This window comes from Coregonus clupeaformis, chromosome 29, assembly GCF_020615455.1.
Source record: "Coregonus clupeaformis isolate EN_2021a chromosome 29, ASM2061545v1, whole genome shotgun sequence".
Taxonomy (NCBI): Eukaryota; Metazoa; Chordata; class Actinopteri; order Salmoniformes; family Salmonidae; genus Coregonus; species Coregonus clupeaformis.
In genome coordinates this window covers 61,187,852-61,259,940 of record NC_059220.1, presented here as the reverse complement: position 1 = coordinate 61,259,940, position 72,089 = coordinate 61,187,852, and the positions used below count along the sequence as shown (strand labels likewise).

Below are 72,089 nucleotides of genomic sequence, written 5' to 3'. Positions count from 1 at the left end.
CCCCAGACCCAGCCCTGCCCCAATATAACCCATCTGTACTCCCCAGGACCCTCCTAGCCCTGCCCCAATATAACCCATCTCTACTCCCCAGGACCCTCCTAACCCTGCCCCAATATAACCCATCTCCACTCCCCAGGACCCTCCTAACCCTGCCCCAATATAACCCATCTGTACTCCCCAGGACCCTCCTAGCCCTGCCCCAATATAACCCATCTGTACTCCCCAGGACCCCCCTAACCCTGCCCCAATATAACCAGTCTCTACTCTGCAGGACCCCCCTAACCCTTCCCCAATATAACCAGTCTCTACTCTGCAGGACCCCCCTAACCCTGCCCCAATATAACCCATCTGTACTCCCCAGGACCCTCCTAGCCCTGCCCCAATATAACCCATCTGTACTCCCCAGAACCCTCCTAACCCTGCCCCAATATAACCCATCTCTACTCCCCAGGACCCTCCTAACCCTGCCCCAATATAACCCATCTCTACTCCCCAGAACCCTCCTAATCCTGCCCCAATATAACCCATCTCTACTCCCCAGAACCCTCCTAATCCTGCCCCAATATAACCCATCTCTACTCCCCAGAACCCTCCTAATCCTGCCCCAATATAACCCATCTCTACTCCCCAGGAACCTCCTAGCCCTGCCCCAATATAACCCATCTCCACTCCCCAGGACCCTCCTAACCCTGTCCAATATAACCCATCTCTACTCCGCAGGACCCTCCTAGCCCTGCCCCAATATAACCTGTCTCTACTCCCCAGGACCCTCCTAACCCTGCCCCAATATAACCCATCTCTACTCCCCAGGACCCTCCTAACCCTGCCCCAATATAACCCATCTCTACTCCCCAGGACCCTCCTAGCCCTGCCCCAATATAACCCTTCTCTACTCCCCAGGACCCTCCAAGCCCTGCCCCAATATAACCCATCTGCACTCCCCAGGACCCTCCTAGCCCTGCCCCAATATAACCCATCTCTACTCCCCAGGACCCTCCTAACCCCTGCCCCAATATAACCCATCTCTACTCCCCAGGACCCTCCTAGCCCTGCCCCAATATAACCCATCTCTACTCCCCAGGACCCTCCTAACCCTGTCCAATATAACCCATCTCTACTCCGCAGGACCCTCCTAGCCCTGCCCCAATATAACCCATCTCCACTCCCCAGGACCCTCCTAGCCCTGCCCCAATATAACCCATCTCTACTCTGCAGGACCCCCCTAACCCTGCCCCAATATAACCCATCTCTACTCCCCAGGACCCTCCTAACCCTGCCCCAATGTAACCCATCTCTACTCTCCAGGACCCCCCTAACCCTGCCCCAATATAACCAGTCTCTACTCTGCAGGACTCTCCTAGCCCTGCCCCAATATAACCAGTCTCTACTCTGCAGGACCCTCCTAACCCTGCCCCAATATAACCCATCTGTACTCCCCAGGACCCTCCTAACCCTGCCCATAACCTAGCTCCACTCTCCAGGACCCTCCTAACCCTGCCCCATTATAACCCATCTCTATTCCCCAGGACCCTCCTAACCCTGCCCCAATACAATGCATCTCTATTCCCCAGGACCCTCCTAACCCTGCCCAATGTAACTGATCTCTACTAACCAGGACTCCCTTTATCCAGCCGAACCTCACGGCTCCTCCTTTGTTGTCCAGAGGAATGACAGACTCCACGTCGTCCGACGGCGTCCCGTCGCTCCCCTCGCCGTCCTCCATCGTGTTCGTCACCGAGATCCTTCCTTTCTAGAGAGAGAAAGAGTAGAGGAAAAGACTTGTCAGGGGTAAATATCACTCCAATCTACCTAGAGGAAGAGAGGTAGAGAAAGAATAAGGCTGGTAGAGGAAGAAGGAATGTGTTGAAATGGCCGTAGGTCATCTTATTCAACTTCAGAGGAAGTTTAGATTAGTTTTGTCTTTAGGGAATCAGAGAGAGTTGGCAGTGCAGTAACTTTATGTTAGAATTCTGGGCCTCCTGTTGGATAGGTAAGTCTATGAGGTCAGAACACTGTTGAAATGTTCTCTTTCTAAATCAATCAAACAAGAGACGCGTTGTTCTTGTTCATGAGTGTGAGAGAGAGAGAGGAGAGAGAGAGAGAGTCGTGCAGTTTGATTCTGATGAAGATGAATACATTATTATGCTGTGTGCTTGTCCTTGAAGACTGCACTCAGAGAGAGAGAGAGAGAGAGAGAGAGAGAGAGAGAGAGAGAGAGAGAGAGAGAGAGAACAGGACAGACCCAATTTAAACTTTTTGTAAGACAAATATTAAGTGTTTAAAGGACGTATGAGTACCAAACTCTGAAATGAGATGCTCCGATCTCTGTCTGGTGTAGGGCGTGGCGTGGCTGTCAGACAGGTATAACATACTGTCTGTCACCCAAAGGTGTAAAAAATCAATAAAACACTTTAGCCTGTCAGTATGTCAACCATTGTGTAGATCTATTCTTATCTCTGTCTTTGACGACTGTTCAGTCCCGGTGTTGGTAGGAGGTTTATAGGGTGTGAAATATGGTTGAACTGCGGTTAATGAAAGTGGCAGGAATGTTTCTAGTTAGATGAATGATTAAAGGACTATAAACTCAATTTATCTCTCTCTCCCCTCTCCTCTCTCTTTTCTCATTGTCTTATCTTCCTATCTGAGACTATAAAACATTTTCTTCTCTCCAGAGAGTTCATGTTGTTCTCTTTCGGTACACAGGAGGACTATAAATGGAATGAGTTGACCCATTCAAGGCCAACCCACTTGACACACCACGTCATTTCAACGTGGATAATTGGGTAATATTTGGTTGAGACGTTGATCAATGAGATTACAACCTATATTCACCCACTCAAAAAGAGAGCCAAAAGTTAGTTGAATTTCCAATGTGTTATCACTATGCTTTCAACCATCTAAATGTACAACCATATTCCAATGAAAAAACAATGTCTGATTTTTGGTTTAGTTGTCACCCAAATGTATATCACTGTGCTTTCAACCATTTAAAGGCACAGCAAAAGTTCAAATGGGAATACAATGTCAGATATTTTGTTTATTTATACAACAGATTAATGTGTTACTTATCACTGTCCTTCATCTAATAGCAGAACCAAATTACCTGGATTGCACTTGAGTTTTACATTAAAAGTACATGGTGCAATGATCAATGATTCTGGGCAGATTATTACCGCAATTCTGAAGATCTCCACAGACCTGCAATTACATTTTAGTCATTTAGCAGACGCTCTTATCCAGAGCGACTTACAGTTAGTGAATACATATATATTTTTTTTTATACTGGCCCCCCGTGGGAATCGAACCCACAACCCTGGCGTTGCAAACACCATGCTCTATCAACTGAGCTACATCCCTGCCAGCCATTCCCTCCCCTACCGCTGGGCCAATTGTGCGCCGCCCATGAGTCTCCCGGTCGCGGCCGGCTGCGACAGAGCCTGGATTCGAACCAGGATCTCTAGTGGCACAGTTGCTCATTTTAAGAGTGAATGTTCCATTAGTTTGGAAGAAAGCCTTAACTTTAGGCTATTTACTATATTACAAAAGTAATATTGAATTGTGTTTGGTTGACAAGGCAACCAAATATTAATATTTAAAGGAGATGTATTTACTGCTTGGATAGTTCCATCTGAGCAACTGACTTAATTCCATTCTTTAACTTTTATTTTTGGTTGAGTTGGAGACGTGGATCAAACATATCATTTGTAAACTTGTCGTCAAGTTAATAGGCTATTTATTGTATTTCAAAAGTGATTCTGAATTGTGTTTGGTTGTCAACGCAACCAAATATCAACATTTGAAGGAGATTTATCTTCTGCTTGGATTCATCCATCTGTGCCACTGATTTAAAGTCAAATGAAACTTTAAATCCACTTTAAATAAAGTTGAATTTGATTTAGTCCTATTGTTTAACGTAGATTTTTGATTGAGATGGAGACATTTATTTATCCAACAATTATTAATTTGAAAACAAACTGGAATTAAACCCATACTAAATCAGTGGCACAGATGGAACTATCCAAGCAGAAGATACATTTCCTTAAAGTGTTGATATTTGGTTGCGTTGACAACCAAACACAATTCAATATCACTAAATATAATTACATTTGAAATCATCCAGAGCTTGAAACCATATTGTCTATTTTTTGTTAAATCCTGGGTTGAATTGAAACAATAGCTATTGATGACTTTGCAAATGCTATATAGTCCTAAATAGCATCATTGATGACATATGATTATTTGCTCTGTTAAACCTACCCGTTGGAATGACTTCGATAGCAACAGTAAATCTATTTAGTTTTTAAGTGGAGATCGCTCAACAATCATTCTCACGTAATCACATTGGTAATAGTCAGTGACAAATATCATAGCTAAGCAGGGCTTGGTAAAACCCTGGATGTGAGACCAAAGGGTAGCTGTAGATGAATCAGTTCTCCAGTAGGAGGTGCTGCCCAGCCTATAGTTTTTTTCTTCTTCTACTGATAGTGGATATAATGTTGAAGATCTGACCTTGTTTTAAAGGTACAAATTCAACATATTTTATACAAGGTTTGTCTATGTGGAAATTTGGTTTCCATGATGACACATAATCCTGTGGTTGAAATGTTACCCTCAAAACAGCGGTTGATGACTTTTTTCAAATCCAATGTATTTTCCACATAGATTCCACATCACAATACGTTGAGAAATTAAGTTGAAACAACATTGATTCAACCAGTTTGTGCCCAGTGGGAACTGACTTTCCCTTCTTTAGATCAGACATGACTGTTTCCCAATCACTGTTGTGACATGATATTAATCTGTGTCACACAGTCAGAGAGAGAAAGAGAAAGAGAGAGTGAGATAAACAGATCAACAGAGAAAAACAAAGCCATGAAAACAACATTGTAAATACAACCAATATTGATCTGTTTACTTATCTTCCCCTACTATTCGTACTACAACTATTTGCACATTGTTAAAAACACTGTACATAGCTGATAATATACCATTTGAAACGTCTTTATCCTTTTCAAACCTTTATCTGTGCAATGTTTACTGGACATCTTTTATTGTTTTTTTGTTGATGTTGTTTTTTGTTTCTTCTTACTTCTGTTTATTATTTATTTAACTTGTTTTGGCAATGTAAAAATGTTTCCCTTTCCAATAAAGCCCCTTTGAATTGAATTGAATTGAGAGACAGACAGGCCAATGTTGATGTCAAAACATGTTCTACATAAAAAATGAATGGCAATGAATGCGTTTCCATTTATTTAATTAGAATTTCAATGATCTTTCTGAATTGTCTAGATTAAAGGAGAGTTGATTCCAATTAAAATGCTGCTGACTTGGTGGAGACAGTTGTGTGATGTGTGTGCAGGGAAGGAAAAGAGATGTACGAGATATACAGATGTACAGAGACAGGTCTAAATCGGATGCAGGTGTTGTAGAGGTGTGAGTACAGGTGTGGGTGCAGGTGAGGAGGACTCCGACACACACACTGACCTTCTGGAAGACATCGTGGAGCTCCTGCAGAGACGGTCGGACCGCACGGTGACCGCTCACGCTCCCAGCGTTACGGTAGAAGTCGATGTTGGGCACGCGGTCCAGCGTGTCATGACCAAACGCACTGACCACGGACGGACGGGCGGCCCGGTGCTCTCCGTTACCATAGCCGTTACCGTTAGAGGTGGTACCACCGGAGAAAGACGTCTCCTCATAGATGGGGGGTTCGTCCCCGATCCTGTCATAGGCATCGTTCTCCATCAGACTGGCTGTAAATACAGGGTCCTCACACCTACTGGCTTATACAGGTCAAACACTACAGAAAAGGAATACTGAGGTCCTTCAGTCCTCTGGTCAGGACCTAGAGACTGTCTAAGTATCAGAAGCAATCGGCAGCTATAGGTTTAGAGTGCTGGTATTACTGACTAGTGTTGGTTCATCTGATTCTGTTTAGTTAAATCCTTGTGTAGGTCCAGAGCTGACCTATAGACCTGTCATATAGGCTGAGGTTGGCTCTGCCACCCTGGCTTTATATCCTCCTGGCCCGAATACTGGGCGCTGCCTGGGACTCAGTCATTGGCTGAACCAGCGTTCTACCAACCACTCTCAGGAACCAGTATGTCTCAGATGTCCTTGCTGCATCCTCGGGCCACAAAGCCTCTTACTAACCATTAACCAAGTAATAAATGCCTTTGATGATAAAGACCTGGAGCTCACACTGTGAAATCTAAGCAAGACTAAATATCTTATATTGAGTGATAATTCACTTAGAATTAGTGTTTTTTTGTACATTTTTACATTTCAGTCATTTAGCAGACGCTCTTATCCAGAGCGACTTGTACCAAGCTGTATTATCCAACGAGATTGTGATTATCTTATTTCAATATATTTTTGTAGATATTTTACCTTAACACAACTATTAATGTACAATATCTTGAATAGATTACTTGTAGTAAAGATGCACTATGCAGAAATCACTATGCCATTTTCTGGTTGCTTTCAATGAGAATGACAGATCTAAAACACACATTTCTATGTGAATTTGGTCAGGTCGCCCTAAAAGTTACATATTGCAGCTTTAATTCCATTTCCATAGATTAAAATAAGCTAAATGATCTGCCAATGACGCACGAAAAAAGAAGAAAAAAAAGGTTACGAGAATTGTCACTCAATATAACAAATGTAGGCTTTAGGTCACAAGGTGACCAGGAAAAAGTTTAAAGGTTAAAGTTTCTAATGATATGCCACAACACAACGACTAGGTTAGAGAGCAATGGCAATGTGACTCTTATGGTAGTTGGAGGTTATAATTGAGACGTGTGGAGAAAGAACTTCTGCCTTATTCTCGAATGATGTAAATTGACATTGATACACTACATAACCAAAAGTATGTGGACACCTGCTCGTCAAACAACTCATTCCAAAATCATAGGCATTAATATGGAGTTGGTCCCCCCTTTGCTGCTATAACAGCCTCCACTCTTCTGGGAAGGCTTTCCACTAGATGTTGGAACATTGCTGCGGGGGCTTGCTTTCTAATCAGCAACAAGAGCATTAGTGAGGTGGGGCACTGATGTTGGGCGATTAGACCTGGCTCGCAGTCGGCATTCCAATTCATCCCAAAGGTGTTTGATGGGGTTGAGGTCAGGGCTCTGTGCAGGCCAGTCAAGTTCTTCCACACCAATCTCAACAAACCATTTCTGTATGGACCTCGCTTTGTACACGGGGGCATTGTCATGCTGAAACAGAAAAGGGCCTTCCCCAAACTGTTGCCACAAAGTTGGAAGCACAGAATCGTCTAGAATGTCATTGTTCCTTCACTTGAACAAAGGGGCCTAGCCACAGACCATTATTCCTCCTCCACCAGACGATTTTTATGCGCTTCAGCCCTCGGTGGTCCCGCTCTCTGAGCTTGTGTGGCCTACCACTTCGCGGCTGAGCCGTTGTTGCTCCTAGACGTTTCCACTTCACAAGCGCTTACAGTTGACCGGGGGCAGAAATTTGCAGAAATTTGATGAACTGACTTGTTGGAAAGGTGGCATCCTATGACGATGCCACGTTGAATGTCACTGAGCTCTTCAGTAAGGCCATTCTACTGACAATGTTTGTCTATGGAGATTACATGGCTGTGTGCTCGATTTTATACACCTGTCAGCAACGGGTGTGGCTGAAATAGCCGAATCCACTCATTTGAAGGGGTGTCCACATACTTTTGTATATATAATGTACTCTTTCAGTGTATACATCTGCAGTCTTAGTGTCTGTAAAGCCTATTGTCTGTCTCAATCCCAGTATCTATTTACATGCTTAATAAAAATAAAAATAAATCACGAAAATGTACCGTTGGAGAGAGAGTTGTGGAGGTGGGAATGTTTGCAGGAAGGTTACACCGACTGAAACTGTGGGCAAATGAAATACAATTGTATTTGTCACATACGCCGAATACAATGGGTGTAGACTTTACCGTGAAATGCTTGCTTACGAGCCCTTCCCAACAATGCCTAGTTAAATCACAGTAATCATGTGTGCAGGGAGGAGTAACACGTATCTCTGATTAACTGTAATGGAGGTTGTCATACTGTACAGGTTGAGTGGTGCAGTAATAGGACAAAGTTGAGTTCGCCATGCACAGTCCATGTTAGGCTTAGTTCTTCATGCACAGTCCATGATTGGCTTAGTTCTTCATGCACAGTCCATGTTTGGCTTAGTTCTTCATGCGCAGTCCATGCTAGGTTTAGTTCTTCATGCACAGTCCATGTTTGGCTTAGTTCTTCATGCACAGTCCATGTTTGGCTTAGTTCTTCATGCACAGTCCATGTTTGGCTTAGTTCTTCATGCACAGTCCATGCTAGGTTTAGTTCTTCATTCACAGTCCATGTTTGGCTTAGTTTTTCATGCACAGTCCATCCAGAGTGGCAGAGCACTCTGGATGGACTGTTCCCCTCCTGTTCCCACTAGGAGGGGAACAGGTGGACAGGAACAGTAGGTATGAAACTAGATTGTTAAAGGTGTTAATATGGAAGTTAATATGAGACTTAAAGTGGGACTGACAGCATTTTAGCAACATGAAAGCTTATTAAATACTGTTCATATACACCCCCAGGAAGAATATGACACCTTTCTTTACATTTTCTGACAAGCGAGCACATAGAGTGCATTCGGAAATTATTCAGACCCCTTCACATTTTCCACATTTTGTTACATTACAGCCTTATTCAATACGTTTTTGTTCTCATCAATCTACACACATACCCCATAATGACAAAGCGGAAACAGGTTTGTTGAAATCTTTGCAAATGTACTGTATTAAAAATAAAAAACTGAAATACTTTATTTACATAAGTATTCAGACCATTTGCTATGAGACTCGAAATTGAGCTCGGGTGCGTCCTGTTTCCATTGATCATCCTTGAGATGGTATTGTGTGTAGATTGATGAGGGAAAACCCCCCAATTTAAACCATTTTAGAATAAGGCTGTAACGTAACAGAATGTTGAAAAAGTGAAGGTGTCTGAATACTTTCCGAATGCACTGTAGATATGGTCATTTTCATGTTTTCATACTTCATAGAATGTTTGGGAATGACGTAGATTAAGGTATTTGGGAAAATACCATAGCAATATAGAGTGGGGAAGCGGCAGTGCGTCTGGACAATTGATAGACATTGCAGTAAATCTAAATGAATAAAAAGTGTGTCTTGTCCAGGCCCAGACTCTACACAGACGGTGCGCCATAGCCAATCAGAGCTACAGTAGGCCTTTATGCAAATAAGGCAGACAGGCCTGCCTGCCATCATTCACTTTGAACTGGACACAGGCATTAGCAACAGCGCAACTTTGCATCATTAGAAAGCATTCGCAAAAGCTACAAAATACACCTTTATGGTTTTCTGCAAATATGTAAATACCATGAGAGTCCTCTTACATTTGGGAACTTTACAGTCCTATTGATCAAACAACCATGAACAGGTAGGCTATCTCTCCCTCAGTTGCCTATGCACAGCAACAACAACAAGAACAACAACTAATGTTAGCCAGAGAGAGATGAGCTAAAATCTAATGAGGGAACAGTAGATAAACCCTCTTAAACTTTTTCAGCTTGTAGTTGGCTGTCAAAATTGCACTGATAAACAATGGGGAATGCATGCTTCTGCCCCAACCAATGATTTATATATTCTATACACACTAGAGGGTATATTAAAACATTTTCCTTTGAAGCATAATTTTTTAAAAGTACTAATGTTATTGTCCCAACTACTACAAAAAATACTTAAATACATGTAATTTTGTCCTTGAAACATTTAAATGAAATACTGTAGAATTCCATTCATTCCTGTGAAGGAATGCTTTTCCAAGAGTGCCTATATGGGTTGTGACTAGATGGAATACAGCTATAGATGAGATTTACAGTGCATTCGGAAAGTATTCAGAACCCTTCCCTTTTTCCACATTTTGTTAAGTTACAGCCATATTCTAAAATGGATTCAAATAAAATAAATCCTCATCAATCTACAGACAATACCCCATAATGACAAAGCAAAAACTGGTTTATAGAAAAGTTTGCAAAAGTAATACAAATTAAAAACAGAAATACCTTATTTACATAAGTATTCAGACCATTTGCTATGAGACTCGAAATTGAGCTCAGGTGCATCCTGTTTCCATTGATCATCCTTGAGATGTTTCTACAACTTGATTGGAGTCCACCTGTGTTAAATTCAATTGATTGGACATGATTTGGAAAGACTCATCTGTCTATATAAGGTCCCACAGTTGACAGTGCACGTCAGAACAAAAACCAAGCCATGAGGTCGAAGGAATTGTCCGTAGAGCTCCGAGACAGGATTGTGTCGAGGCACAGATCTGGGAAAGGGTACCAAAAAAATTCTCCAGCATTGAAGGTCCCCAAGAACACATTGGCCTCCATCATTCTTAAATGGAAGTAGTTTGGAACCACCAACACTCTTCCTAGAGCTGGCCGCCTGGCCAAACTGAGCTATCGGGGGAGAAGGGCCTTGGTCAGGGAGAGTTCCTCTGTGGAGATGGGAGAACCTTCCAGAAGGACAACCATCTCTACAGCACTCCACCAATCAGGTCTTTATGGTAGAGTGGCCAGACGGAAGACACTCCTCAGTAAAAGGCACATGACAGCTCGCTTGGAGTTTGCCAAAAGGCACCTAAAGGACTCAGACCATGAAAAACAAGATTCTCTGGTCTGATGAAACCAAGATTGAACTCTTTGGCCTGAATGTCAAGCGTCACGTCTGGAGGAAACCTGGTACCATCCCTATGGTGAAGCATGGTGGTGGCAGCATCATGCTGTGGGGTTGTTTTTCAGCGGCAGGGACTGGGAGACTAGTCAGGATCGAGGGAAAGATGAATGGAGCAAAGTACAGAGAGATCCTTGATGAAAACCTGCTCAAGAGTGCTCAGGACGTCAGACTGGGGTGTAGGTTCACCTTCCAACAGGACAAAGACCCTAAGCACACAGCCAAGACAATGCAGGAGTGGCTTCGGGACAAGTCTCTGTGAATGTCCTTGAGTGGCCCATCCAGAGCCCAGACTTGAACCCGATCGAACATCTCTGGAGAGACCTGAAAATAACTGTGCAGCGACGCTCCGCATCCAACCTGACAGAGCTTGAGAGGATCTGAAGAGGAGAATGGGAGAAACTCCCTAAATAGAGGTGTGCCAAGCCTGTAGCGTCATACCCAAGAAGACTCGAGGCTGTAATTGCTGCCAAAGGTGCTTCAACATAGTACTGAGTAAAGGGTCTGAATACTTATGTAAATGTGATATTTTCTAAAAACCTGTTTTTGCTTTGTCATTATGGGGTATTGTGTATAGATTGATGAGGGGAAAAAACTATTTTATCAATTTTAGAATAAGGCTGTAACGTAACAAAATGTGAAAAAAGTCACGGGCTCTGAATACTTTCCGAATGCACTGTACAATTGAACTACCGTGAGAGTTGGACATTTTGAAGCCAGATGATGAGTCTGAGTTGTATTTTACTGTTAGTTTTACACAAAATAATTGTACATTTTCAGTTAATAAAATTGACGATTGTTTATTATCGATACTGATGATGGGTGTACTGTTGCTTGTATGCATTGTATGCGTGTGCTTACTGTGACTGTCACCCTGATATTGGCTACACTAGCCCAGCTACTTCCCACACAGTGGAGGCTGCTGAGGGGAGGACGGAGAAAATGGAATGGCATCAAACAAATGGAATGGCATCAAACACATGGAAACCATGTGATTGTTGTATTTGATACCCTTCCACCTATTCAACTCCAGCCATTACCACGAGCCCCTCCTCCCCAATTAAGGTGCCACCAACCTCCTGTGTTCCCACACATTTGCGGGACCACAGTGCTTGACAAACTGGAGCGAAGACATTGTGTCCCGGTGTTGTTGCCATTCATGCTTGCATCAAGGTGACATCTAGGGGTGGCAGGTAGCTTAGTGGGTAAGAGCGTTGTGCCAGTAACTGAAAGGTCGCTGGTTCTAATCCCCGACTAGGTGAAAAATCTGTCGATGTGCCCTTAAGCAAGGCACTTAACCCTAATTGCTCCTGTAAGTCGCTCTGGATAAGATAACGAGTAAACCATCATATGGTTAAAAGTCTATTTTCTGTCATCGCCAAGGGATTCTAGCTAGCTAGTTAACTAAACTAACCTAACTCTAGGTAGCTATCGCAATAGCATCAGCAATCCAGGGTTTATCACCTAAAAAAAAAGCTTAACACAAGTAATATGTCTTATTTCAAGATATTTTCAAGATATTTTACCTTAATATGACGATTAGGGTACAATATCTTGAGAAATATCTTGAAATTAGATAAATTACTTGTATTAAGCCTTTTTTTTGGATAAAGTAAGCAAAAATGATCTGCCAATTACGTAAGATAATTTAGCTTGGTATGAAAAAACATGAAAAAAACACATTTTAAGTGAATTATCACTTAAATAATATATTTTGGCTTGCTTAGATGTAACTTTCTGCTGTGCTGGAGAACAAACTGTCAGAGCTCCGTTCGAGACTATCCTATCAACAGGACCTGAAAAACTGTAATATCCTATGCTTCTCAGAGTCGTGACTGAACAAGGACATGGATAATAAATATACTGTACATATCTAGCTCAAGGGAGGAGGTGTGTGTCTCTTTGTTAACAACAGCTGGAGCGCGATCTCTAATATTAAGGAAGTCTCAAAGTTCTGCTCGCCTGAGTTAGAATACCTCATGATAAGATGTAGCCATACGACTGTATTTATTTTTTGTAGCTGTCTATTTACCATCACAAACTGATGATGACACTAAAACCGCACTCAACAAGCTGTATAGGGCCAAAAGCAAACAAGATTTTAATGCAGGAAAACTGAAATGCGTCTTACCTCATTTCTACAAATATGTCAACCGTGCAACTAGAGGCAGATTTTTATTTTTTTACAGGATTCATCCGATGGCGTTGAAGAGTTCACCACATCAGTCACTGGCTTCATTAATAAGTGCATCAACGACGTCATCCCCACAGTGACCGTACTCACTGCTCTGTGGACGTTGATTAAGGCAGCCCCCCACACCTCTCTGATTCATGAAATGCTTTGAAAGGCTCAAATCAACACCATCATCCCAGACACCCTGGACCCACACTACAGAGGGTAGTGCAAACTGCCCAGTCACTGGGGCCGAACTCCCTGACATCCAGGAACACTATACCAGACGGTGATGTGGGAAGGCCCTAAACATTGTCAAAGACTCCATCCACCCAAGTCATAGACTGTTCTCTCTGCTACCGCACGGCAAGCGGTACCGATGCATCAAGTCTGGAATCAACAGGACCCTGAACAGCTTCTACCCCCAAGCCATAAGACTGCCACATAGTTAGTTAAATAGTTAACCAAATAGCTACCCAGACTATCTGCATTGACCCTTTTTGCACTAACTCTTTTGACTCATCACATAGGCTGCTATTACTGTTTATTATCTGTCACTTTATTCCTAGTTATATGTACCTCACATCGACTCGGTACTGGTACCCCGTGTATATAGCGAAGTTATCGTTATTCAATGTGTATTTATTATTACTTTTATTATTGTGTGTTTTATTTTTCTATTATTTCTCTATTTTCTTTCTCTCTGCATTGTTGGGAAGGGCCCATAAGCATTTCACTGTTAGTCTACCCCTGTTGTTTACAAAGAATGTGACTAATACATTTGATTTGAGAATTTATTACTAATATTATTTTCAGAAGTGCAGGAGGAAGGGACATGATTTTCTGTTGGCCCATGCTTATGGGGCCTGAAGTTAATCTGTAGTTAGCAGACCTGGGTTCAAATACTATTTGAAATAGTTCAAATACTTTGAGCGTTTGCTCTAGCCTGTCTGAATTGCCATCTGGGCAGGATTTGCCATTTTGGGGACTATTATATTGTGCAATAAGCCAGGCAAGCTTAATCAAGCACAGATTTAAAGTATTTGAAATGAAATTGAATAGTATTTGAACCCAGGTCTGATCTTTAATTAGTAGTATTCATCTCTGGACCAAATACAAGCCTCACAATGACTCAGAAGGTGAATGACTGCCTGGATAGATGACTGCCTTCCTGGGTAGATAGATCCACTGATAGAGGCTGGCTGGCAGCAAGGAAGTTTACACTTACAGGTAAACCTTGCATGGTGACCAGAAAAAGTTTCAAGGTTAAAGTCTCTAATGATATGCCACAACACAATGACTAGGTTAAAGAGGAATGGCAATGTGACTCTTATGGTAGTTGGAGGTTATGATTAACAAAGACGGTGTGGAGAAATAACTTCTGCCTTATTCTCGAATTATGTAAATTGGCGTTGATACTCTGTCAGTGTATACATCTGCAGTCTTAGTGTCTGTAAAGCCAATTGTCTGTCTCAATCCCAGTATCTATTTATACTGAACAAAAATATAAAAGCAACATCTAACAATTTCAACAATTTTACTGAGTTATAGTTCATATAAGGAAATCAGTAAATCGAAATAAATGCAATAGGCCCCAATCTATGGATTTCACATGACTGGGCAGGGGCGCAGCCATGAGTGGACCTGGGAGGGCATAGGCCCACCCACTTGGGAGCCAGGCCCAGCCAATCAGAATTAGTTTTTCCCCACAAAAGGGCTTTATTACAGACAGAAATACTCCTCAATTTCGTCAGCTGTCCGGGTGGCTGGTCTCAGACGATCCCACAAGGTGAAGACGCCGTAAGTGGAGGTCCTGGGCTGGCGTGGTTACACGTGGTCTGCGGTTGTGAGGCCGGTTGGACATAATGCCAAATTCTCTAAAACGGCATTGGTAGAGAAATGAACATGCATTACACTGGCAACAGTTCTGGTGGACATTCCTGCATTCAGCATGCCAATTGCACGCTCCCTCAAAACTTGAGACATCGGTGACATTGTGTTGTGTGACAAAACTGCACATTTTAGAGTGGCCTTTTATTGTCCCCAGTACAACATGCACCTGTGTAATGATAATGCTGCTTAATCAGCTTCTTGATATGCCACACCTGTCAGGTGGATGGATTATCTTGGCAAAGGAGAAATGCTCACTAACAGGGATGTCAACAGATTTGCGCACAAAATTTGAGAGAAATAAGCTTTTTGTGTGCATCTGGAAAATTTCTGGGATCTTTTATTTCAGCTCATGAAACATGGGACCAACACTTTACATGTTGCGTTTATATTTTTGTTGAGTTTATATGCTTAGTAATACATTTTAAAAATCACAAAAATGTACCGTTGATAGAACACAGAGAGAGAGAGAGTTGTGGAGGTGGGAATGTTTACCGAAACTGTCGGCAAATAAAATACAATTTTATTTGTCACGTGCACCGAATACAACGGGTGTAGACTATCGTGAAATGCTTGCTTACGAGCCCTTCCCAACAATGTCTAGTTAAATCACAGTAATCATGTGTGCAGGGAGGAGTAACACTTATCTCTGATGAACTGTAATGGAGGTTGTCATACTGTACAGGTTGAGTGGTGCAGTAATAGGACAAAGTTGAGTTCTTCATGCACAGTCCATGCTAGGCTTAGTTCTTCATGCACAGTCCCTATTAGGCTTAGTTCTTCATGCACAGTCCATGTTTGGCTTAGTTCTTCATGCACAGTCCATATTAGGCTTAGTTCTTCATGCACAGTCCATGTTAGGCTTAGTTCTTCATGCACAGTCCCTATTAGGCTTAGTTCTTCATGCACAGTCCATGTTAGGCTTAGTTCTTCATGCACAGTCCCTATTAGGCTTAGTTCTTCATGCACAGTCCATGTTAGGCTTAGTTCTTCATGCACAGTCCATGATAGGCTTAGTTCTTCATGCACAGTCCATGTTAGGCTTATGCACTGCTTGTAAAAGCATTCTGTATGAACTCTGAATGCGTTAAGAAGTAAATATGTTGGTACCCTTTAAATAAAGTGTTACCTATTATTTGTACCCATCTTTTGAACTATTGCATGACATCACATGTTAAGTATATTTCACATAACGTAATCTGATGTTAGGTAAATAAACTTCAACCTGAAGCTGAACCCAGAGTGGCAGAGCACTAGGAGGTGAACAGGTGGACAGGAAATTAAAGGTGTTAATGTGGAAGTTAATATGAGACTTAATAACAGGAACAGCTCCAGGGCCTTTCTCTCTTTCTACAGCCACATGACTCCTGGGTTGTATTCATCAGGCACCAAACAGAAGAAACAGACTGAAACAGGGAGGGACTACCTACATGTGTCCAATAAGAAATGCTTGTTTTAGTTTTCTGTTGCAAAACGTTTTGCTGCAGTGTGTACTATTGAATACGACCCTGAGCTGCTGCTGTTGCTGCTAGGGTATTATTGTTTGAAAGGCTTCACAGGTAAACTTCCTACTTACCCAGAACCACCAGTAATTTATGTAGCTGTGAATGACTGGCAGGGCTAATAGCTCATATCTGCCTACGTGTATCTGACCTTGGCCGCTTTAGCCTGAAGACAAAAACACCCCAGGAGCAGCACGTGTTTCTAACAGCTGATTAGGGATAGTCTAATAACTGATGACAGCTAGGATACTTATCACAGGCTATATATTGCTATTAAATTGCTACAATATAGGACCTTCATTTTAGCCACAGTAGGAAAATAATCCTACAGCAACAGGAAATGTGAATTATTATCTGGATTGTAATTAATGGACATTTTTGCAGGGGTTGATACATTTCTCGTAGGGGAAAATCAAGTCTGAAATTTCAGAGTGGAACCTCAAATACACAAAATGTCTTGCATAGCATGAAAGTTATCCTGCAACAGGGTAATCAAATTAAAGCTGCAATATGTAACTTTTTGGGCTACCTGACCAAATTCCCATAGAAATGTAAGTTATAGATCTGTCATTCTCATTGAAAGCACATCTAAAAAGCGGTAGATCTGTTCTCGCTATTTCTATGCTTCCCTTCTTAAATTTCATTTTTGCGTCTTTTACTTTCGGTATTGTACACCAGCTTCAAACAGCTGAAAATACAATATTTTTGGTTATTGAAAATATATGTCTCAGTGGTTTAGATGGTACAATTATGCTCTACATTATAAATTGCTTGTTTTGTCACATCAACTGAAATTAGGCAAACTATTAGAATTTTAGCAACCAGGAAATGGCGTAGCGATTTCTGCATATTGCACCTTTAAGATCCTACATCTGTATATTGATTGTGCTAATGAAGTATGGCACGTTTCTCATAGGGAGACCCAGGTTCTCTGAATAGAGAGAGGAAAGCCTTGCCCATACGACCTACCTAGAAATAGGGGCCAATTTCATCAAACCTAAAAACCAGGTTTCAAGAACAATACAATAAAATACAATACTGTACATAACAACAGCACTATATGAATCCCTCTGGGAACCATGTCATCATGGGGGTCTCAGTTTAAGCTGATGTAACAGTGGTATGCCCTCCCTCCTGTCCCTTCACTTTGATCTTGATCTTGTTACGACAAGACAGCAAGGAAATGGACCTGGGCATAGCGGAGAGATCCGAAGGGCACAAGTAATAATACTAATGGTTGATAATGGTATAACAGATGATAGTGTCACGATCGTCGTATACAGAGGAGGACCAAGGCGCAGCGTGGAAGGTGAACATGCTTTTTATTAATGTTACACGAACAAAACAACAAACGATACGTGAAGTCCTACGGTACAAACACAAACCAAAAGGAACAAGATCCTACACCATACTGTGGGAAACAGGCTGACTAAGTATGGTTCCCAATCAGAGACAACAAGCAACAGCTGATTCACGTTGCCTCTGATTGAGAACCACACTGGCCAACATAGAAACACAATACTAGAACGAACACAAATGAAAACTCACACCCTGGCTCAACATACTAGAGTCCCCAGAGCCAGTGCGTGACAGATAGTCCAGATCCAGAGTCCAGACGGGGCAGTGGCATGGACAGGGTTGGGCAACAGGCTGTACAGGACAGTATGGTAGACTAGATGAGTTTCCCCGAACATGGCTGTCACTACAGTGGGGGAAAAAAGTATTTAGTCAGCCACCAATTGTGCAAGTTCTCCCACTTAAAAAGATGAGAGAGGCCTGTAATTTTCATCATAGGTACACGTCAACTATGACAGACAAAATTAGAAAATAAAATCCAGAAAATCACACCAGAAACAAAATTGTAGACCTGCACCAGGCTGGGAAGACTGAATCTGCAATAGGTAAGCAGCTTGGTTTGAAGAAATCAACTGTGGGAGCAATTATTAGGAAATGGAAGACATACAAGACCACTGATAATCTCCCTCGATCTGGGGCTCCACGCAAGATCTCACCCCGTGGGGTCAAAATTATCACAAGAACGGTGAGCAAAAATCCCAGAACCACACGGGGGGACCTAGTGAATGACCTGCAGAGAGCTGGGACCAAAGTAACAAAGCCTACCATCAGTAACACACTACGCCGCCAGGGACTCAAATCCTGCAGTGCCAGACGTGTCCCCCTGCTTAAGCCAGTACATGTCCAGGGCCGTCTGAAGTTTGCTAGAGTGCATTTGGATGATCCAGAAGAGGATTGGGAGAATGTCATATGGTCAGATGAAACCAAAATAGAAATTTTTGGTAAAAACTCAACATTTACATTTTAGTCATTTAGCAGACGCTCTTATCCAGAGCGACTTACAGTTAGTGAATACATTTTTTTTTTTTATACTTGCCCCCCGTGGGAATCAAACCCACAACCCTGGCATTGCAAACACCATGCTCTATCAACTGAGCTACATCCCTGCCGGCCATTCCCTCCCCTACCCTGGGCCAATTGTGCGCCGCCCATGAGTCTCCTGGTCGTGGCCGGCTGCGACAGAGCCTGGATTCAAACCAGGATCTCTAGTGGCACAGTTAGCACTGCGATGCAGTGCCTTAGACCACTGCGCCACTCAGGAGTACTCAACTCGTCGTGTTTGGAGGACAAAGAATGCTGAGTTGCATCCAAAGAACACCATACCTACTGTGAAGCATGGGGGTGGAAACATCATGCTTTGGGGCTGTTTTTCTGCAAAGGGACCAGGACGACTGATCCGTGTAAAGGAAAGAATGAATGGGGCCATGTATCGTGAGATTTTGAGTGAAAACCTCCTTCCATCAGCAAGGGCATTGAAGATGAAACGTGGCTGGGTCTTTCAGCATGACAATGATCCCAAACACACCACCCGGGCAACGAAGGAGTGGCTTTGTAAGAAGCATTTCAAGGTCCTGGAGTGGCCTAGCCTCCAGATCTCAACCCCATAGACAATCTTTGGAGGGAGTTGAAAGTCTGTGTTGCCCAGCGACAGCCCCAAAACATCACTGCTCTAGAGGAGATCTGCATGCAGAAATGGGCCAAAATACCAGCAACAGTGTGTGAAAACCTTGTGAAGACTTACAGAAAACGTTTGACCTGTGTCATTGCCAACAAAGGGTATATAACAAAGTATTGAGAAACTTTTGTTATTGACCAAATACTTATTTTCCACCATAATTTGCTAATAAATTAATTACAAATCCTACAATGTGATTTTCTGGATTTTATTTTCTCATTTTGTCTGTCATAGTTGACGTGTACCTATGATGAAAATTACAGGCCTCTCTCATTTTTTTAAGTGGGAGAACTTGCACAATTGGTGGCTGACTAAATAATTTTTTTCCCCACTGTAGATGAATAGCTATATGCACATAGCTATATCTATATTTATGATTTTGTGCTATATTGGAGAAAATTGGTAATAATAGTCAATATTTATTAGCAACTACAACTATTTATTTGTTGGTAATATGGTTATGGTTAGGGTTAAGGTTAGGGTCACAGTTAGGGGTTGGGTAATGTTTGGTCAAAGGATTTGTGACTAAAATAGAATAATATGTGATTGGTGCTTATCTTTCATCCTCTCTATCAGGATGGTGACCGGTCAGACGGGTCCATAGTAGCAGAACTAGATCTACAGATAACCTGGGAGAGAGAGAGAGAGAGAGAGAGAGAGAGAGAGAGAGAGAGAGAGAGAGAGAGAGAGAGAGAGAGAGAGAGAGAGAGAGAAGCCCCGTTTATACGTGGTCCAGCATGCGTCCTTTGTCTTGATCTTGTTCACATTCTGATTGTACCCACATTTTCAGATCTTTCTGACCACCTCCGGATATCAACATATCTAATTAGATGGTCAAACCATTTATATCATCATTATACCTGTCTCTAAAATCATTGACAGGTAGCACCATTGACTTAACCATTGACTTGGCATCAATAATTGTCTTAAAATAAATAAGTGCATATTATTTTGAAAGAATATCTGTCAAATAATCAGCATACGTCCTACCTATTCTTTGCTCTGACTAAATTTGGGCTAGGTGACAACTTTATATAATGGGTTAAGGTTTTATATGATGACCCTCAGGCTGCTGTCCTTACTAATGGGCTAAGTTCAAATAGCTTCTCCACATATTGCCATATCTTCAATTTAAGCCTGCTAGAAAGTGTGTGCCCTCAGGCCTGGAGGGAAGCAAAAGCCCCCTTTACTGGCTCAAATAGCTGACCAATCAGCCTGTTACCAACCCTTAGTAAAGTTTTGGAAAGAATGGTGTTTGACCAGATACAATGCTATTTTACAGTAAACAAATTGACTACAGACTTTCAGCATGCTTGTAGGGAAGGACATTCAACAAACACAGCACTTACACAAATGACTGATGATTGGCTGAGAGAAATTGATGATAAAAAGATTGTGGGGGGTGTTTTGTTAGACTTCAGTGCGGCTTTTGACATTATCGATCATAGTCTGCTGCTGGAAAAACTGATGTGTTATGGCTTTACACCCCCTGCTATATTGTGGATAAAGATTTACCTGTCTAACAGAACACAGAGGGTGTTATTTAATGGAAGCCTCTCCAACATAATCCAGGTAGAATCAGGAATTCCCCTGGGCAGCTGTCTAGGCCCCTTACTTTTTTCTATCTTTACTAAAGACATGCCACTGGCATTGAGTAAAACCAGTTTGTCTATGTATGCGGATGACTCAACGCTATACAAGTCAGCTACCACAGCGACTGAAATGACAGCAACACTTAACAAACAGCTGCAGTTAGTTTGAGAATGGCTGGCAATGAATAAGTTAGTCCTAAATATTTCAAAAACTAAAAGCATTGTATTTGGGACAAATCATTCACTAAACCCTAAACCTCAACTAAATCTTGTAATAAATAATGTGGAGATTGAACAAGTTGAGGTGACTAAACTGCTTGGTGTAACTCTGGATTGTAAACTGTCATGGTCAAAACATATTGATACAACAGTAGCTAAGATGGGGAGAAGTCTGTCCATAATAAAGTGCTGCTCTACCATCTTAACAGCACTATCAACAAGGCAAGTCCTGGACTACTGTTCAGTAGTGTGGTCAGGAAAATTGCAATTGGCTCAGAACAGGGCAGCACGGCTGGCCCTTGGATGTACACAGAGAGCAAACATTAATAATATGCATGTCAATCTCTCCTTGCTCTGTCACGCCCTGAGCTAGAGAACTCTTGTTGGTTGGGTCAGGGTGTGAGTTTCAGTTGAGATCTATGTATTGTATATCTATGTTTAGATCTAGTTTGTATTTCTATGTTTGGCCGGGTGTGATTCCCAATCAGAGGCAGCTGTCGCTCGTTGTCTCTGATTGGGGATCATACTTAGGTAGCCTGGTTGCCTACCTTAGTTGTGGGATCTTGTTTGTGTTCCTGATAGGCTTGTGGTGTTAGCCCTTAGGACCTTCACGGTTACGTTGCTTTTGTTGTTTTGTCGAATGTTTATTCGTTCTAATAAACATGTACGCATACCACGCTGCACCTTGGTCTGACCCGTCTCTCAACGACCGTGACAGGCTCATAGTAGAGGAGAGATTGACTTCATCACTACTTGCATTTGTGAGAGGTATTGACATGTTGAAAGCACCGAGCTGTCTGTTTAAATTATTAGCACACAGCTCAGACACCCATGCATACCCCACAAGACATGCCACCAGAGGTCTCTTCACAGTCCCCAAGTCCAGAACAGACTATGGGAGGCGCACAGTACTACATAGAGCCATGACTACATGTAACTCTATTCCATATCAGGCAAGCAGTAGAATCAGATTTAAAAACATACAAATACACCTTATGGAACAGCGGGGACTGTGAAGCAACACAAACATAGGCACAGACACACGCATACACACATGATAACATACGCACTATACACACACGTACACATGGATTTTGTGTTGTAGATATGTGGTAGTGGAGTATGGTCCTGAGGGCACACACTTAGTGTGTTGTGAGTTCTGTAATGAATGTATTGTAATGTTTTTTTAAATTGTATAACTGCAACTTAATTTTGCAGGACCATAATAAATACAAATACAAATACACCGAGGTACCAGACAGGGCTGTTCTTTGTCCTCTCTCCTATTTGTGCTCGCTATGAAACCACTGACCGAGGCCATCAGAGTAACGCCTGCTATACAGGGTCTGCTCATTGGTGACGTTCATCATAAAATAAGTTTGTGTGCTGATGATGTTTTGATATTCATCTCTAGCCCCGAGACTTCAATTACATCTCTTGTTAATATTATTGAATTATTCAGTGAATTCTCAGGCTACAAGATTAATTGAACTAAATCAGAGGCAATGCCACTTGATAGTCTTAGCTCTGTACCTACTACCTCTCCCCCCTTTCCTTTTAAATGGTCTCCCTCAGGCTTTACGTATCTGGGTATGTTCGTAACTCCTAAATTCCAGCAAACGTACAAAGCCAATTTTGTTCCTTTATTTGATACATTAAGACAGGATCTGGAGCGCTGGAATTCTCTTCCGATTTCATGGTTGGGTAGAATATCCCTCTTGAAAATTAACATTTTAACTAGACTACTTTACTCAATCCAAATGATCCCAGTCTTACCTTCCAATAAGGTGATAATACATTTAAATGGCTGGTTAAGTTCCTTCATATGGAGTAAACGCAAGCCAAGACTGAAGATGGCAATATTGCAGCTGCCAAGTTTTATGGGGGGCTTGGATCTGCCCAGTATTAGGTTTTATAAGTGGTGTTCCCACTAATGTTATATTTCTGACTGGATCACACATGATGACTCCTCTATTTGGTTAAACATTGAGACTTCTTTTTCAAAAATATCCCTTGCAGGATCTTTTATTTTTCAGAAGCTTCAAGTCTGTAAAAGATTACTGCAATAATCCCATTACACTTAATACACTCAAAGCATGGAGTGTCAGAGAGACAGACTGACAGACAGACAGCAGAGGAGAAATGGTTTGATGTGTCCCTGGTAGCAGGATGATGTGGAGCTGCTGTGTGCTCAGACCAGACCACATCACACCAGACCAGACGGTCACTCTGTCTCTCTACTTCAACTCCATTTTATTCAATCATATTCAATCATCATTTTGGCATAATATATAATAATAAATAATATATGCCATTCAGCAGATGTTTGTATCCGAAGCATAGTGCTTGCATACATTTTTCTTATTGGTGACCCCAGCGGGAATAGTGTTTGTTTATTCAGCCAAAGCAACATTGGGATGAACGGTATGAGGTTACCGTAGTATGAGAAAAACTCTCCTTCATCATAGGTTGGTCCACTCAATCCTCATGGTTTTAGTCGATATATCAGTAATACATCAATCACGTCAATGTTAGTATTCAAGACTACAAGTGATTGAATAGATGTGTGAATTGTTTTATCATATATTTTGTAGACACAGGAAGCATTAATAATATAAGTAAACTATAGATTTTTTTAAAATAAAGAATTTTTTATTTGACATGATTTATTCCAACAGCAATGAGTTGGCTCTTCCTCTGGCTCTGAGCAACAGGTGAGTAGATACACGTCATCTGTCATCATGACATATGCACGCACACATACGCGCATGAACACACACACACACACGTGCACACACACATACACACACAAGCACGTGCACACACACACATGCAAATATTTCTAAACAAAGGCACGTAAACCCATAGGTCACAGTAAGGCAGATTCACAGCACTGAGATGAACATTCTGAGATGAACATTCTGTTTCCGTCTGGGTGAGGGCTCTCTCCTCCATTCCTAGGGGTTAGGAGGAGTGAGGAAGAATGAGGAGGACGGTGAAGAGGAGTGAGAATGGGTGAGGAGGAGGAAGGGTGAGTAGATAAAGGAGAGGAAGGAGGGGGTAGGAAGCGTGAGGAGGGGTGAGAGAGGTAGTCTTGTGCAAGGGAGGAGGGGTGAGGAGGGGTGAGGCGTGTGCAGGGGATGAGGGGAGAGGAAGAGTGAGGCGTGTGCAGGGGATGAGGGGAGAGGAAGTGTGAGGCGTGTGCAGGGGATGAGGGGAGAGGAAGTGTGAGGCGTGTGCAGGGGATGAGGGGAGAGGAAGAGTGAGGCGTGTACAGGGGAGAGGAAGAGTGAGGCGTGTACAGGGGAGAGGAAGAGTGAGGCGTGTGCAGGGGATGAGGGGAGAGGAAGAGTGAGGCGTGTGCAGGGGATGAGGGGAGAGGAAGAGTGAGGCGTGTGCAGGAGATGAGGGGAGAGGAAGAGTGAGGCGTGTGCAGGGGATGAGGGGAGAGGAAGAGTGAGGCGTGTGCAGGGGATGAGGGGAGAGGAAGAGTGAGGCGTGTGCAGAGGATGAGGGGAGAGGAAGAGTGAGGCGTGTGCAGGGGATGAGGGGAGAGGAAGAGTGAGCCGTGTGCAGGGGATGAGGGGAGAGGAAGAGTGAGGCGTGTGCAGGAGATGAGGGGAGAGGAAGAGTGAGGCATATGCGGTGTGGATAAACACTCCTCTGCCATCATCATCCCAGTAACCTTTCCCTCAGCAGACAGCCAGTGACACACTCTCCCAATGTTAAAAACCTTTGTCTCAGAGATGACAGCCTTCTCTCCCCTTTACCTCCTCTCCTCTCCTCTCCTCTCCTCTCCTCTCTCCTCTCCTCTCCTCTCCTCTCCTCTCCTCTCCTCTCCTCTCCTCTCCTCTCCTCTCCTCTCCTCTCCTCTCCTCTCCTCTCCTATCAACATGTACAGATTAATCACAGTTTAGACATAGTATCTCTCTGTCAGGTCAATAGGTTTACAAAACAACATGACACACAAGTAATGCACTAGTCATCACCATTATCATCATTATCATCATCATCATCATTCTTATGTTATCATCATTATCATCATTATCATCATCATCAATGTTATCATCAGTATCATCATCATCATCAATGGTATCATCATCATTATCATCATCATTATCATCATTGTCGTTCATCATCATCATCATCAATGTCATCATCATCATAATCGATGTCATCATCATTATCACCATCATCATCATCATCATTATCATCATCAATGTCATCATCATCATCATTATCAATGTCATCATCATCATCCTCCTTCTCCTCCTCATCTTCGCCATCATCATCATCATCATCAACATTATTAACATCATCAGTTTGAAACTGAGAACAATGTTGGTCAGTCAATATCAGTCTTACTGTAATATAAGTCTTGTTCTATAGGACCGTCCTAAATTAACTACACAGAAATCCATTAGGATGACAGGCAGACAGCACTTCGATGGTTGATTAGCTCCTGGTATGGTATCCTTGTATTACCCTGTTTCCGTCCGTACATTGTTGTGTTGTGTAGAGCAGAGCCATGTGAAAGATTTGTTCCCCTCCTCCATGTTACTCCTGTCTGAATCAGGATCAGTCCTTTCTCATCTTTCTCCAAATGAATCACTAGATGGGTGGTTTTCCCTGAGACCTCCATCTTGCCACGGGCATGGTTCTCTGTGGCCTCTCTAACCAGGCTCAATACCAACTCACATGTTACCCAGGTGGAAAGCATTGTCTTTCCACAGGTGGCATCAGTCCTACGTGACGCTATAGTCCCTTCGAACGACGAAAGTCACGCCGACGTAAGACAATGAGCTGGACAGAGTTTCAGTAAGAGCTCACAGACACAGCTTCAGCTTCAGTTCATTCATCACAGTTTTCTGGGGCTGGGTGCGATCAAATGTGTCTGTGGTGTGTGTGTGTTGTGCGTGCATGAATGGGTACGCGTTCCTGTGTGCATGCTTGTGTACGTGCATACGTGCCTCTGCAATCTGTGTATGTGATGTGTGTATCCTTCTATGTTAGGTCAGTGCGTATTCAAACGTCCCTTTCTCCAGCCCCTCTATCCCATCAGACCAGTTGGAGGAGGGCATGCTGCTGTAGGGGTCCAGAAGGATCCTGAAACACCTGACTATGAGCAGGCCCAGGACCAGCAGCAACATACCTATGAAGGCAAATGCTGCCTTCTGCTCCGACAGGATCAAGGAGTTGAGCAGCATCTCATTGTCACTCATAGCAGTCGGGGAGTGGTTGTAGTGGAGGCTACACATGGGTGGTGTTCACTAGCACCGAACTGAAGAAAACGGACTGAAACAGGGAGGGACTACCTGGACTTGTCCAATGAGAAACGCTTGTTTTTGTTTTCCATTTTGCTACAGTGTGCACTAATGAATATGACCCTGGTGAACACACACTCATAGCAGGAAGCTAGCTGCACATGGTGAACACACCCAGACGCATCATCTTAGCTCTGGTAGGTTTAGACGGGGAGAAGCCTGCATGCTACCTGGAGAGAGAGAGAGAGAGAGAGAGAGAGAGAGAGAGAGAGAGAGAGAGAGAGAGAGAGAGAGAGAGAGAGAGAGAGAGAGAGAGAGAGAGAGAGAGAGAAGCGGTTTGGTGCTGTGTTGGAGTCGTTTACCTTAGATTGTTCACTGTATATCTGCATGTTTTGTCATAAAAGGATCCCATAAGGAGATGTAATTCCTGTACTGTTAAAAATTTACTATAACATACAATTTAATATAAATAATTTACAATGGCAACTGTACGTATAGAAACCACCCAATGGACATCCATATGATTCAACTGCATGAAATGAAACATTAATAGATAGTCATCTATAAATAGCTCCTCTGTAAAACATCCACACGCTCCAGCTTCTCTGTTCATCGTACACATAACTGAAGTCGGCAGACTGCTAACATGGACATACACACCAGAGAGACAGAGCGAGAGAGAAAGACAGACAGAGGCAACAATCCAACGTTCAGTCATGACATCAAAAACACACAGTCCGCACAACAATAACATACGGTTCAAAGCCTATGTCGAATTCAATCAGACTTATTCTCCGTTGATACCGTAACTAAATGAAAATGCATCATAAACCATATAAGCAATAGGATATCAAACAAAAACCTGACATCACACATGCATTGTGATACATAATATAATAAGGAGAAAGCCTCTGTACCTGTTGCTTTTTGTGAGTAGCAGCCGGCCAGACGGTGTAATCTCATCACAAAAGGAGGTGATGGAGACTGACAACACATGATAACAGAAAGGAGATGGTTCTAGAGAAAAGACAGATCAGTCCTCATTCCTCACAGACCTCTCATACGATACGATACCAACATTAGCCTCTGCTCTCTCTGCCTTGGGTATGACTGAGCAGCAGGTGGCAAGAGAGAGGGGTGGGGGGAGAGGGAGAGTGAGCGAGAGAGAGGAGAGAGAGAAGATAGTGGGAGAGAGGGAGAGATGAGAGAATGAGAAAGAGAGATGTGAGAGAGGGAATAGAGGGAGGAAGAGAGGGAGAGAGAGTGTAAGAGAACGAGAGTTCGAGTGAGAAAGAGAGAGAGGGGGAGAAAATGAGAGAGACAGCGGGAGAGAGAGGGAGAGAGAAAAGGAGATGTTGACAGATGATGTGATGTTGACAGACTATGTGATGTTGACAGATAATGTGATGTTGACAGATGATGTGATGTTGACAGATGATGTGATGTTGACAGACAATGTGATGTTGACAGATGATGTGATGTGGTTGGGTAGAGAAGAGGAAGGCAGCAGAAGGCTCACTGTCGTGACATTCTTTCCGACCTGTTGCTGCTGTTTCTGTTTCTGTCTCTACTAGAGAACTGCTGTTTCCTAGAGCACGCTGCGCAGACACACACAGCCCTCCCTCCCTCCGCCCATCCCTCCATCAATCTATCTCTCCATCCATAGTCCTCTCATTAGATACACAAGACTAACCCCCATCAGCTGGTCAGATGGCTCAGCGTCAGGGAGAGAGAGAGAGAGAGAGAGAGAGAGAGAGAGAGAGAGAGAGAGAGAGAGAGAGAGAGAGAGAGAGAGAGAGAGAGAGAGAGAGAGAGACAGGGACAGAGACAGAGACAGAGACAGAGACAGAGACAGAGAGAGAAATCACTGTTATTGTGGTCAGATTCCCAGCAGCTCTCGCTTCTCTTCTCACATTCCCTCGTTCGCTGCCTCCTCCTCCTCCTGCTCCTCCTCCTCCTACTCTTCATTATCATTCTGTCTCTCTCCCTCCAAAAGCACGCTCCCCATTCCTGCTGCATAGCAACCATTTGTTAGTCTCACATAGCCAGTCAGTCTGCTGTTTCTCTCTCTCTCTCTTTCTCTCTCTCACACAGACACAGACACACACACAACACACACACATCCCTCCCTCTGCTGCACAAGTACTGGGGCTGCAGAACACAGCAACAACCCTCCTCTTTCTCCACCACCGCTTCTTCCCCCTCCTTCTCTTCTTCATCCTTCTCCTCTTCCCCTCCTTCTCCTCTTCCCCCTCCTTCTCCTCTTCCCCCTCCTTCTCCTCTTCCCCCTCCTTCTCTTCTTCATCCTTCTCCTCTTCCCCGTCTTCTCCTCTTCCCCTCCTTCTCCTCTTCCCCTCCTTTTCCTCTTCCCCCTCCTTTTCCTCTTCCCCCTCCTTCTCCTCTTCCCCCTCCTTCTCCTCTTCCCCCTCCTTCTCCTCTTCCCCTCCTTCTCCTCTTCATCATCCTTCTCCTCTTCATCATCCTTCTCCTCTTCCCCGTCTTCTCCTCTTCCCCCTCCTTCTCCTCTTCCCCTCCTTCTCCTCTTCCCCTCCTTCTCCTCTTCATCATCATTCTCCTCTTCATCATCATTCTCCTCTTCCCCCTCCTTCTCCTCTTCATCATCCTTCTCCTCTTCATCATACTGCTCCTCTTCCCCCTCCTTCTCCTCTTCATCATCATTCTCCTCTTCATCATCATTCTCCTCTTCATCATCCTTCTCCTCTTCCCCATCCTTCTCCTCTTCCCCATCCTTCTCCTCTTCCCCCTCCTTCTCCTCTTCATCCCTCTCCTCTTCCCCCTCCTTCTCCTCTTCTCCATCCTTCTCCTCTTCATCATCAGTCTCCTCTTCATCATCCTTCTCCTCTTCCCCCTCCTTCTCCTCTTCTCCATCCTTCTCCTCTTCATCATCAGTCTCCTCTTCATCATCCTTCTCCTCTTCCCCCTCCTTCTCCTCTTCATCATCCTTCTCCTCTTCATCCTCCTTCTCCTCCTCTTCATCATCCTTCTCCTCTTCCCCCTCCTCCTCTTCATCCCTCTTCTTTCTTTTTATTTTCTAGATCAAAATATGAGGAATGTGATGGTTTTGGCTGCAGGCCCCTCCAGCTTCTGATCTCTGTAGGTGCTGCTCTGTTAATGCTGCAGGGTATACTGCTACACTATAAGGCCATATTCACCCTGTAGGTATACTGCTACACTATAAGGCCATATTCACCCTGTAGGTATACTGCTACACTATAAGGCCATATTCACCCTGTAGGTATGCTGCTACACTATAAGGCCATATTCACCCTGTAGGTATACTGCTACACTATAAGGCCATATTCACCCTGTAGGTATACTGCTACACTATAAGGCCATATTCACCCTGTAGGTATACTGCTACACTATAAGGCCATATTCACCCTGTAGGTATGCTGCTACACTATAAGGCCATATTCACCCTGTAGGTATGCAGCTACACTATACGGCCATATTCACCCTGTAGGTATGCTGCTACACTATAAGGCCATATTCACCCTGTAGGTATACTGCTACACTATAAGGCCGTATTCACTCTGTAGGTATACTGCTACACTATAAGGCCATATTCACCCTGTAGGTATGCTGCTACACTATAAGGCCATATTCACCCTGGAGGTATGCTGCTACACTATAAGGCCATATTCACCCTGTAGGTATACTGCTACACTATAAGGCCATATTCACCCTGTAGGTATACTGCTACACTATAAGGCCATATTCACCCTGTAGGAATGCTGCTACACTATAAGGCCATATTCACCCTGTAGGTATGCTGCTACACTATAAGGCCATATTCACCCTGTAGGTATACTGCTACACTATAAGGCCATATTCACTCTGTAGGTATGCTGCTACACTATAAGGCCGTATTCACTCTGTAGGTATACTGCTACATATGCCAATCTCCACCCCAATGGGTTTTATAGTATAATTGGTGCTGCTGTTGGCGGGCTGATAATTGAAACAGCTCATCTACTTAAACACACATTACCAGATACTGCCTGACTGGACAGAGGGATGGTGGGATGTAGGAATGGAGGGATGGCGGATGGAGGGATTAATTGATGAAGGGATGGCAAGATGGAGGAACAGGGGGATGGAGGGATAGAGGGATGGGCTTTTAAAGGAACCCTGCTGCTTGTTTACTCAGAATAGAATCACTGTTATCAGATTTGTCGTCTGGAATGTGCTTCACCCACAAGTTAATCTGTGACATTAGAAGTGACAGCCATCTTGAAATGTCTAGCTAACACATACAGTTGAAGTCGGAAGTTTACATACACTTAGGTTGGAGTCATTATAACGTGTTTTTCAACCACTCCACAAATGTCTTGTTAACAAACTATCGTTTTGGCAAGTCGGTTAGGACATCTACTTTGTGCATGACACAAGTCATTTTTCCAACAATTGTTTACAGACAGATTATTTCACTTATAATTCACTGTTTCACAATTACAGTGGGTCAGAAGTTTACATACACTAAGTTGACTGTGCCTTTAAACAGCTTGGAAAATTCCAGAAAATGATGTCATGGCTTTAGAAGCTTCTGATAGGCTAATTGACATCATTTTAGTCAACTGGAGGTGTACCTGTGGATGTATTTCAAGGCCTACCTCTTTGCTTGACATTATGGGAAAATCAAAAGAAATCAGCCAAGACCTCAGAAAAGAAATTGTAGACCTCCACAAGTCTGGTTCATCCATTGGGAGCAATTTCCAAATGCCTGAAGGTACCACGTTCATCTGTACAAACAATAGTACGCAAGTATAAACACCATGGGACCACGCAGCCGCCATACCACTCAGGAAGGAGACGCGTTCTGTCTCCTAGAGATGAACGTACTTTGGTGCGAAAAGTGCAAATCAATCCCAGAACAACAGCAAAGGACCTTGTGAAGATGCTGGAGGAAACAGGTACAAAAGTATCTATATCCACAGTAAAACGAGTCCTATATCGACATAACCTGAAAGGCCGCTCAGCAAGGAAGAAGCCACTGCTCCAAAACCATAACAAAGTCAGACTACGATTTGCAACTGCACATGGGGACAAAGATCGTGCTTTTTGGAGAAATGTCCTCTGGTCTGATAAAACAAAAATCGAACTGTTTGGCCATAATGACCATCGTTATGTTTGGAGGATAAAGGGAAATGCTTGAAAGCCGGAGAACACCATCCCAACCGTGAAGCACGGGGGTGGCAGCATCATGCTGTGGGGGTGCTTTGCTGCAGGAGGGACTGGTGCACTTCAAAAATAGATGGCATCATACGAGGAAGGAAAATTATGTGGATATATTGAAGCAACATCTCAAGACATCAGTCAGGAAGTTAAAGCTTGGTCGCAAATGGGTCTTCCAAATGGACAAAGACCCCAAGCATACTTCCAAAGTTGTGGTAAAATGGTTTAAGGACAACAAAGTCCAGGTATTGGAGTGGCCATCACAAAGCCCTGTCCTCAATCCTATAGAACATTTGTGGGCAGAACTGAAAAAGCATGTGCGAGCAAGGAGGCCTACAAACCTGACTCAGTTACACCAGCTCTGTCAGGAGGAATGGGCCAACATTCACCCAACTTATTGTGGGAAGCTTGTGGAAGGCTACCCAAAACGTTTGACCCAAGTTAAACAATTTAATAGCAATGCTACCAAATACTAATTGAGTGTATGTAAACTTCTGACCCACTGGGAATGTGATGAAAGAAGCTGAAATAAATCATTCTCTCTACTATTATTCTGAAATAAAGTGGTGATCCTAACTGACCTAAGACAGGACATTTTTACGAGGATTAAATGTCAGGAATTGTGAAAAACTGAGTTTAAATGTATTTGGCTAAGGTGTATGTAAACTTCCGACTTCAACTGTACATACTATACTTACCCAGAGTTTGTGTCATTGTCATAGTTTATAATAGATATGACTGAGATGGTATTTAGAAAGAGTGTATTTATTCTGATGGTTAAAACACCAGAGGATCATCTCAGTTGTCCTTGAGGAAATCATAACTCCCCCTTTCTGAATATTAATGGTAATGAATGGGCCTGGATGAACTGAGATTATAGAGCACTCTGCTGTTTAATAGGCTCTGTCTGTTATGTTTCTCCTACATTATATGAGCACAACTTTAATCCACTCTGATAGTATCTGACCCTGTGTGGGGGTGTGTGTGGGTACCTGTGCATGCATACAGTATGTGTGTGATTTGTGTGTGAACTTTATATATCTGACCCTGATAAGTTATTAGAGTACAAAGGAGAGCAGGAGAGAGAGAGAGAGAGAGAGAAAACAAACAAAACAAAACAAAACAAAGGCAAAGTCTTCTCTTGCTTTGTTGATTTCAAAAAAGCTTCCGACTCAATTTGGCATAAGGGCCTGCTATACAAATTGAAAGTGGTTTTGGGGGGAAAACATACGACATCATAAAATTAATGTACACAAACAACAAGTGTGCGGTTAAATTTGGCAAAAAACACACACATTTCTTTGAACAGGGCCGGGGGGTGAGACAGGGATGCAGCTTAAGCCCTACCCTCTTCAACATATATATCAACGAATTGGAGAGGACACTAGAACAGTCTGCAGCACCTGGCTTCACCCTACAAGAATCTGAAGTCAAATGTTTACTGTTTGCTGATGATCTGGTGCTTCTGTCCCCAACCAAGGAGGGCCTACAGCAGCACCTAGATCTTCTGCACAGATTCTGTCAGACCTGGGCCCTGACAGTAAATCTCAGTAAGACAAAAATAATGGTGTTCCAAAAAAGGTCCAGTTGCCAGGACCACGAATACAAATTCCATCTAGACAACGTTGCCCTAGAGCACACAAAAAAACGATACATACCTCGGCCTAAACATCAGCGCCACAGGTAACTTCCACAAAGCTGTGAACAATCTGAGAGACAAGGCAAGAAGGGACTTCTATGCCATCAAAAGGAACATAAAATCGACATACCAATTAGGATCTAGCTAAAAATACTTGAATCAGTTATAGAACCCATTGCCCTTTATGGTTGTGAGGTCTGGGGTCCGCTCACCAACCAAGAATTCACAAAATGGGACAAACACCAAATTGAGACTCTGCATGCAGAATTCTGCAAAAACATCCTCCGTGTACAATGTAAAACACCAAATAATGCATGCAGAGCAGAATTAGGACGATACCCACTAATTATCAAAATCTAGAAAAGAGACGTTAAATTCTACTACCACCTAAAAGGAAGCGATTCCCAAACCTTCCATAACAAAGCCATCACCTACAGAGAAATTAACCTGGAGAAGAGCCCCCTATGCAAGCTGGTCCTGGGGCTCTGTTCACAAACACAAACAGACCCCACAGAGCCCCAGGACAGCAACACAATTAGACCCAACCAAATCATGAGAAAACAAAAAGATAATTACTTTACACATTTGAATGAATTTCCAAAAACAGAGCAAACTAGAATGTTATTTGGCCTTAAACAGAGAGTACACAGTGGCAGAATACCTGACCACTGTGACTGACCCAAAATTAAGGAAATCTTTGACTATGTACAGACTCAGTGAGCATAGCCTTGCTATTGAGAAAGGCCGCCGCAGGCAGACCTGGCTCTCAAGAGAAGAAAGGCTATGTGCACACTGCCCACAAAATGAGGTGGAAACTGAGCTGCACTTCCTAACTTCCTGCCAAATGTATGACCATATTAGAGACACATATTTCCCTCAGATTACACAGACCCACAAAGAATTCGAAAACAAATCTAATTTTGATGATAAACTCCCATATCTATTGGGCGAGGGAGGTGAGGGCTCTGGGAGTGTGGTGCCAGGAAAATAACCTCTCACTCAACATCAACAAAACAAAGGAGATGACTTCAGGAAACAGCAGAGGGTGCACCCCCCTATCCACATCGACGGGACTGCAGTGGAGAAGGTGGAAAGCTTCAAGTTCCTTGGCGTACACATCATCGACAAACTGAAATGGTCCACCCACGCAGACAGTGTGGTGAAGAAGGTGCAACAGAGCCTCTTCAACCTCAGGAGGCTGAAGAAATTTGGCTTGGCACCTAAAACCCTCACAAACTTTTACAGATGCACAATTGAGAGCATCCTGTCGGGCTGTATCACCGCCTGGTACGGCAACTGCACCGCCCGCAACCACAGGGTTGCGGTCTGCCGAACGCATTACCGGGGGCAAACTACCCGCCCTCCAAGACACATACAGCACCCGATGTCACAGGAAGGCCAAAAAGATCATCAAGGACGTCAACCACTGCCTGTTCACCCCGCTATCATCCAGAAGGCGAGGTCAGTACAGGTGCATCAAAGCTGGGACCGAGAGAATGAAAAACAGCTTCTATCTCAAGGCCATCAGACTGTTAAATAGCCATCACTAGCACATTAGAGGCTGCTGCTGCCTATTGAAATCACTGGCCACTTTAAGAAACACTAGTCACTTAACATACGTTTCCCATGCCAATAAAGCCCTTAAATTGAAATTGAATTGAGAGAGGGAGAGAGAGAGAGAGAGAGAGAGAGAGAGAGAGAGAGAGAGAGAGAGAGAGAGAGAGAGAGAGAGAGAGAGAGAGATGGGGCATACTGTGAGTACAAAGGAGAGCAGGAGAGAGAGACAGAGAGAGAGAGAGAGAGAGACAGAGAGAGAGAGAGAGAGAGAGAGAGAGAGAGAGAGACAGAGAGAGAGAGTGAGAGAGAGAGAGAGAGAGAGAGAGAGAGAGAGAGAGAGAGAGAGAGAGAGAGAGAGAGAGAGAGAGAGAGAGAGAGAGAGAGAGACAGACAGACAGAGACAGAGACAGAGAGAGAGAGAGAGAGAGAGACATGCTGAGAGAATGTGCTCTCACTCAACTTTAACCTAGTAAATTACCTTTGGGGCTTGAGTAGGCTACTGTATTCACATCCTCAATCTGGTGTGTGACCAAAGCTTTACTGCTGTTCCCGTTTTAAGATGTCATTTTTCGACTTTCACTGCATATTGTAGCCTACTCCAGGAAAGTCCAATCCAGAAGTAATTACAATAAAACATTAGTAGATTGAGATTTGATCGTGCCAGACACCTTTGCAGAATGAGCAGATATTATATATACTGTATGCACACATAGCATATTATCAGCAGTGGAAATATTGGGTTGTCATCGACGAGATTAATCTCATAATCAGTAGAAGATACACTATATATACAAAGGTATGTGGGTACCCCTTCAAATTAATGGATTTGGCTATTTCAGTTACACCCGTTGCTGACAGGTGTAGATAATCAAGCACACCGCCATGCAATCTCCATAGACAAACATTGGCAGTAGAATGGCCTTACTGAAGAGCTCAGTGACTATCAACGTGGCACTGTCATAGGATGCCAATTTTCCAACAAGTCAGTTCGTCAAATTTCTGCCCTACTAGAGCTTCCCCGGTCAACTGTAAGTGCTGTTATTGTGAAGTGGAAACGTCTAGGAGCAACAACGGCTCAGCCGCGAAGTGGTAAACCACACAAGCTCACAGAACGGGACCACCGAGTGCGGAAGCAACGTCAGCACAACAACTGTTAGTCGGGAGCTTCATGAAATGGGTTTCCATGGCCGCGCAGCCGCACACAAGCCTAAGATCACCATGCGCAATGACAAGCGTCGGCTGGAGTGGTGTAAATCTCGCTGTCATTGGAGCAGTGGAAACACATTCTCTGGAGTGATTAATCACGCTTCACCACCTGGCAGTCCGACTTACAAATCTGGGTTTGGCAAATGCCAGGAGAATGCTACCTGCCCGAACATATAGTGCCAACTGTAAAGTTTGGTGGAGGAGGAATAATGGTCTGGGGCTGTTTTTCATTGTTCGGGCTAGGCCCCTTAGTTCCAGTGAAGGGAAATCTTAACTCATACAATGCATACAATGACATTCTAGACAATTCTGTGATTCCAACTTTGTGGCAACAGTTTGGGGAAGGCCCTTTCCAGTTTCTAATCGTATACTATCCACGTTGTGAGCGTCACATGTTGCATTTATATTTTGCTCAGCGGGCCATATGTTTGACACCCCTGCTTTAGCCCCTCTGCGTCTCTCTCTCTCTCTCTCTCTCTCTCTCTCTCTCTCTCTTTCTCTCTCTCCCTTCCTTTTCTCCAGTTTTCTAGAGCTGTGTCATTAGACTATATTCCCGAAAGGGCAGCAGTATCTTCCTTAATTCTCCCTCGAGACATTCTGATGTTTTTCATGATGAATGTAATCACATCATTCTCTGGCCTGTGTCCCGTTGGGCCATTACAGAGAACCCTGGGGTAATGGTTATTTGGTTATTGACTTACAGAGACAGAGACATTAGGAACAGAGACGCAGTCTGCACTCTCTCCAATCAGAGCCCTGTTGCTGAGACATCTTTATTAGGCTGACTGGTGTTATATCTGCAAAATACTGCCACACCCCTCATGCTCCTCTCTGACCACTTACATTTACATTATTCTACAGTGGGCCTTCAGTGGTATCACTTCACTGTTATTAGTGTATGTACAAGGTACATTACACAAGTCACATTCAGACCTCAAAAAGCATATTGCTACTGTGAGAAGTGTCAGTGTCACTGAATGTACCTGATCAGGGCCGGACTACCGCATTTAGGGCCCCAGGGCAGCTACCTCCTTTTTCTTTAGGAAAACATATTTTTGGGGTAAAACAGATAACTTCCTGCATTTCAACACATTTTACCATGGGGCAGAGAGAAACATTTGTAGTTTCATTATGCTATTCTACACATTTTGCAATAAGGCTGAGAGATAAGTTAGCAGTTTTAAAGCCAATTTCCTGCATTTCAACACATTTGACCATGGGACAGAGAGAAACATTACTGTTTTATAGCTCATCTCATGCTATTCTTCACATTTTGCCATTAGGATGAGAGAAAATGTTTTAGTTTTAAAGCAACTTTCCAGATATTCTACAAGCGTGGGGCCCACAACCCTGGAGGTCTGGGGCCCCTGGGCACGTGCCCCACTTGCCAAACATCTCTGGCTCCCTTTCAGAACCCACAGATACCAACTTGATGCCACAAGCACATGGTCAGAGATATATTTGGGCTTCTGACTGTTCAACATGACACTTTGGACCTGGCTAGTTTGATCATTATTACATTATTGATGTTCAGTTAATGAATCATATTTATATGGTTAGATGGATTGGAAATATGTTATCAATTCATAGAAGAAAGAGCTCTTTATGGACTGTTATGGATGTACAAAGTTAAAGGGCCTTAAGTTCAGAGAGAAAGAGAGAGAGAGAGAGCGAGAGAGAGAGAGTGTGTGAGAGAGACGCAGTGGGGCAAAAGCAGGGGTGTCAAACATATGGCCCGCTGAACAAAATATAAATGTAACATGTGAAGCTCACCATGTGGATCCTATACGATTAGAAAGGTTCAAAATGTATGTAAAATATCACAGCACAAAGATATATGGCAGTGTTGGTCCCATGTTTCATGAGCTGAAATAAAAGATCCCAGAAATATTCCACACGCACACAAAGCTTATTTCTATCAAATTTTGTGCACAAATTTGTTTACATCCCTGTTAGTGAGCGTTTCTCCTTTGCCAAGATAATACATCAATCTGACAGGTGTGGCAACTTGCCTCTGCTGCAACTTGCCCATGCCCCCCCTTTTCCTTCACCCAAATTCAGACAGCTGATGTTCTGAAAGAGCTGCAAAATCTGGACCCCTACAAATCAGCTGGGCTAGACAATCTGGACCCTTTCTTTCTAAAATTAGCCGCCGAAATTGTTGCAACCCCTATTCTTAGCCTGTTCAACCTCTCTTTCGTATTGTCTGAGATCCCCAGAGATTGGAAAGCTGCCGCGGTCATCCCCCTCTTCAAAGGGGGTGACACTCTAGATCCAAACTGTTACAGACCTATATCCATCCTGCCCTGCCTTTCGAAGGTATTTGAAAGCCAAGTTAACAAACAGATCACTGACCATTTCGAATCCCACCGTACCTTCTCCGCTATGCAATCAGCCATGCTCAAGGTCCTAAACGATATTATAACCGCGATCGATAAAAGACAGTACTGTGCAGCCATCTTCATTGACCTGGCCAAGGCTTTCGACTCTGTCATCACCGCATTCTTATTGGCAGACAAAATAGCCTTGGTTTCTCAAATGACTGCCTCGCCTGGTTCACCAACTACTTCTCAGATAGAGTTCAATGTGTCAAATCGGAGGGCCTGTTGTCTGGACCTCTGGCAGTCTCTATGGGGGTGCCACAGGGTTCAATTCTCGGGCCGACTCTATTCTCTGTGTATATCAATGATGTCGCTCTTGCTGCTGGTGACTCTCAGATCCACCTCTACGCAGACGACACCATTTTGTATACATCTGGCCCTTCATTGGACACTGTATTAACAAACCTCCAAACGAGCTTCAATGCCATACAACCTCCAACTGCTCTTAAACGCTAGTAAAACTAAATGCATGTTCTTCAATCGAACGCTGCTTGCACCCGCCCGCCTGACTAGAATCACTACTCTCGGCGGGTCTGACTTAGAATATGTGGACAACTACAAATACCTAGGTGTCTGGTTAGACCGTAAACTCTCCTTCCAGACTCACATTAGGCATCTCCAATCCAAAGTTAAATCTAGAATCGGCTTCCTATTTCGCAACAAAGCCTCCTTCACTCATGCTGCCAAACATGCCCTCATAAAACTGACCATCCTACTGATCCTTGACTTTGGCGATGTCATTTACAAAATAGCCTCCAACACTCTACTCAGCAAATTGGATGTAGTCTATCACAGTGCCATCCGTTTTGTCACCAAAGCCTCATATACTACTAACCATTGTGACCTGTACGCTCTCGTTGGCTGGCCCTCACCACTGGCTCCAGGTCATCTATAAATCACTGCTAGGCAAATCCCCACCTTATCTTAGCTCATTGGTCACCATAGCAACACCCACCCGTAGTATGCGCTCCAGCAGGTATATCTCACTGGTCATCCCCAAAGCCAACACCTCCTTTGGCCGCCATTCCTTCCAGTTCTCTGCTGCCAATGACTGGAACGAACTGCAAAAATCTCTGAAGCTGGATTCTCTTATCTCCCTCACTAACTTTAAGCATCAGTTGTCAGAGCAGCTTACCGATCACTGCACCTGTACACAGCCCATCTGTAATTAGCCCACCCAACTACCTCATCCCCATATTGTTATTTATTTTGCTCATTTGCACCCCAGTATCTCTATTTGCACATCATCTTTTGCACATCTATCACTCCAGTGTTAATCCTAAATTGTAAATATTTTGCACTATGGCCTATTTATTGCCTTACCTCCATAACTTACTACATTTGCACACACTGTATATAGATTTTCTATTGTGTTTTTGACTGTACGTTTAGTTTACCCCATATGTAACTCTGTGTTGTTGTTGTTTTTATCGCACTGCTTTGTTTTATCTTTGCCAGGTCGCAGTTGTAAATGAGAACTTGTTCTCAACTGGCTTACCTATGTAACCACGCCAGCCCAGGACCTCCACATCCATTTTTATACAACTGCTGGATTGTCTGAGACCAGCCACCCGGGCAGCTGATAAAACTGAGGAGTTTGTGTCTGTAATAAAGCCGTTTTGTGGGGAAAAACTATTTCTGATTGGCTGTGCCTGGCTCCCCAGTGAGTGTGCCTGGCTCCCAAGTGGGTGGGCCTATGCCCTCCCAGGCCAACCCATGGCTGCGCTCCTGCCCAGTCATGTGAAATCCATAGATTAGGGCCTAATTAATTTAGAAAGTGTATGCACTCACTACTGTAAATTGCTCCGGATAAGAGCGTCTACTAAATGACTCAAATGTACAATTTTAATTGACGCTTTCCTTATATGAACTGTAACTCAGTAAAATCGTTGCGTTTATATTTTTGTTCAATATATATATATAAAAAAAATTGTATTTTATTTAATTTATAAATATATATTTATTTATTTTCGGGGGAAAACAATCTTAGTCGACATTGAAATTACTAAAACCAAATCGAAAATGTGTAGAAATATCTCAATTGTATGTAGGAAAACTACCGGTGTTTAGGCTTTAGACATCCAGGCCAAATTCTCGCATTTTCTCGCGTTGGTGGAGGCCTGGAGCGTTACTTATTTTAAACTGCGCAGTGTGAGCGGAGGCGCATCTCTCGATTGAATTAGCTTTCTCTGCAAACAGACGAATATGGCAGATATTGCCCAGGAAACTATTGAACCCATCGAGGCTGAGACCGAGGGAACATCTCAGGATGGCACGAATGGCCTGAAAATGTAACTAAAACATCGTATTTTTCTGGCACAATCTGTGCTGCACTCACCGGCAAGATGGAGGCTAGCTAACGTTAGCAACATTAGCCTAGCATTAACGCTATCATTAAAACTAGCTAACGTTTGCTAGCTAGTTGCTACTTTGCTTGCTAACTAGCTAACTTGTTGGTTATCGTCTTAGTTGGTCATCAAACATTTTTAAGATTTGTGTAATATGTCGTTATTTTACTAGCTAGTTATGCAGACAACTAAATGGTTTTTAGCCATCCAACCATGTGTAGCTAGCTAAATTTACTATCTGGCTAGTGCGTTTAACTCAGAATTAGGAAATAGAACACTAGAACGGGCATGAACCTTATGGGGGGATAAAGGTCAGCCATTTTGGGCAGGGAGTTGGTCAACCATGGTTTTCCAGTACTGTGATGAGACATTGTGTAAAATAATGAATTTGAGGAACGTATTCGCACTGTATGTTAGTTAGCCAGTTTTTTTTACTGACAATGACAACATTCCATTCAAACAATGCAGTCAATCCACAGCCAACTGAAATCAGTTGATGATGGGACTTGGACAAGTTGTCAATTCAACAAGTACTAATATTGCTTTCCAAGAAAAGAAACATTTAGACATTTTAAGGTTTATCTATATATATAAATATATATGTCTATTTATACCAAACATTTGTATGAAGTCCATATAAACTGTAATTTTAAGACTATTTTAAGTTGACAATTCTATTACAATATTTCTGATATGTCACATGCCTTTTATTTGACTACATATTTAAAATCAGGATTATGCCTCTACTGCCATCCATTCCAATTAGATTAGTTTTGATTTCTCCCTGACCAATATGGCTGCCATTTTCATCCCATTCTGGGACTTTGAAGGTTTATGACATTTACATTTTAGTCACTTAGCAGATGCTCTTATCCAGAGCGACTTACATTTAGATGGCCCCTCTAGTAATTTAATAAGATTTATATGGTTTAGGTGCACAGTCCCTTAATGGAGATTTAGCTAGCGAACCGTTAGCTAGCCAACAGCAGACAGTTGGTGGTAATGTATTGCCAGTGCGGAGCCGACAGTTTGAATGGAGTCAATTTGTAGTTGAATCCAGAGAGTTGCCTACAGTAACTTTCCTCTCCTCTCTTCCACCCTCCAGTTGGATGAAAATATGACTTTGTAGCTAATTAGCCGTTTGTGTCCATAAATCCATGTTAGGGGAGATTGAAGTTGCATAAACTGTTATGTGCACGTCTTTATTATTTGGCACATCAGTGAAATTACCATGCCATGTAGGTTTAGGTAACATTAGCTATAACAGACAAGCTAGCTACATCCATTAATACTGTACTCTTCTGTGTTTTCTTCAGAGAGCCAGAAGAAGACGAGGTTCTTGGCGAAGATGCCCCTGCAGAAGAAGAGGACCTAGGCCTGGGTGATGACGAGGTCCTTGGAGATGAGGTCCTTGGTGATGATGATACCCCTGTAGATGGTGACCCTATCGATGACGCCCCTATCAATGATGCCGAAGCCCTCGCAGACGACCCCACTGATGCCCCCGCAACCGCCCCAACCCCGAATACCAAGTCTGAGCTCAAAGAAAAGACGTCTGGAGGAGGCCGCAAAGGGAACCGCTTCCACCCCTACAAAGAGAAGCAGGTCACCGGGGACAAGAAGGGTGGAGGAGGGGGTCACAGGAACCGCGTGTTCATTAGCAATATCCCCTATGACACGAAGTGGCAGGCTATTAAAGATCTGATGAGAGAGAAAGGTAATCCATCCACACACAGGGTCAAGCTGCTTCTCCCTATAGAGATGGGCCCCTTCTCTCCAGCTCAACAGGAGCTTTCTCAGTCCTCTCTTTGTGACCAGAACATAGACCTAGCCACATCTTCTCGTAGTTCCTTCTGAGGCAGAATGTTATTGTATTGCAGATATTACTAAGTCAGTAGAATAGAGACATTTCTGGATTTATTTCATTTTTTACTCCTGGGTGGACACCAATTTAGCTTGGATTGAATTGAAATGTCTGTGCTTGTTAAAGTTGATTTTAGTTATGTAGTTAGCTACTATTGGTTTTATGATATTGACTTATAGCTCCAAAATGTAACCTCAGACAAGTAGTAGTATTGACTACTTGAGCACTTGATTCAGTTGAACCTGTGTTAAGGTGACAAATTATTGTTTTGTATGAATGAAACCATTGTCTTTCTGTGCACTGAACTATTGGGTCTTTAGCTCTTCAAAAAGTGTTTTTTGCAAGGTGAAAAGGACACCTTTTTAAACTGTAGTGACTTCTTGCCATGTTGACAGGAACCGTGTTGACCAAACTGTTCTTTTATACTGAAGTGTGATCTGAATTCCCAGGTTGACAGTAGTTGACTGACTGTGTGTCTGTCTCAGTCGAGCCCAGGAAGGCATTGGAAGGGGGTTGTGTGGTGACTGTTGGTCTGGGCTCACTGTTGACCAATCATGGGGAAGCATCGTAACGGCATAACCAAGGCAACGGCCTGCCCTGGAGCGAGAGAGTGGTGGTTCAACAGTCGACTGGTGATTTTAAATGCCTTTTGTTCTCTTGGTATTTTTCCTTTGTATGTCTCATGAAGTTGGTGAGGTTACATACGTGGAGCTCTTTAAGGATGCTGAAGGAAAGTCAAGGGTAAGTGATGTGGACCAACTCACTGCACGAGGTTTTAAATGCCCTCCACTGCAGTATCTCTTTATTTACCAAGTGTTCTGTAAGGCACTGATCCAAGGGGTTCTCCATGTATGTCTATGGGATGATATGTTGGTGGCTGTTAGCTAGAGCCTGTTATAGCCTAGTTGGCTGTAGAGTGATGATGGAGGATGTCTTCTTGTTGATTCTGGAACACTAACTTGAATTCATCTGAAACTTAGTACACATTTGTTTTTAAGTTGTTGTAGTTTTCTCAATTGGTGTCAAAGTTTGGCAGTTGACCATTTCTCAAAGGGATTTTGTGATGTCTTATTGATTGACATTTGACTTTTTGGTCTTCAAATTTTGTTACCTTTTTATTTGGATCAATGGCACAATTATCTCTTCATGAACAAAACTAATTATTTCTAAAATATTGTAGATATTGTATAAAATAACTTTCTTCTTTTTCCAGCGGCTCACAAGAAAATCTCACCATCGTTTATTAATCTTTAGTATTATGATACATCCAGGAATTTGCAAACTAGGTTGTGAATGCATTCAACTCAACCATTTAATGTAATATGTACTTTAACTCAAACTGACTGTTTAGTGTTAACTCTAAAACAAACGTAGACAGAACGGACATATTTGCTATTTGTAAGTATATCCTGAGTCCTTGTTATTCCACTGAAGATGGTAAGGGTACTATGTCTCCACTGAGAACAAGAAAAACGAGTCTATAGCAACCCAAGTCAATGTCTTTTAAATTCACTTAATTTTTTTCCTTGGATACAAACAAAACACACTCCCCACACCAAGGCCTGTTAGCTGGCCCTTCAAGATGGATTATGTAATCCACTAATAGCATGATGTCAGATGTGTAATAATGATGTTAACTGTTGTCAGTCTAATCACTGTCTTTGTTCATTCCCTCTGTTATGGATCTGTGTTGTCTCTGGATCCCCTGGTGTTACCTGTACAGGGATGTGGGTAAGGAACCAGACTTTACCTGTCTAACTTTGCAACATGGTCTCAGTGCATTTCGTATTATTCTGTATGTATAATGGGCTCCCGAGTGGCACAGCGGTCTAAGGCACTGCATCTCAGTGCAAGTGGCGTCACTACAGACCCTGGTTCGATTCCAGGCTGTATCACAATCCAGCCGTGATTGGGAGTCCCATAGGGCGGTGCACAATTGGCCCAGCGTCGTCCGGGTTTGGCCGGGGTAGGCAGTCATTGTAAATAACAATTTGTTCTTAACTGACTTGCCTAGTTAAATAAATAAATGTCAATCACAGACAACTCCCTTTAGTATGACATTTTACGTTTCGTATGGTGTGTATTAATTTCTTATGAAATGTTACTAATTACAATTCGCATATGTTATGAATTGCAGTTTGTACAATATGTTACGAATTTGCAATACGTATGATATGTTACAAATTCCAATTTGTTGTGGCTAACGTTAGCTAGGTGGCTAATGTTAGCTAGGTTAGGGATTAGGGTTAGGTTAACGTGTTAGATTTAGCTAAGTAGCTGAAAAGTTGTAAGTAGTTGCTAAAGTTGTCCATGATGAGATTCGAACACGCAACCTTTGGGTTGCTAGACGTTCGCATTATATGCCCACCATCTAACCCAACCAACCACCTTTTCGCTTTGGCCTTAAGTAAACTTCTGTTTTATGTAACTATACCAAACTTGACAAGTCATACGAATTTCAGTGTCCCGGATTTACTTTTTAATATTTTAAAAGTACACTACTTTTGACCAGAGCCACATGGGGCTGGCTCATACGGTTCTGGTCAAAAGTAGTGTGCTATTACATGGGGAATAGGGTCCATTTGAGACGCACCTAACTTCATGAGTCATTGTTATACATGTCTTCATCCACTGACTGTCCTGTCTGTCCTGCAGTGTTGTGGAGTTCAAAGATGAGGAGTTTGTGAAGAAGGCCATAGAAGTCATGAACAAACATGACCTGAATGGAAGACCCCTCAATATTATGGCGGTAAGGACCCATTCACATTCTGTAGGCACCACACGGTGATGAGAGATTAAACTCAGTGGTGTGCTAAATCTGCACTTAAATCCAGCCTGCTGGGAATGTGGTTGCATTAACATGGTTTGTAATGTTTATCCTCTTGAGACTGTCTTAACTGTATTCACTGTGAACTAGACCTAGTTAAAGTCAAAGGTTAGAGTTGTAATTATAGGTCAAAGGTTTGGGGCCATCTGTGTTTAACCCCTTGTTTCCCTGCTCCAGAACCCTGATGTGGAGGGTTAAAGCTCAGAGTTGAAGTTCTAGGTAAACGTTTAGCGGTTATCTGTTTCCATCTTCCAGGATCCTGATGGGGAGCGTGCTCGGCGCGTGCTGCAGCGTACAGGGGGGATGTACCCTGGAGGGGGAGGCAGGGGGCAGGAGGGTGGACCGGGGGGTGTAGGTGTACCCCCTTCCATCGCTAACAACCCAAACGTCCCCCATGAGGTCATCAGCTCTCTACGTGTCGGACGCCTAGGGACCACTGTGTTCGTAGCCAACGTGAGGACAAACATACATACTGAACTCTTACGTCTCATTCTCCTCTTCTCTCTCCCTAAAATCAAATCACATTTTATTGGTCACATACACGTGTTTAGCAGATGTTATAGCAGGTGTAGCGAAATGCTTGTGTTTCTAGCTCCGACAGTGCAGTAATATCTAACAAGTAATATCTAACAATTTCACAACATATACCCAATACACACAAATCTAAGTAAAGCAATGGAATTAAGAGTATATAAAGAAATATATTGACACGCAATTTCAGAGCGGCATAGACTAAGATACAGTAGAATAGTATAGAATACAGTATATAGATATGAGATGTTTTGAAGTCTCAGAAGTTAACCTACCAATAATTCTGTTCACCAATTGAAGAGAACTTGAGCTGTGCGCTCTAAATCACAAGTCCAACTGCGTCGTCCTAGAACTTGAAGTACCATGTTAGTTTCGCTGTGCCGAATGCTATTGCTAATTCGGTCCCCTCCTGTCTGTTTAGATGTGTTGTATGGTAATGGTTGTTTCTATGCTAACCCGGTCCCCTCTGTGCTGTCTCCTCCCAGCTGGACTTCAAGGTGGGCTGGAAGAAGCTGAAGGAGGTGTTTGGTATGGCAGGAACAGTGAAGAGGGCTGATGTGAAGGAGGATAAGGATGGGAAGAGTAGAGGGATGGGGACTGTTACCTTCGAACAGGCCCTGGAGGCTGTACAGGCTATCTGTATCCTTTATATATTATATACTACCACAGAACACGCACACCTTCCAACAGGCTGCACATGCTATCTGTATCCCGCATACGGTTATACTACGGAAGAAGACACAACTTTTTATACCGGCCTAATACACAACTCTTTATACATGTCCTAGCTGTTATTCTTATTCCTTATTTACCATTTATTTATTCATGTCACTTATATTGTTTGAAAAGGACCTGTAAGTAAGCATTTCACTGTTAGTCTACACCTGTTGTTTAGGAAGCATGTGACAAAAAAATGTAATTGATGGTATTCCTTAACTCTGTTCTCTAGCCATGTTCAATGGCCAAATGCTGTTTGACAGACAGATGCATGTTAAGATGGTAAGTATGCTTTGTTATTGGCATGTTTCTGATTTCTAAACCTCTAACACTGTACACAGTTAATGTGTGTGTGGAAGGTCACAGGTCATAGAGGTTGTTACATGTTGATGTGGTAATATCGGTTGTGTAAGAACCACCTCTTGATATGTTGTTTCTGTGTGTTTCAGGATGACAAGTCTATGCCAGCTGATGATTTCCACCCGGTGGAGAAAGCTCCCCAGTTACCACGTGAGTACACATCCTGTCCCATCCTGACTATCACTAGAACACACCTGTATGTTAAGTTAATGTAATCTGATAGAATGACTTTACTTTAGCATTATCTCTGTAACAGGGTCATGTTGTCACCTGCTCAGTGTTCTCTTCTCCAGTGAACCAAGGCATCTCATAAGGGATGTATACGTTTGTGTGGTCAAACATACTCCAACCTTCTCCTCTCTGTCCTATGTGTGTAGGCGGTCTGGGAGGGATCGGGATGGGCCTGGGACCAGGAGGACAACCTATCAATGCCAACCGGCTGAGTGGTGGAGGAGGAATGGGCAACATGGGCCCTGCAGGTTAGTACTGACCCCTAACCTCTCCATAATACTCCAGCAAACTCACTGTTACTTTTTAAACCACGCACAGAGACTGCAGGTGAGACGAGGAGCCAGTCAGTTCATAGATAAGATAGTTATCGGTTGTGAAGATTAGCTATTTGTTTTAAATCCTCTACATGTTGTTCCTGGACGTTCTCCAAGCGCTTACATCACACACTGACACCGTTCCCTCCTAGACTGACATGCTTCACCCTTCACCCACTGTTGGTGGCTGGAAAGTGTTGTCTAGAGATAATGTAGAATAAGCTTTAGTACAACAACGTGTGAATATGCTCTTAAAAGCAGTGAGACGTGAAGTGTGTGACTCTGTCTGTCAGGTATGGAAGGAGGACCTGGATATGGAGGGATGGGCCGACTAGGAGGTAAGGTCCTAGAGAATAGATCTCTGCTGTATCATTCTGTTACATGGCTGGACAACACATGGGTTATTGTGCCAAGACTATCCATTAATATAATAATCCTGTGTGTGTCGTGGAGGAGGGTTCGGGGGCATGGACAGCATGGGGGGATTCGGAGCCAGAGACATGGGACGGATGGGAGGTAAAGACACTCTCTCACACACACACACACCTAGGGCTGGAAATTGCCAGGGACCTCACGTTACAATATTGTGCCGATACTATATTCTCATGTAGGTAGATATCGCGATTCGTTACTGGGATTTGATGTTACAAACTCATTGTTCACGATATGTCTGCTGCAGACAGGCGAGACAGCATGAGAAAATGTATCGTTTTAATAGTTTTTTTAATAGTTTAAATCAGTCAGGGAAATAGAAGTGCTGAAAACATGTAGGCTCACTCTTTTTTTTAAAGATGTGAACAAGATATAGGATGAAAAATGCAGCCGTTTTGGCGTAGGTACATCCGACTAGCGCTAACTAACGCTACCTAGCAAAAAGCAATATTTTTACAAATAGATAGTATCAATATAATATTGCGATATGTAACTGTATAGATCCCCCCCATCACTACACACAACTAATGTAAGGACTAAATAAGTCAAATTCGCAAACACTGAAGTTTAATGGCAACTTTCCACCGAGTATATTTCTGACTCTGCGCCTTCTCTTCCTCTCTTCCCTTGTCTTTACTTCTCTCTCCCCCTCTCCAGACATGTCCTACAGGTCAGGGGGGATGGGAGGAGGGATGGACAGAGACTTTGGTCGCAGTGACATGTCCATGAGCAGAGGCTTTGGGGACTCCTTTGGAGGAATGGGTGAGTAGTTTACACACTCACATTCTCACTCACTCTTTCACTCACCTATTCACACTTTCACTCACACTTTCTCTCATTCACAAACACACACTTGTGACTGTCAGTCATCATAATCTATTCCATAGTCCTCATATGTCCATCCGCTAACAGCATGGTCAGTGGTGGCAGTAGACTAGGCATGTTGTAGTGTGGTCGTGGTGTAGCTTGCAACTGGAACCTGTAGGTAGACTGTACTAAGAGCTGAATCCCAACTCCTACATGGGTAACACAACACTGGTCAAGTTAGCATTCAGCCCTATGCCTCCAACATGTTACTGACAGAAGTTTGTGCTGTAACTTGTTTGAGTTGTGATGCGCTGATAGGTTGTGGTAACGTGTGTATGATGCCGTGCGTTCTCTCCATCAGGAGGAGGTTATGGAGGAGGCATGGGGCCCGTTGGGGGAGGATTAGGTACACCACCATTACATTAACATCCTTCACATCTGTCTGTCTACTCTCTCTCTCTCGGCTCTCACTGTCTGTTAGCACACACATCTCACATGTCAGACTGCCAATGTTTCACTGTGCTTGACCTTGATTTGATGAATGGTAGGTGTGGTAGTGCTTGGCTGGAACTAAAGCCTGCAGAACCCCGAATACCACTGCGGTAGGAATTCCGATCTGAGACACTCACTCATATTCCCTGTGTCCTCTACTAAGGTGGTATGGGCAGCCGGTCCATGGAGCGGATGGGCTCTGGCTACGACCGTATGGGGGGGAGCATGGCCATGAGCCGAGGGTTCGGGGGCTACGGAGGAGGAGCCATGTCTGACAGAGCAAAGGGAGGATGTCAGATCTTTGTCAGAAATGTATGTTTAATAAATGAATACTGTATAAATGTGCATTATATGACATGATGTGCACTTCCCTTTTTAAGCACATTAAAGCACCAAACACATGTTTTAATAAGGTTGATCAAATCACCTATATGATGTGTACTCCTGTATGGATATTTACATCATGGACACAGATTAAGTAGCGTGAATTGGAAGCGCTTTTAGACAGAGGAGTAGGCATCATCTAGCTCTGTGAAAATGCCCCTAAAGTATTTTAGGCCTCTATGTTCTAATGTCCTGTGTTGTGTTGTAGCTGTCCTATGACCTGACCTGGCAGAAACTCAAGGAGAAGTTCAGTGTCTGTGGTAAGCCTCTTCAATCAGTCTACTGTACTGAACAACCTGCAGATGGATTGAATGTAGCTTTGAGCTGCAGTACTGTCATGGCTTTAGCAGTGTCAGTGCTTAAACACTCTACTGCTCTTTCTCTCTCTCTCTCTCTGTGCCCTCCCTCTCCAGGCCAGGTGATGTTTGCAGAGATCAAGATGGAGGGAGGAAAGTCTAAGGGCTGTGGTACGGTCAGGTTTGACTCGCCAGAGAGCGCTAACCAGGCCTGCAGGATGATGAACGGAACCAAGATCAACGGTCGCGAGGTTGACGTCCGCATCGACCGCAACGCCTAGAGCCTCACACACCATACACACACGGTCACCACAACCGCTCGTTCCATCGCCAATCGCTTTTGTTTTGTTTTAAAAACACATTTTCCATGTCTCCCCGTTTCCATAACTACTGGATGTGTATACGGTCTGTTTTTCTTTTTAATCTTTACTTTTTTTTGTAAGCCTTTTTTTTTTGTGGGTCATAAGTTTATTTGAATGAATAAACGTTTTAATTTTTTTACTTAGTAGTTGTAAATGTTATTATGGGATCAAAGGCTACTGGCCAGTTCACAGCAGGGTTGTGTGGGTGCGTTTTAATTGAATACAAAGGTTCATTGCAGGTGAAACACCACAAATAAATTGCAAGTGTCATTGTACTTGTACACCATTGTAACACTGTGTCCTCTGGGGCTAGCCAAAATAGCACTGAAGATTACCTTTTCTACACCGTAGGTAACTAGACCACAATGGTGTAGGAGAATCAACCAGTCAAGTTAACTGGTATAATGGCTCACTTTGACAAAATATGTGAGAAACTAGTGTCCATAAATGTTTAGTTTGCTAGTATCATAGAACTAGAATACTACAATAATGTAATAGGATCTTTGGCTAGTATACACTGGGAGTCTTCATGAAGTGGACAACTGAATGGATACTTTCTTGCCTTTAACTTGAACAGTAGTTTCAGGCTCCGTCTCTCTGTCCTGACTGAGTCATCGTTAATGTTTGTCCCCTCTCAGGCCATATAGACTTTCGAGTGGGCTCCCGAGTGGCGCAGCAGTCTAAGGCACTGCATCTCAGTGCTAGAGGATTCACTATAGACCCTGGTTCAATTCCAGACTGTATCACAATCCGCCGGGTGATTGGGAGTTTCATAGGGCGGCGCACAATTGGCCCGGGGTAAGCCGTCATTGTAATTAAGAATTTGTTCTTAACTGACTTGCCTAGTTAAATAAAAATAAGAAGACCAGTGGAAACTTTTGGGTTTCTTCTCTTTACGATCCTGTCCTCACTCTCCTTACTGTTGCGCAACACAGGCTGCTTGTTAACGCTTATCTGTTCTGCCTGGACAACACCCCCTCCCTCCTTCCCTTCCTCGTTCACCAGCGTTGAGTAATGACAGATTATCCATTATATTGACCAGACTCTAGTGGCTGCTCTAACAATTAAAAATGCAAGGCAGTCGGAGGAGGCAAGATCAGGTGGGACCATTCTAGCAAATGAGAGGGCAGAAATGTGGGTGTACAGACGCAACATCCCCCTTATAAAGTTTTTTTTTTTCTCAAAGTTGCTGGGAAGTCACGTGTCCTACTTATATCAGTACACTCATAACCTAAGCATAGGCCATTCAATTTTTTTGGGTGACCAAATATGAAACTCATTGACCTCCATACAAAAACTGCTTGTTGAGCAAAAAACAACATTTGGGCCCAGTTATCGCTCTTGCTTCGCCTCTTCCTCTCTGCTAGTATGCACTCACTAACTGTAAGTCGCTCTGGATAAGAGCTTCTGCTAAATGACTAAAATGTAAATGCTATCCTTATCTTGTCATTACCAGAGTCCCATAGAATATTAAAGAGCAGCTTTATTTCCTGAGTTAGAGGTCAAAGGCAGTGTTGCTGGATCATTCTCACTCAGCAGGTAGTATGGAGTCTGCGTGGGGCTGCATCTCAAATCACACCCTGCACCCCTCAAACTCAACTCTGGACTTTGAAGCCAGTTCCACTGCATTTTTTTAATTGTTCCCCTCTAATCAGGAAGTGATTTAGGCGTGGCTGCAATATATTATCAGGTAGAACAGAAAACCAGCAGGCTCCAGACCTCGTAGGGTAAGAGTTGAATACCCCTGCCCTACATACATTTAAGTGCACTTCTTTTGACCAGAGACCTAAGTTGGGGAAGGTGTCATTTGAGATGTAGCCATTATCTTGGTCTTGGCACCCAAAGTCCTGGGCCTGTATCCATAAAGCGTGTCAGAGTAGGAGTGTTGGTCTAGGATCAGTGTTATTCAAACCTTTTCAGCGGGGATCCCATTTCTTTCACCAGAATTTCTTGCCACCCCACCTTAATATCTGTACATTTAGATTTTTACATCAACAAATAACCTTAAATTCATTGCATTTTATCTCTTATTGAAACGAAAAGAAGAAAAAAAATGTACTCTGCTATTTTATTTTTCAAATTATCTTTCTCAAAAAAAAAATATAGTTTCCCATATAATATGTGCTGTTAAGTTTTTGTAAAAAAAAAACATTTTATTTATTTCTTTGAATTTGGTGATCCAACACTCCTATTCTGACCGTGTCCACAAACACCACTGCAAGTGGGGTCGCGACCCGACTTCGAATACCACTGATTTAGATCATAATGAATAAGATGACATGGACAGGGTGGACCTGATCCTATATCAGCACTCTGGGACTGGGAATCTGGGCCCTGTATCTGGGTTTTGTATAAATGGTCAAGTGTCAAGAGGTTGGTTCTGGGTAGCCTGGTTCTGGGGGAGGGCTGGAGTGTGGACTCCATCTCTGCCACTCAGCCACTACACAGTCTGATGAGTGCGGCCTGCAGCAGCCCTGTGTGTTAGTGTGTGTTATTGTATGTCTCTGTGTGTGCATCAGTCGCCGCACAGTCTGACAGGGTTGTTCCCAATGATGCCCAGTTCGTAGAGGATGGCCAGAGTGGCAAAAACGACGTAGCAGAACAGAGAGACGATCCCCAGCTTCCAGTCCAGCTTCCAGCCGTTTATATGGACCGCCACGAAGAGAAAGACGATTGAGAGGAGGAGGGTGGCGGAGATGAAGACCAGACCGGTGCTGTTGACCTCCACAGGGTTGACCGTGTCCACAAACACCGTCTTGATGAACCAGGGAAGACCCAGACACAGCATGTCAAACACATTGGAGCCCACGATGTTGGACATGGCCATGTCGGCTTTACCTGGAATAGAGCGAGAGAGAGAGGGGAGGAAAGAGGAGAGGTAAGATGACATATAACCCAATGTTGTACCTACACTACATGACTGAAAGTATATGGACACCTGCTCGGCGAACATCTCATTACAAAATCATGGGCATTCATATGGAGTTGGTCCCCCTTTTGCTGCTATAACAGCCTCCACTCTTCTGGGAAGGCTTTCCACTAGATGTTGGAACATTGCTGCGGGGACTTGCTTCCATTCAATCACGAGCATTAGTGAGGTCGGGCACTAATGTTGGGCAATTAGGCCTGGCTCGCAGTCGGCTTTCCAATTAATCTGAAAGGTGTTCGATGGGGTTGAGGTCAGGGCTCTGTGCAGGCCAGTCAAGTTCTTCCACACTGATCTTGACAAACCATTTCTGTATGGACCTCGCTTTGTGCACAGGCCATTGTCATGCTGAAAAAGGAAAGGGCCTTCCACAAACTGTTGCCACAAAGTTGGAAGAATCGTCTAGAATGTCATTGTATGCTGTAGCGTTAAGATTTCCGTTCACTGGAACTAAGGGGCCTAGCACGACATGAAAAACAGCCCCAGACCATTATTCTTCCTCCACCAAACTTTACAGTTGGCACCATGCAATGGGGCAGGTAGCGTTCTCCCGGCATCCGCCAAACCCAGATTAGTCCATCAGACTGCCAGTTGGTGTAGCGTGATTCATCACTCCAGAGAACGCGTTTCCACTGCTCCAGAGTCCAATGGCAGCGAGCTTTACACCACTCCAGCCGACGCTTGGCATTATGCATGGTAATCTTAGGCTTGTGTGCGGCTGCTCGGCCACGGAAACCCATTTCATGAAGCTCCCGACGAACAGTTCTTGTGCTGACGTTGCTTCCAGAGGCAGTTTGGAACTAGGTAGTGAGTGCTGCAACCGAGGACAGACAATCTTTACTAGGCGCTTCAGCACTTGGCGGTCCCGTTCTGTGAGCTTGTGTGGCCCACCACTTCGCGGCTGAGCCGTTGTTGCTCCTAGATGTTTCCACTTCACAATAACAGCACTTACAGTTGACAAGGGCAGCTCTAGCAGGGCAGAAATTTGACGAACTGACTTGTTGGAAAGGTGGCATCCTATGACGGTGCCACGTTGAAAGTCACTGAGCTCTTCAGTAAGGCCATTCTACTGCCAATGTTTGTCTATGGAGATTGCAGGGCTGTGTGCTCAATTTTGTACACCTGTCAGCAACGGGGTACTTATGTGACTTGCACGATTATGATAAGGGGGAAATCTAGTGGAAGAAGTTGCAGCTGTGGGCTCCGTCTACTGTCCTGGAAAGGAGATGTATCTCAGGGGGACTAAAGGTCAGAAAGGATCAGAAATGAAGCTACAGTAGTAGTTACCTTCTCTGGCGACCAGGACACTAGCCACTGTGTCTGGTATACTGGTCCCTGCAGCTAACAGAGTCAGGCCCATTACTGTGTCTGGGATACCCAGGGTCTCTCCTGTTACATACAACACAGAGAACACACAGTCAGATACACAGGACATAGAGTCAGACCCATTACTGTATGGGATACTCTCTACTGTTACAACGTAGACATACCACAGGGTCAAATACAACACAACACAGGGTCAGATACAACACAACACGGGGTCAGATACAACACAACACGGGGTCAGATATGTCATACAACACAGTCAGGCCCATCACTGTGTCTGGGACACCCAGGCCAGGGTCTCTCCTAACATAGAGAGCACAAGTAGATATAACACACAGGAAACAGGTAGATATTACACACAGGAAACAGGTAGATATAACACACAGGATACAGGCAGATATAACACACAGGATACAGGCAGATATAACACACAGGATACAGGCAGATATAACACACAGGAAACAGACATATATAACACACAGGATACAGGCAGATATAACACACAGGATACAGGCAGATATAACACACAGGAAACAGGCAGATATAACACACAGGATACAGGCAGATATAACACACAGGATACAGGCAGATATAACACACAGGATACAGGCAGATATAACACACAGGATACAGGCAGATATAACACACAGGATACAGGCAGATATAACACACAGGATACAGGCAGATATAACACACAGGATACAGGCAGATATAACACACAGGATACAGGCAGATATAACACACAGGATACAGGCAGATATAACACACAGGATACAGGCAGATATAACACACAGGATACAGGCAGATATAACACACAGGATACAGGCAGATATAACACACAGGATACAGGCAGATATAACACACAGGATACAGGCAGATATAACACACAGGATACAGGCAGATATAACACACAGGATACAGGCAGATATAACACACAGGATACAGGCAGATATAACACACAGGATACAGGCAGATATAACACACAGGATACAGGCAGATATAACACACAGGATACAGGCAGATATAACACACAGGATACAGGCAGATATAACACACAGGATACAGGCAGATATAACACACAGGATACAGGCAGATATAACACACAGGATACAGGCAGATATAACACGGGAAACACAATAAGGTGGACAACAGTGCAAAATGTTTTAGAAACACTACTTTAAAGGAGTCCTCGATCCCCCATCCATCCCTTCTTTCATCTTTCCCCCCTGCACCTCCTCAGGTCACGTTGCAAAGTTCAGACGACAGAGAGACACCGCAGGGAAATACACACCAATGCCCCCATTGACCGCACACTTTATTTTCTCTCTCTCTCTCCGTTCTCTGCTCTCCAGCCTCTCTTTCTTGGTTTCTCTTTCTCGCTCCCTCTCTCTCTCTCCCCCATAAGGCCATCTCTCTCGCTCTGCCTCTCTCTCCCCCATCCCTCTCTCTTCTCTCCCCATCTCCCTCTTTCTTTCTCTCCCTCCCCCTCCCTCTCTCTCACCCCTTCCTCCCCTCCCTCTCTCATGTGAGTTGTTCTGAAGGTTAAAGGATAATAATCCCATTATACTCATGTCTACCAACATCACATGACAACATCAGTCCTCGACGCTGATGTAAGGTCAGTTCTTTGTGTTTTCTCTGTAATGGTAAAGCTTGGGTATAGCTGATCCTAGATCTGTGCCTAGAGGCTACTCCCACCCAAAGCTCACATGACGTCTCCTGGCAGCCATGCAGTGTCTGAGGTGAAGCAGGTGGTAATCCTACTGCTGTGTGTGTGCGTCTGTGTGTGTGTGTGTGCGCGCGCGTTGTGTGTTTGTACATGTTGTGTATGTACGTGCGTCAGTCCATGTCTGCGTCTGTGTTTAAGTGTGCCTGTGTTTGTGTGCCTTCATTTGCATGCGTCTGCATCCGTGAGTGTGTGTGTGTGTGATCCCGGTGCTGGCTGGGCTAGTGTCTGGCCACCATTGGAGCTCCACTAAGCCTGTAGGACCCGGGTCTGCTCTGGCATCCCAGGAATCAGCATGTGACTCGACTCTAACATCTGACATGTTCTCACACACTTTCTAAACCTCCTCGCTTGGACTTCCACACAAGTTATACCACTGATATACGACACATTTGCACAAAAATAATTACAGAAGTGTTGTGGAGACACAACAATGGTTCAGGCAAACTCAAACATTAGTAATATATTGAGGAAGGATGTATTGTGTATTGAGGATGTACTGTGAAGAGTATTGAGAAACACTACATTGTTTTCCAACAGGTGGCGTCACTCCTACGCAAAACTTGTTCCTTAACCAGACAGTGCAGAAAACTGTGGAAAAAGTCAAGGGGTCTGAATACTTTCTGAATGGACTGTATATACACTACCAGTTTTTTGGACACCTACTCATTCAAGTGTTTTTCTTTATTTTTTACTATTTTTTACATCGTAGAAAAATAGTGAAGACATCAAAACGATTAAATAACACATATGGAATCATGTAGTAACCAAAAAAGTGTTAAACAAATCAAAATATATACCTCATGAAGCTGGTTGAGATTCTTCAAATAGCCACCCTTTGCCTTGATGACAGCTTTGCACACTCTTGGCATTCTCTCAACCAGCTTCATGAGGTAGTCACCTGGAATGAATTTCAATTAACAGGTGTTCCTTCTTACAAGTTTATTTGTGGAATTTCTTTCCTTCTTCATGTGTTTGAGCCAATCAGTTGTGTTGTGACAAGGTAGTGGGGTATACAGAAGATAGCCCTATTTGGTAAAAGACCAAATCCATATAATGGCAAGAACAGCTCAAATAAGCAAAGAGAAACGACAGTCCATCATTACTTGAAGACATGAAGGTCAGTCAATACGAAATATTTCAAGAACTTTGAAAGTTTCTTCAAGTGCAGTCGCAAAAACCATCAAGCGCTATGATGAAACTGGCTCTCATGAGGACCGCCACAGGAATGGAAGACCCAGAGTTACCGCTACTGCAGAGGATACGTTTATTAGAGTTACCAGCCTCAGAAATTGCAGCCCAAATAAATGCTTCACTGAGTTCAAGTCACAGACACAGAGGGGACTATGTGAATCAGGCCTTCATGGTCGAATTGCTGCAAAGAAACCACTACTAAAGGACACCAATAAGAAGAAGAGACCTGTTTGGGCCAAGAAACACGAGCAATGGACATTAGACCGGTGGAAATCTGTCCTTTGGTCTGGAGTCCAAATTTGAGATTTTTGGTTCCAACCGCCGTGTCTTTGTGAGACACGGTATGGGTGAACGGATGATCTCCGCATTTGCAGTTCCCTACCGTAAAGCATGGAGGAGGAGGTTATGATGTGGGGGTGCTTTGCTGGGACACTGTCTGTGATTTATTTAGAATTCAAGGCACACTTAACCAGCATGGCTACCACAGCATTCTGCAGCGATACGCCATTCCATCTGGTTTGGGCTTAGTGGGACTATCATTTGTTTTTCAACAGGACAATGACCCAACACACCTCCAGGCTGTGTAAGGGCTATTTGACCAAGAAGGATAGTGATGGAGTGCTGCATCAGATGACCTGGCCTCCACAATCCCCCGACCTCAACCCAATTGAGATGGTTTAGGATGAGTCGTACCGCAGAGTGAAGGAAAAGCATCCAACAAATGCTCAGCGTATGTGGGAACTCCTTCAAGACTGTTGGAAAAGCATTCCAGGTGAAGCTAGTTGAGAGAATGCCAAGAGTGTGCAAAGCTGTCATCAAGGCAAAGGGTTACTACATGATTCCATATGTGTTATTTCATAGTTTTGATGTATTCACTATTATTCTACAATGTAAAAATAAAGAAAAACCCTTGAATGAGTAGCTGTGTCCAAACTTTTGACTGGTAGTGTATGTGTATATACAGTTGAAGTCGGAAGTTTACATACACTTAGGTTGGAGTCATTAAAACTTGTTTTTCAACCACTCCACAAATTTCTTGTTAACAAACTATAGTTTTGGTAAATCGGTTAGGACATCTACTTTGTGCATGACACAAGTAATTTTTCCAACAATTGTTTACAGACAGATTATTTCACTTATAATTAACTGTATCACAATTCCAGTGGGTCAAAAGTTTACATACACTAAGTACCTTCAAACTCAGTGCCTCTTTGCTTGACATCATGGGAAAATCTAAAGAAAGACCTCAGAAAAAAATGGTAGACCTCCACAAGTCTGGTTCATTCTTGGGAGCAATTTCCAAACGCCTGAAGGTACCACATTCATCTGTACAAACAATAGTACGCAAGTATAAACACCATGGGACCACGCAGCAGTCATACCGCTCAGGAAGGAGACACGTTCTGTCTCCTAGAGATCAACGTACTTTGGTGCGAAAAGTGCAAATCAATTCCAGAACAACAGCAAAGGACCTTGTGATGATGCTGTAGGAAACAGGTACAAAGGTATCTATAGCCACAGTAAAACGAGTCCTATATCGACATAACCTGAAAGGCCGCTCAGCAAGGAAGAAGCCACTGCTCCAAAACTGCCATAAAAAAGCCAGACTATGGTTTGCATCTGCACATGGGGACAAAGATCGTACTTTTTGGAGAAATGTCCTCTGGTCTGATGAAACAAAAATAGAACTGTTTGGCCATAATGACCATCGTTATGTTTGGAGGAAAAAGGGGGTTGCTTGCAAGCCGAAGAACACCATCCAACCGTGAAGCACGGGGGTGGCAGCATCATGCTGTGGGGGTGCTTTGCTGCAGGAGGGACTGGTGCACTTCACAAAATAGATGGCATCATGAGGAAGGAAAATTATGTGGATATATTTAAGCAACATCTCAAGACATCAGTCAGGAAGTTAAAGCTTGGTTGCAAATGGGTCTTCCAAATGGACAATGACCCCAAGCATACTTCCAGAGTTGTGGCAAAATGGCTTAAGGACAACATAGTCAAGGTATTGGAGTGGCCATCACAAAGCCCTGACCTCAATCCTATAGGAAATGTGTGGGCTGAACTGAAAAAGTGTGTGCAAGCAAGGAGGCCTACAAACCTGACTCAGTTACACCAGCTCTGTCAGGAGGAATGGGCCAAAATTCACCCAACTTATTGTGGGAAGCTTGTGGAAGGCTACCCAAAACGTTTGACCCAAGTTAAACAATTTAAAGGCAATGCTACCAAATACTAATTGAATGTATGTAAACTTCTGACCCACTGGGAATGTGATGAAAGAAATAAAAGCTGAAATAAATCATTCTCTCTACTATTATTCTGACATTTCACATTCTTAAAATAAAGTGGTGATCCTAACTGACCTAAGACAGGGAATTGTTACTAGGATTAAAAGTCAGGAATTGTGAAAAACTGAGTTTAAATGTATTTGGCTAAGGTGTATGTAAACTTACGACTTCAACTGTATATACAGTGGGGGAAAAAAGTATTTAGTCAGCCACCAATTGTGCAAGTTCTCCCACTTAAAAAGATGAGAGAGGCCTGTAATTTTCATCATAGGTACACGTCAACTATGACAGACAAAATGAGGGAAAAAAAAAATCCAGAAAATCACATTGTAGGATTTTTTAATGAATTTATTGGCAAATTATGGTGGAAAATAAGTATTTGGTCAATAACAAAAAGTTTCTCAATACTTTGTTATATACCCTTTGTTGGCAATGACACAGGTCAAACGTTTTCTGTAAGTCTTCACAAGGTTTTCACACACTGTTGCTGGTATTTTGGCCCATTCCTCCATGCAGATCTCCTCTAGAGCAGTGATGTTTTGGGGCTGTCGCTGGGCAACACAGACTTTCAACTCCCTCCAAAGATTTTCTATGGGGTTGAGATCTGGAGACTGGCTAGGCCACTCCAGGACCTTGAAATGCTTCTACGAAGCCACTCCTTCGTTGCCCGGGCGGTGTGTTTGGGATCATTGTCATGCTGAAAGATCCAGTCACGTTTCATCTTCAATGCCCTTGCTGATGGAAGGAGGTTTTCACTCAAAATCTCACAATACATGGCCCCATTCATTCTTTCCTTTACACGGATCAGTCGTCCTGGTCCCTTTGCAGAAAAACAGCCCCAAAGCATGATGTTTCCACCCCCATGCTTCACAGTAGGTATGGTGTTCTTTGGATGCAACTCAGCATTCTTTGTCCTCCAAACACGACAAGTTCAGTTTTTACCAAAAAGTTCAATTTTGGTTTCATCTGACCATATGACATTCTCCCAATCCTCTTCTGGATCATCCAAATGCACTCTAGCAAACTTCAGACGGGCCTGGACATGTACTGGCTTAAGCAGGGGGACACGTCTGGCACTGCAGGATTTGAGTCCCTGGCGGCGTAGTGTGTTACTGATGGTAGGCTTTGTTACTTTGGTCCCAGCTCTCTGCAGGTCATTCACTAGGTCCCCCCGTGTGGTTCTGGGATTTTTGCTCACCGTTCTTGTGATCATTTTGACCCCACGGGGTGAGATCTTGCGTGGAGCAGTGGTCTATCAGTGGTCTTGTATGTCTTCCATTTCCTAATAATTGCTCCCACAGTTGATTTCTTCAAACCAAGCTGCTTACCTATTGCAGATTCAGTCTTCCCAGCCTGGTGCATGTCTACAATTTTGTTTCTGGTGTCCTTTGACAGCTCTTTGGTCTTGGCCATAGTGGAGTTTGGAGTGTGACTGTTTGAGGTTGTGGACAGGTGTCTTTTATACTGATAACAAGTTCAAACAGGTGCCATTAATACAGGTAACGAGTGGAGGACAGAGGAGCCTCTTAAAGAAGAAGTTACAGGTCTGTGAGAGCCAGAAATCTTGCTTGTTTGTAGGTGACCAAATACTTATTTTCCACCATAATTTGCAAATAAATTCATTAAAAATCCTACAATGTGATTTTCTGGATTTTTTTCTTCTCAATTTGTATGTCATAGTTGACGTGTACCTATGATAAAAATTACAGGCCTCTCTCATCTTTTTAAGTGGGAGAACTTGCACAATTGGTGGCTGACTAAATACTTTTTCCCCCCACTGTATATATATGTATACCTACGATAGTGACCCTCCAGACTTGTATATATATTTACCTACGATAGTGACTATCCAGACCAGTGTATATATATTTACCTACGATAGTGACCATCCAGACTAGTATATATATATATTTACCTACGATAGTGACCATCCAGACTAGTATATATATATATTTACCTACGATAGTGACCATCCAGACCAGTGTATATATATTTACCTACGATAGTGACCATCCAGACCAGTGTATATATATTTACCTACGATAGTGACCATCCAGACCAGTGTATATATATTTACCTACGATAGTGACCATCCAGACCAGTGTATATATATTTACCTACGATAGTGACTATCCAGACCAGTGTATATATATTTACCTACGATAGTGACTATCCAGACTAGTGTATATATATTTACCTACGATAGTGACTATCCAGACCAGTATATATTTACCTACGATAGTGACTATCCAGACCAGTGTATATATATTTACCTACGATAGTGACCATCCAGACCAGTGTACATATATTTACCTACGATAGTGACCATCCAGACCAGTACGTATGTGAAGGCTGAGATCCAGACAGCGGACATAAAGAAGGTGAACATGAACCATTTCTTCCAGAACCGTCTCCTGCAGTCTGGAACCGTCAGGTATAGAATCACGATTGCCGGGAGGGACAGCACCCACAGGATCCGCTTCAGGTCGTTCTCTGGCATCGAGAACACACTCTGGTGGTCTGGAATATACACACACACCCCTTTCTCAGTCAGCATGGCATCAATGTGTCATCTACCAGAGGGATGTGTGTGTGTGTGTGTGTGTGTGTGTGTGTGTGTGTGTGTGTGTGTGTGTGTGTGTGTGTGTGTGTGTGTGTGTGTGTATGTGTGTTTGTGTGTGTGTGAGTGAGTGACAGATCGAATCAGCTACCCTCTGGTATCTCATTGAGGCCGTGCAGACTGAGGGAAAGGTGTGAGTATCCTGAATCATCCTGGAAGATTCCGCTGTCGCTTCTAGAACGTCTGTGGACCCTCAGAGTGGTGTCGACCAATGGCTGTGTCTCGCTGTGCTCCTCGGAACCTTTCCCCAGGCAGGTACAGCAGGGGCTGAACCTCCTCAGAACACACTCACTGATCCTCAGGTCAAAACACAACACTACGATGTACACCCCATAGACCAACAACAGACAGGCCGCATCATACCTGAGGGGAGGTGGAGAGGAGAAGATTAGAGCGGTGAGCAGTTTTGAGGAAAGGAGAAGAGAGGAGGGGAGAGGAGAGTTAAATGCTAATAAAAATCTAATACAATCACTTGTACATGTATATTAGAACTGATTGTGACTCTGTAACCGGCAGTAATAAAATAGGATGTTTGTGTACCCAGGATGATTGTTTAGATTATTAGTATCACACCGCTGGGCTTTGAAGTGTTACTATGTGCTGAGATTGAGGAAGTGGAGTTGAACACAGATACTCACTAGTACACACAGGGCACTTTAACTTTATGTATAATACATTATGTTCTCATTGACTTCCTCATGTAAAAATTCCACTGTCCTGGAAAAGTTATACTGTTGCAAACACACACACAAGGCACTCCCTACAACACACCTACACCACACAGACACACACACACAGTCTTGTATAACTAACCTTGTGGGGACACACAATTTAGTCCCATTCAAAATCCTATTTTCCCCAACCCTAACCTTAACCCTAACCCTAAACCCAACCCTAGCTCCTAAACCTAACCCTAGCTCCTAACCCTAACACACACACACACACTCACCAGTAGACTTTGTTGTCTGAGATGATGGCTATAACAGCAGAGACAGAGATGGCGTAAGCTAGACAGTCCCTGAACAGAGGCCAACAGGTCAGACGACCCACCTAGGACAGAAAACACACTGTTTACAGCGTATAGTACACACACACAGGGCCGCCACGCTGAGCTAAACTGACAAAGACCCACCTCGAGCAACACATTAAACCTCACATAATTCTGCCCAAAAACAATGACAATTTCTCTCAACCAGTGGCATATGGGCGTTTTTGGTGAGTGCTGATGTGGTGTACAGTTGTTCAAAGACAGGGACGCAAAATATGTATTTTGTCAATTCCCAGCGCGCCTCTCCAGGGAGCTGTTGGAGAGACGCATCGCTGCGGCGCTCCACTAACATTCCGTTCAAAAAATCATCTAGCATAAATCATGTAGCTGATATAGGATATGGTAGAAAGAATATGTGGCCTTTTCTGTAGCCTACAGGCTGGAGATAAAATGTATGACAATGTAATGAGACAGAAACTTTTTACATTTAGGTCATTTAGCAGACGCTCTTATCCAGAGCTACTTACAGTAGGTGAGTGCATTCATTATAATTGTTTTCATACTGGCCCCCCGTGGGAATCGAACCCACAACCCTGGCGTTGCAAACGCCATGCTCTACCAACTGAGCTACATCCCTGCCGGCCATTCCCACCCCTACCCTGGACGACGTTGTGCCAATTGTGCGCCGCCCCATGGGTCTCCCGGTCGCGGCCGGCTACGACAGAGCCTGGATTCGAACCAGGATCTCTAGTGGCACAGCTAGCACTGCGATCAAACAACATATCCTAAAAACAGGACAGGTCAAAGTAAAATGGACAATATGGTGTGGACAATCAGGCTACTCACAACTGCTGTCCAGGAGATTCATCCCGTGGGCTAAATTGTCATGATCAGTGGTTTCAAGTTCGGATCCGTACACTTTTGACGAGCTGATCATAGCGAAAAATAAAATACTTCTGCATTTCCCGCTGTGTAAACACATTGCAAATAGGCTCAAGATAACTCCTGATAAAGTTGGGTAGCTGATATTCAGAGCTTAAATAGCCAAATCACAGGAATCAGGACTAATAAAGCCAATGCAATGACCTGTTTTACAATCGGTGGGCCTACCACATGGATGGACATTCATACAATTCCATAGCAGGCTGACACGGCAGGCTACACCCCAGTAAGCACGGACTGAAGTATTTTGGACTTCTTTTTTTGGTCTTGTCCAGACTGGCTGTATTTTTTTGTGTTTTACAAACGGTAGGTCTACCACATAGATGGCATTCCTAAAATGTAATTTCAGGCGACACTGTAGGCTATACTCAGTAAGCCTTTTAGACGTCTGTTTTTGCTCCTGTCCGGCCTTGATTTCCATGTCCATGGACATTCGTTTTTGGTCCGCTCTGGACCAGCCTTGATATGGCCCAAACATAGACGTCTATAAATGACGTATTTTGAACTTTCATTCAGAACCGAAAATGAACCTGATTTCAACATGGGCTATTTTTTTGTCTCGCCTAGGGTGGCAGAACGGCCAGGACCGGCCCTACACACACACGCACACACGCACACACGCACACACACACACACACACACACACACACACACACACACACACACACACACACACACACACACACACACACACACACACACACACACACACACACACCATAACAGTTTACACGACAAAACAATGTAGATGATAATCTCCCCTCCTTGACCTACTAAAGCTTCCCCTGGCTGGAATGGATGCTTATTATACCACACAGCTCTTTATGGTTAGGTAAGGCTTCCCATAATCTCTCTGTGTGTGTGTACACATACCACTTTGGTCAGGAGTCCGCAAGCAGCACAGATCCCCAGGAGGTTGTAGACAGCTGATCCTACGATGGTGCTCACACCGATGTCTCCCTTTGTCACAAACACACCTGGGTAAGACAACACACACACACACACACACACACACACACACACACACACACACACACACACACACACACACACAGCTGTTAGCACTTGATGATGATGACGATTATGATTGTAGTGATGTGCAGTTCCTATGGTATTCTCAGCAATCATAGTAATTGTATGTTGTGCATATGTTTCAGATGCCTTATGTACCCAGAAAGGCAGTGACCAGTTCAGGAGCAGAGCTGCCTGCTGCCATAAAGGTGGCTCCTGCTACGTCTTGAGACAGACCCAGACCTGGAAAGAAGACCAAGAGATGTTGCCATTAACACACAGACACACTTGCACACACACACACACACACACACACACACATTAATACATACACACACAGATAACTTACGGTCACTGATAAGTTCTAGGGAAGGTAGAAAGTAGTCGTCACAGACTATAGCAACTGCCAGCAGCATGTAAAATATGATCATAAAGTGTATGACAAGTCCTCCATCCTTCCTCTCCTGTAGTGTGAAGAACCCCTCTGGAAACTCAGACGACTGGGTTGTAATACACTCTGTCTCATTCTCTGGAACACCACACACAGAATTGTCTAAGTTACAGAAAGTAACAGTCTACAAACTCAGTAAAAAACAACAACATATACAATAAAAATAAACATTTGAAGTGAAAAAAAAGTTACAGTCTACACTAACATAATGATAGGCTTTTTGAATAAATGTAACATTACTGAATGATCACTGTGGCAACATTGTGCCTATTCTTATGAGGAACGTTATGGAAATGTGTTCTCAATTAGTCACCGCTATTAGCTGCGCAAACATTGCCACCATTTATTGGCTTGAAATCATTGATTATCACGGTTGATGGAGAGATAGAAACACTGACCCAGCGCCCGGCGCTTTCTGTTGGAATGGGAGTCCTCCTGAGCTGCTGCTGCAGTGAAAGACACAAGATGAACCGTGCAATATAAAACTAAAACTAGTCCTAGAAAATAAGGTATAAAATCTTTTCTGTTCTTCTTGTCCACCACTCCGTCTTTATACATGGTTTTAGAATAGAAAGCGGTAAAAAAAAAAAAAAAAACTGTTTTATTAACTACTGCTGCAGTGCGTCATGAGCTCACTAATAATCCAGTCAATATTCAACAAGCCTCTTACTAACTCACATCTACCACAACCTACTCTATTAGGGCTGAAAAGAGATCATGGGGGAGAAAAGCATATTTTAAGGCCTGTGTTCAGAGAGAGAGAGAGAAAGCGAGATCACGGGATGAAGTTATTCTAGCTGAAAGCACCCCAGCCCCCTGTAACCCCCTCCCTCCTCCCCCATTACAGAACCCTCTACCCGGGGGAATTAGAAGGGTTCAACCCCCATAGAAAAGTCTCAGGATAGGAAAGAGATTTCCTGGAAATAAACATTTACACTAATTTAATATTATTAGAAAGGCCTCACTCATGGTGCACATATAGACCTAGGCTCCCATACGGAACAATTATATATTGGAATATATTTAAATAAAAATAGACATGTATTTAAATATATTGGGGACATTTATTTATCCAATATATAAATAAATAAAATATATGTAAATATAATGAGGTGTTTATTTCAAAAAGGCACTTGAACCTAGAACATATCTGTACAAATATTTTTAAATATATTACAATATCTTTCACCTAAGCTGTCAATCACAATTTCAAATGTTCCGGAGCCCGGAGCCCAGCCTCGCCTCCAACTGACAGAGCACCCAATACAATTTTGAATTTCTTCTTCAGAAGAAGAGAGCAGCTGTCAACGCCACAAAGCTTTCTCGTGGATATTGGCATTTTAGTTGATTATACATTCATAACATTTAATATGTTTGTAACCTGGTGGGTAATCATTTATTCAACTGCAAGCAATGGTTTTCATCGAGCTTGCTAACACAGCTAGCTAGATAGCTAACGTTAGCTCCTCCTTTAGCTTGCCAACAGCATGCAGTGTGACTGACCAAGGTAAGAATTGTTTTGAAAAATTAAGTTCAGTAGAGTTAATGTCATGTATGTATTAGATATAATTTAATTGCCAAAGCTATTGTTAAATGTTATTGGCTAGCAAAGTAATGTGTTGCTTGCTAACTAGCTAATTTAGCTAGCTTTAGTGAGGGTTGGGTTTCTCTTCCCTCCTGCAGTGGATCCTTCTGGTCTGGAGTCTCAGCTGCCTATGGACAGACCCCAGCCAATGGAAGTAGACTTTTGTATCATTTAGCTAGCTAGTTCCCAATTCAATTAAAATGTCTTCATGAACATTAACCCCTTATTTATTCTTCATTTTGTGTGGAATTGTTTCACTGACTCTGTCTCTGCATTATCCACAGGGTAACTGTCAACTTGTGAGTCTGAATATGGACACTGGAGGTGAAGGAATCTGCATTGTAAGGATACATTTGATGTTCAAAGACATATTTTTCAAATACAGATGTTAAGGTCACAGATGTAATTTGTACATTATATTTTGTGTTTCAGATGCGACCTTCCAGTGACTCCCATGCCACAATTCAACAATGGAGCAAGTTATTTGAGAAAAAAATAAAGATAATTGAAAACACTCTTAGTTGTCAGTCATGAGTCATTCATTCAAACTTTTCAAAGTGTACCACAGCATGCTATTGTGATTCAGTGCTGAACTTTATATGAAAACGGCCAATTTTGTAATACGTACATATATTTTTGTACATATAGCCTATTTAAATATATGTATATATAAGGCTTAAATACATGTTAAAATATATATGTAAATATATTGTTTTTCCATATGGGCTACCTAGATGAAGAGTAGAGTAGCCAAATCCAAATGGTCGGTGAAAAAAAAGTATAGTAGACCTATAGAGAATGTGAGTATGAGACAGTAAGCCATTATTTTAGGCATAAATAATGCCTCTCTCTACCGCACTTGCTGTCTCAACCTCTGAATGCTTGGCTATGAAAAGGCAACTAACATTTACTCCTGATGTACTGACCTGTTGCACCTTCTGTGATTATTATTTGACCCTGCTGGACATCTTGAAGAACAATCTGGCCTAAATGGCCATGTACTCCTATAATCTCCACTGGCACAGCCAGAAGAGGACTGGCCACCCCTCAGAGCCTGGTTCTTCTAGGTTTCTTCCTAGGTTCCTGCCTTTCTAGGAAGTTTTTCCTAGCCACCATTCTACATCTGCAATGCTTGCTCTTTGGGGTTTTAGGCTGGGTTTCTGTATAAGCACTTTGTGACATCTGCTGATGTAAAAAGGGCTTTATAAATACATGTAATTGATTGATGGGGGGTCTCTACTCTCTAGAGACCCTGTGGCAGTTAGCAGTGATACTGGCTCTGTTTATCAACTGTGCACGCGTTTCGGCTCCATGTGATGCAAAGCCTGTGTGAGCATCGTGAGCAAGATGAAAGATTGAACGCCTCGCACACCAGAGAGAAGTGGCGTCAAAATGGTAAAATGGAGATGCCATTTCATTTATTTTCAGTGTTGATGTAATTTACAGATTTGCCTATCTGAATAAAGCGGGAGCTCTGCTCAAGTCAAAGTAGCCATGCTTTAACCCACTGGTGGGCAGAACTATAACATCCCATTTTTTAAAAACTATTTATATAGGCCTATGATATAGGCTAATATATAATAGCTTCCCGCTGGTTGTTGTAAACTTCTTAAAAGTTAATTTTCTGTGGATAACTTGTAAGTTCACATGTTGACCAACAGGCCTTTGCAATGTTTCTGTGTAATTTTCTTGGCCACATACTACATTGTCTAATGTCTAGCCCACAATATAGCTGAACACTGCGTGTGTGTAAACAAATCTTGGGTTCTGAGAAGGAAGAAGGTAAACTTCCATCGACACTGCCCTTTCGGTCCCGCTTTAAATTATGTTCAACTTATAAAGGCTTCATAAAGCCTTCACAATGCCTTCATAAGCACTACATACATGTGTTACAAAGCTTCTATAACCATATGTCATGCTTTATTAAGGGTTCATAAATGTGGCATAACTGTGTGACATAATCACCAATTTCAAAGGTGACGTAACCCACTGTGTCGAAACAGTGGAGGCTGCTGAGGGGAGGACGGCTCATAATAATGGCTGGAACGGAGTAAATGGAATGGCATCAAACACATGGAAACCATGTGTTTGATGTATTTTATGCCATTCCACTGATTCCGCTCCAGCCATTACCACGAGCCCGTTCTCCCCAATTAAGGTGCCACCAACCGCCTGTGGTCGAATATGATATAAACATGTGCTTTATAAAGGGTGACGCTCTAAAGTGATGTCATGTTAGTCACATTACACCTAATCTCGTTTCCAGACACTTCCGCCCAAATGTGCGGAAGGTCTGGTGGACCAACGCATCAAATTAGGCCATCATTAGTTAGGGTTAGGTTTAAAATCAAATTTTATGAAGATAAATTGTGGAAATGGGCAGGATTTAGCCATAATTATGACTTTTTGACTGTGTTAAGTGGTGACCATGACAAACACTTTACTCAGTAAGGTCACTCCTATAGAATTCTATGGTCATTCCCACTAAGGCCAACTTTGAATGGTTGATATCCCAGGCTTATATGTGCTGTGTGTACTTCCGGGTCACGGAATCTCGGAAAACTTCAAAATAAAAGTCCCCCACGTAATTGTAGAAAAGTGTCAATAACCATTCATGATATATAAAACAAATAACTGTCTAAACATTAACAATGATTCATATTTGTTCATATTTAAGTGGCATTTGCATTATATGTGGCTCTAAAAACATGTTCCAAGGTCAAATAAATGCGAATCACTTGCTCTGAGCCAATACATAGTGGCTTAGAGCAAGAACTATTCTAGGTGCCGCAGTAAAGGGATTGATGGGAATACTCAGTAGGGTCTGTAGAATGTTTATATGGTGTCATTTCATGGGGCTCTGAATAATACGGAGTGTTGCTGGCCTTTTACTTCACCCATTCCATTGGCGGCCGAATCACATCATGTGCGATTACTGCACTACAGAAAACCTGCTAACTAAACAACAGTGCAGGGGATGCCCACTGAATTAAAGGGCAACTACACTAAAAAATCTAAGTTTCTTAGATTTTTTCCCAGACCTCAATGGTCATCCCCTGATGTGGTTTAAGCATTGTTGTGAACACAGAAAATCTAATTCTGTTGTGTTTCTAATAAAAAAGTGTGAAAAAAATGGAATAAACCAGAAGAAATTGGGGAAACCGGGAAAAACTAAACAAAGAAAATGGAATTTGGGAAAATAACAGTAGGATAAAAACAGATTTTAAAAGGCCCTACAAACGTTTTTTTTGCTGTGCATGATTGGACTTTAGAGTGTGTGTCATCCTGCAGCACAGCATTTTGGGGGAAGTTGAGGTCAGATCCAATATTGATTATATTATTATATTATATTATATTGACTATGCACCCAAGAGGGAAAGAGGTTGGGCCATCCTAGAAATGTTTTAGTGAAATATAATATAATATATAACATTTAGCAGATGCTTTTATCCAAAGCGACTTACAATCATGCGTGAATACATTTTTACGTATGGGTGGTCCCAGGAATCGAACCCAATATCCTGCCGTTGCAATGCTCTACCAAGATGCATGACAGCATTATAAATGCGTTGTGAAGCCTCAATTTAATATGATTTATAAGGCCTTTATTAAGCGGTGCTTATGCCACCTTTTACAAAGCAGGTTTATGTCATATTTGACATAGTGGGTTATGTCACATTTGACATTGGTGGTTATGTCACACAGTTATGCCACATTTATGAACCCTTTATAAAGCATGACATACAGTTATAGATGATTCATAACACATTTATATAGTGTTTATGAAGGCTTTATGAAGGCTTTATAAGCTGCACATAATTTAAAGCAGGACCGTACTGGGTCCATAGGCCTACATTATGACATTAGAATTGGGTGGAAAATTACTGCAGGCATACATACCTGTTGCAGACTGCTAACAGTTCTATACAATGGTTCTACGGCTGTGGTAGGCTATCGCCATATTGGGTTACGGCGCCCCCATGTGATGGTTTCAGAAATAAACAATTTTCTGATCTAGGCCTCCCCTGTCACAGTAATAAAACGGACTGTAGCTCTCATAGACCACTAGAGGACAGACTTGGTTCATGTGGAATAATATCTATTAGTTGGTTAAACCTGTTGACTAATGGCCCTTGTACTGTGCCTCAATTCAAACTCAGACCATACAGTTTTAAGAAGATAATTATTTCAAACAGCTGTTGTTATAGTTTATTCTGTGATGTATATTTTTGTGCAATATGATAGCAACATAATTATAGGCCTATGTAAGTTGATCATCAAAGTAACATAGTTTTAGGAAGGTCCTTGGATGGAAATGATGCTGCAAACTAATCTGCTTCAAATAGAATGTGGTATCTGAATGCAGTAGAGTTGGCCAGTAGTAGCCTAGAGTTGATCCAGTAGAATTACATTATTTTATTTTATTGATTCCGTTTATCAGCTGATCCTACTGAAGGGTCGTGCATAACCACAGAAACATACCAGAGATACATCCATTTCTGATACCTTATCCAAACCATAACCTCTCTTCACACCAACTTCCTTCACTCTCTCCATCCCTTTAGCTCACCGCAATTAAGCTAATATGTCATTAATTAGAGTTAGAGGCAACAGGAGGCAGTATGACTAACAAGGATGGATAGAAGGATAGAGGAATGGATAGA

The 72,089-nt window shown here is 43.0% G+C and overlaps 3 protein-coding genes and 1 long non-coding RNA gene across 7 annotated transcripts in view; 2 read left to right on the top strand and 2 right to left on the bottom strand.

Moving 5' to 3' along the window:
* The window catches only part of LOC121579710 (solute carrier family 12 member 1), a 14,921-nt gene extending 8,949 nt beyond the window's left edge, over positions 1 to 5,972 (bottom strand). Inside the window, exons 1-2 of the mRNA XM_045208988.1 lie at positions 5,485 to 5,972; positions 1,613 to 1,750 (exon numbers count right to left, since the gene is read on the bottom strand). Of these exons, the coding sequence (XP_045064923.1) occupies positions 1,613 to 1,750; positions 5,485 to 5,745 (399 nt within the window). The 5' untranslated portion in view covers positions 5,746 to 5,972. The remainder of the gene's footprint in view (positions 1 to 1,612; positions 1,751 to 5,484) is intronic.
* Positions 5,973 to 40,519: 34,547 nt separating this feature from the next.
* myef2 (myelin expression factor 2) lies at positions 40,520 to 50,504 on the top strand. Of its 4 annotated transcripts, none has more exons than XM_041894523.2 (17): positions 40,520 to 40,694; positions 42,068 to 42,468; positions 43,304 to 43,356; positions 44,339 to 44,346; positions 45,271 to 45,364; positions 45,698 to 45,895; positions 46,459 to 46,612; positions 46,923 to 46,972; positions 47,140 to 47,200; positions 47,428 to 47,529; positions 47,889 to 47,933; positions 48,052 to 48,111; positions 48,685 to 48,789; positions 49,196 to 49,240; positions 49,490 to 49,638; positions 49,919 to 49,970; positions 50,124 to 50,504. In XM_041894523.2, the coding sequence occupies exons 1-17, from the start codon at positions 40,609 to 40,611 to the stop codon at positions 50,285 to 50,287; spliced, it is 1,827 nt and encodes a 608-aa protein (XP_041750457.1). In that variant the 5' UTR covers positions 40,520 to 40,608; the 3' UTR covers positions 50,288 to 50,504. The 4 variants fall into 4 exon arrangements, with proteins under 4 accessions (XP_041750457.1, XP_045065191.1, XP_045065192.1 ...); XM_045209256.1 differs by having other exon boundaries at positions 48,049 to 48,111; XM_045209257.1 differs by lacking the exon at positions 49,196 to 49,240 and having other exon boundaries at positions 40,521 to 40,694; positions 48,049 to 48,111.
* Positions 50,424 to 66,589, bottom strand: slc24a5 (solute carrier family 24 member 5). The gene is made up of 9 exons (XM_041875523.2): positions 66,239 to 66,589; positions 65,739 to 65,918; positions 65,549 to 65,632; positions 65,252 to 65,355; positions 63,398 to 63,498; positions 62,540 to 62,811; positions 62,142 to 62,348; positions 54,582 to 54,683; positions 50,424 to 53,206 (listed from the first exon to the last, which is right to left on the bottom strand). Exons 1-9 carry the CDS (start codon positions 66,396 to 66,398, stop codon positions 52,884 to 52,886), a joined length of 1,533 nt encoding a protein of 510 aa, XP_041731457.2. The 5' UTR covers positions 66,399 to 66,589; the 3' UTR covers positions 50,424 to 52,883.
* Positions 66,590 to 67,070: 481 nt separating this feature from the next.
* LOC121563904 lies at positions 67,071 to 67,940 on the top strand. Its single transcript, XR_006000011.2, has 3 exons — positions 67,071 to 67,347; positions 67,524 to 67,766; positions 67,858 to 67,940. It is a non-coding gene; the product is annotated as an uncharacterized LOC121563904 (long non-coding RNA).
* Positions 67,941 to 72,089: the final 4,149 nt, after the last annotated feature.

Bases quoted from the DNA above. Each gene is read 5' to 3' on its own strand.
- myef2 (XM_045209256.1), top strand. From the start codon at position 40,609: ATGGCAGATATTGCCCAGGAAACTATTGAACCCATCGAGGCTGAGACC. The intron at 48,112-48,684 runs GTAAAGACACTC...CCCCCTCTCCAG, and splicing joins AGACATGGGACGGATGGGAG to ACATGTCCTACAGGTCAGGG. The intron at 48,790-49,195 runs GTGAGTAGTTTA...TCTCTCCATCAG, and splicing joins GGACTCCTTTGGAGGAATGG to GAGGAGGTTATGGAGGAGGC.
- slc24a5 (XM_041875523.2), bottom strand. From the start codon at position 66,398: ATGTATAAAGACGGAGTGGTGGACAAGAAGAACAGAAAAGATTTTATA. The intron at 65,919-66,238 runs GTCAGTGTTTCT...GTGGTGTTCCAG, and splicing joins CAGAAAGCGCCGGGCGCTGG to AGAATGAGACAGAGTGTATT. The intron at 53,207-54,581 runs GTAACTACTACT...GCTCTATTCCAG, and splicing joins TGTCCTGGTCGCCAGAGAAG to GTAAAGCCGACATGGCCATG.